This window comes from Papaver somniferum, unplaced genomic scaffold (assembly GCF_003573695.1).
Source record: "Papaver somniferum cultivar HN1 unplaced genomic scaffold, ASM357369v1 unplaced-scaffold_131, whole genome shotgun sequence".
Lineage (NCBI taxonomy): Eukaryota > Viridiplantae > Streptophyta > Magnoliopsida > Ranunculales > Papaveraceae > Papaver > Papaver somniferum.
In genome coordinates this window covers 3990457-4062545 of record NW_020622270.1, presented here as the reverse complement: position 1 = coordinate 4062545, position 72089 = coordinate 3990457, and the positions used below count along the sequence as shown (strand labels likewise).

At 35.9% G+C, this 72089-nt stretch overlaps 3 protein-coding genes and 2 long non-coding RNA genes across 11 annotated transcripts; 1 reads left to right on the top strand and 4 right to left on the bottom strand.

Annotated features, from left to right (window-relative positions):
* The first annotated feature begins 13810 nt into the window (after positions 1–13810).
* LOC113332507 lies at positions 13811–19938 on the top strand. Of its 2 annotated transcripts, none has more exons than XM_026579048.1 (4): positions 13811–13978; positions 17233–17319; positions 18006–18182; positions 18842–19938. In XM_026579048.1, exons 1-4 carry the CDS (start codon positions 13889–13891, stop codon positions 18845–18847), a joined length of 360 nt encoding a protein of 119 aa, XP_026434833.1. In that variant the 5' UTR covers positions 13811–13888; the 3' UTR covers positions 18848–19938. The 2 variants fall into 2 exon arrangements, with proteins under 2 accessions (XP_026434833.1, XP_026434831.1); XM_026579046.1 differs by having other exon boundaries at positions 18424–19938.
* On the bottom strand, positions 16658–25827 carry LOC113332509. 5 transcript variants are annotated; one of them, XR_003351546.1, is made up of 5 exons: positions 25718–25827; positions 21780–22106; positions 21238–21689; positions 20138–20820; positions 16658–16788 (listed from the first exon to the last, which is right to left on the bottom strand). It is a non-coding gene; the product is annotated as an uncharacterized LOC113332509 (long non-coding RNA). The 5 variants fall into 5 exon arrangements; XR_003351548.1 differs by lacking the exon at positions 16658–16788 and having other exon boundaries at positions 20135–20820; positions 21238–21491; positions 21581–21689; XR_003351547.1 differs by lacking the exon at positions 16658–16788 and having other exon boundaries at positions 20135–20820; positions 21238–21488; positions 21581–21689.
* A 161-nt stretch (positions 25828–25988) lies between these two features.
* Positions 25989–29517, bottom strand: LOC113332508. 2 transcript variants are annotated; one of them, XR_003351544.1, is made up of 7 exons: positions 29263–29517; positions 28666–28965; positions 28460–28559; positions 28081–28382; positions 26752–27598; positions 26463–26600; positions 25989–26061 (listed from the first exon to the last, which is right to left on the bottom strand). It is a non-coding gene; the product is annotated as an uncharacterized LOC113332508 (long non-coding RNA). The 2 variants fall into 2 exon arrangements; XR_003351543.1 differs by having other exon boundaries at positions 26463–27598.
* Positions 29518–58439: 28922 nt separating this feature from the next.
* Positions 58440–59990, bottom strand: LOC113332517 (transcription factor MYB78-like). Its single transcript, XM_026579055.1, has 2 exons — positions 59542–59990; positions 58440–59421 (listed from the first exon to the last, which is right to left on the bottom strand). The coding sequence occupies exons 1-2, from the start codon at positions 59937–59939 to the stop codon at positions 58677–58679; spliced, it is 1143 nt and encodes a 380-aa protein (XP_026434840.1). The 5' UTR covers positions 59940–59990; the 3' UTR covers positions 58440–58676.
* A 6164-nt stretch (positions 59991–66154) lies between these two features.
* LOC113332516 (AP-3 complex subunit mu-like) lies at positions 66155–70469 on the bottom strand. The gene is made up of 8 exons (XM_026579054.1): positions 70332–70469; positions 70119–70218; positions 68615–68725; positions 68420–68509; positions 67707–67954; positions 67289–67498; positions 66985–67192; positions 66155–66664 (listed from the first exon to the last, which is right to left on the bottom strand). The coding sequence occupies exons 1-8, from the start codon at positions 70364–70366 to the stop codon at positions 66419–66421; spliced, it is 1248 nt and encodes a 415-aa protein (XP_026434839.1). The 5' UTR covers positions 70367–70469; the 3' UTR covers positions 66155–66418.
* Between the last annotated feature and the right edge of the window lie 1620 nt (positions 70470–72089).

Sequence of the window (72089 nt, the reverse complement as noted above, 5' to 3'; positions counted from 1 at the left end):
GCCATGCAAGCAAATAGCGTAACAGCTCATGAACACAACCGTTAGAGAATAAAGTACTAAACAGTACTGGCCATGTTTGCTAATACTCTTCCAAAATTGAATTTTTTCAGACTCGGGACCTCAGCATTCAAATAGTCGGGAAGATTTGTATGCTTCAAAATTTGTTTTCCAAACAGCTTCTCACCTGATTTAACCTTTTGCAGAACTGGATGCATGTTAATTTTTAACAGCTGAAAATAGTCCTCATCGTTCACAAAACTTCTGGCTGAACGCAAACCTTTAACAGTAGTAGAAACCACAGAACAAGTATTCAGAGCATGACCAAGTGACTCGAGATGAAGAAGAGGCGGATTGTCACTTTCTAAACAACCTCCATACAATGAACCATATTCTTCACTAGCACTAACAAGATGCCTACCATTAACAATATAATCCAATAGTTTCACAGACTTATCAGTAAAAGTTTCTCCACGACAATTCGATGATGATATGACCACGGACTTCCCACGATAAAACAGTATTCGAGAATAATCATAAAGAAGATAAAAACAATCGTTACTATCGAGTTTGCTGTTGAGTAATACCTTGGAATTTTCAAGTTGTTTATAACCCATATCAGCGATTGTGGATTGACGTAGTTTGTTAAAGTCTTCCGTAATCACCCTTGCAACTTTTTCAGTTTGATAGCTCACACCATTAGGGAAAACATCAATTTCTGAAGGAATGGAAAACTCACGACTGAAATCCGGGATCTCCTGAATGGTTGTTTTTGTAACAGCAGATCCTCTTTGAACTGGAACAGTTGTTGACGCCTCCGAATTTCCGACTACGTGTAAACTGGATGGTGGGGGCCCTTGTGGATTATTTGAAGTAGCAAGTGTATTGACGGACTTCAACTTCTTATCAAGCTGTAGTCGTAGGAAATCCTACTAACACACCCCATTAACTATTCTTAGATCTAAATCTATTTCACAATCAAAATAAAGATTAAAGTGCTAAATTATAAAGAGAGACACACGATTTACGTTGTTCGATCAATATGATTTACATCCACGGGATTAAGGTTCACTATGATTATTAAAATTACAAATGGATTACATTGAGACTCCATTAATGAGTATTTGGAGCTCTCGGTTGTTGAAGGAAGAATAAGGAGATAATAATAATACAAATTCTATTTTCTCTCTCTACAGAATGTGTCCCCTCTTGTGATCTTACTTTCTCTCTCCTGCTTTTCTCTTTATATAGGTATTTACATAGTGGATGATAGCTCACATGTAGTGGAGTACATCTCATATTTCCCCTATTTACGGAATCGCCATGCGACACTATCGCACGATCATACTACGTTCTCGCACTCCTAATTTTGATAGAACTCGCATAGCCTTATATGAATGTCGCACACTTGATTTGTCCTATGCGATATTTTGATCCTACACAAGTTGTTCCGCGTCTTTCTTGGCATTCTTCTCTGCAATATTTTGTTCATGTTCTAATAATATTGGATTAATTACCAAATCATTCATAGTAATTTCTTCTTCAGTTGTCTTTACTTCTAAAACCTCACTGTTGTCAGATAATAATTCTTCTACTGGAGCAATCTTCTTGGTGATCTCATCGGTTTGTTCTTGCTCGGCTAAGAGTCCTTCCAGTGGAGCTGGTGACGCAGCAAGCGTAGCCTTGATCGCTCTAGTTGAACGTCGAAAATTCTCTAATGCAGCAGCTAAGCGCGATCGGCGTGTAATTATAGCATCTTTACGGAAGTCCTGCTTGCGAGATTCTGATTGAGAACGAAGTTCAGAACAAAATTCTTCCAAGTTAGCTTTGTAAGAGACTTTTTTACTGATTCATACAAATCAATGCCATCACCTTTAAGATTAATAATAACCTTTAGCATTTAGTACGTGTTGTTGTACCATGTACGCTGAAATATTGATCAGCTTGAATGATTCATCCTTCAGGATCAACTCCATCAAAACTTGGAAACTTCATGATATAGAAAAAACAATTATGCGGAATTTGAGAATAACCGAACCTGCTCTGATGCCAAATGTTAGGGTTCTAACCCAAAACAACTATACAAGAACCCTAAGATAGAATTTACAAATAAAAAAATAAATAAAGAACTGAGTTTTGTATTAATTCATTGATTGATTGGTGAAACCCTAGAACAAACTATGAATATATAGTGAACATAACTTGAACACTAAGCAAAATACCAAACAAAGAAACGTATGCTAATTCCTAAAATAACTAGACTCTCCTGATTGGTGTTGGTGTCCCAACACCTCCATTAACCATCTTCTTCAATTATCAACACCACCACTATTGTTATTCACACAACAAACACCACCATCACCAATGAGTTATGAATGGATTATGGGTTTTGTGGTTGATTTGGGTAATTGGAATTAGCGGACTGGTAAATTGGTTTTTCATCCCGGAGTTAGAGAGGGATCATCAAAATACTACTGGTCTTTCTTCCTAGATCTGGTTTCATACCTTTTTATTGAAAATGGAACAACTTCAGCAACTGAACAGACAAAATAAGACCAAAGTAAAACCCTATGCCTTTTGGTAAACCCTTTGATCATCTACATACCAGTTAGGAGAGGAAAACACATGATGCTGAAAGTAATTCCAAAGACAGTTGTATTTTGTTGGTTCAAGACATTGCTATCACAATTTGAGATAAAGACAGGAAATGAGTAAGTAATTTCAGCTTTGGGTTTGTTTTATGAGATCCAGGTCTATTTATTTTATACGTAGTGTAATAAGGACTTTGAGTATTCATGTATGTGGCTGTTTGTAATGGATGATTTCGAAATCAGAAATTTAGCTTGAGAACAGTTATAATTGTTATAGCCTAAGTGTACTCCATTCAGGAGTACCCAGCAGACAACGATGTTTCATCTGAGCTTTATAATATTTCCGATGCAAAAATAGATATCTAACTATGTTTGATCTACGCCCTTGGCACCCTTTTGGTATCTTCTTTGAATTAGACTTCGTATCTTCTTTGAACAAATATTTATCATTACTTTTATTGTGTGCAGAGTTGCATACATGGAAATGCAATAGCTTCAGAATATCTTACAGATGGTTCTTTCTTCTTCTGCAAGTGAATAACAAGGAGATCAATTTCTGTTTGAAAAGGCTTAAAGACAGTGCTTGTGCTTGTGATGCTGATGACACAGGGGATGAATCCTCTTATGAAAACTCTTATCTGCACTTATAGACACAGTTGGAGGTATGTGTGATTTTGTTTCAAAAAGATATTTAACTAAAAATTAGTGGCTCAGGCAATGATATTTATCAAGGTAGCTAAACCTCTTATGAAACCCCTTGCCATACTGACTCCTCTCATTCATAAGCCTAGTCATTCTCTAAATATTTGATGTCTACTTGGTTTTTGTGAAGTTGTTTGGCTTAGTTAGTAAACCGAGTCTTCCTATGTAATGGAACTTGTTTGAATTTAATTTGTAGGAATACCGTATGGTCCTAGAAATAATATATTAGGATGAGTCTGGTCCAGTTGACTCAGTCAACTGTCTGTTTGGTCCTTTTTAGAAAAATATATTATAGTTTGGTCCTAAAAATTATAGTTTGGTCCTAAGGTGATGTCATGGATGATGTAAATGTCATCTTGTGATGGCATAAATACCCTTATATTATTGGTTGGTCCTAGAAAATAATGGTTTGGTCCTAAGGTGATGTCACACATTTGCTTTTTTCTCTCTCTTAATAAAAATAAATAAATAAAAACTTAAAATTTAAATATCTTTTGAATCATATGTCCAAAAATGATAAATTTTATATATTCGGAAAGCCCTCGACGATATCTTTCCAACGATTACCATTGTCGCTAGCAAGGTACAAGTGGAAACAAAGTATGGAAGCTTTGAACAAGCTGTTCAAATTCAAAATTGTCCAAAATTTTGTAGCCATCGCTCTGTAATTCGTCATTATGTAATGGAGTGTAGGACAAAAACAAAAGAAAAACATCAACAACAAAATGTCTTGTCTCCAAAGAAGAAAGCAATGGAGTGGAGAATTGTGAATAACAAACAAAAGAACAAACGATTTGACATCCACTTCTCTGGAGAGGAGGTAGCTAATTTGAAATCTGCTGCTCAACAAAAAAAAATACTGAGTCAGGAAAAGTCAATGAGAATCAGGAAGAACACATTATTCACAGTATCTCTCCTTCAATTCTTATAGTTGCAGAATGTTCTAAAAATCAGGAGGAGATCGTTAATTCTGTTAAATTTCAAGTACTTCAATTCATGAATGATAATATTTTAGAATCCACTAGTGAATTTCCTGCTTTATTAATTAACCAAGTAACTCAAGCTGTGGTTAGCTCTCCATCTATAAATACTTCTGTCAAGATAACACCTGCAGTGGGGAAACAAAGTACAAATTCAGCTAGTACTATTAATACAAAGTAGAAGAATCCTAAAATAGGTAAAGTTACCACAAGACAACAAGCTTTTACATTAAGTTCAAAAGGATTGAGAAGCATTCCTTCTCAGTCACCTTCTTTTAAATAAAGATAGCTTTTTGGAACGTCAGATGCTTGAGAAGATTACAAGCCAGAGACAAGCTGAAAAATTTAGTTTATACTTTCTATCCTTCTTTAGTTTTCGTTGTTGAGCCAAAAGTAAAAGCTACTTCAGAGTTTTGCAAGAATTTAGGTTACCAAATATCCATCATAAAATAATCCATAATTCTACTAGTTCTAAGAAGGGTAACATCTGGATGTTTTGAAATGTAAACATTTCTACTCCTACAGTTTTTTCTATTACTTCTCAATCCATTACAGTGGAAGTGGGGGGAGTTTTGGTAACAGGTATTGCTTGTTTAACAGTTAGCAGAAGAGAACTTTAGAGGAGTTGGAGTTTGTGAATTCTCAAGATAAACCATGGCTTGCCATTGGGGATTCTAATACTATTATGAATGCAAATGAAAAGAAAGGAGGAAGGAGTCCCTTAACTATATCTATGCAAGAATTTAATGACTGACTTGATTCTTGTGATTTGATTCCAGCACCTAAATCTGGAATTGCATTTTCTTAATGCAATAACAGAGCTGGTACAAAGAGGATTTTGTGTAATATGGATAAGGCTGTATACAATGCAAAATGGTTAGAAGTTTATCTTGGTTGGAGTTATAAGGTGAATGCTAGGGGAACATCTGATCATAGTGCTTTATTAGGAGCTAATGTAGTTATTCCAAAACTTGCAAATGTTCCTTTTAAAGCACTAAAAGTGTGGCTCTTTCACCCTTATTTTCTGAAGTTAGTTAAAGATACATGGGAAGGTGATTTGGTAGGCAATCCAGTATTTGTTTGGGATAATTGGAGTTTGGTACTCAGGTTTAGACCAACACTAAGCTTTTGTCTAACATTTTTCCAACGTTAGGGCTTGGTACCTGGACCCGACGTTGACCCGCGTTGACTACGTTAAGTACAAATTTATGTTTAGTAATTATTAAAAAAAGATATTAAATTAAATTATTAAACGAGTTTACAAATATATCCTTCACTTTACTGATATTTACACATTCAAAATTAACCCTCCTCTTTATCCAAATCGCCGCCACCAGTATCAGCAGATTCAGCACTATCTCTGCTACCTTGTCACAACTTCTGCAACACCGCCATAAACACCATTTCACCTTACTATCATCACAGTAATTTTCACAAATTTCCTTGTTTGCTACCAATTTCAGATTGAAATCAAACCCAATTTCGAACTGCAATATTCAACCAGAGAAGAGTCGGAAAACACCATCAGTACCCAGCTCTTCCTCATTTCTTATTTCAATTCTTCTATCAAATTTAACCCATCTTCTTACTCATTGCCATAAAAAATCAATCACAAACCCTTCTGAAATCATCCCATTAGCAAGTATCCACTTACACTCATCATACCAGAATCATTCTTTTTCTTCTTCTTCACAACAACGAAATCCTATTACCATCATGTCATTTAACCACTGAACTTAACCCCCAATTCACCGAATCGAATCAGCTCCATATTGAGCAAATTCAAGACCTTAATTTCAACACCAGAAACAACCAGCACCAAATTGAGCGATGGTATATCTTCATCTTTATCCAGATATTGACAAATTTCAATCTAAAATTTCACCCTACAAACCGAAATCAAAGATGCAGAGAATGGATAGCAAGACAGATAATCAAACACCCACTTCGGCGCTTCTAGAAATCATCATTTTCACAAAACAAAACACCAAGTTCGTGTTCTTCGTCGTGTTCTTCATAATGGGATTCAAACAATGAAACCTATCTACTGAAAAAATTGAACCTAATTTTAATTTTTTGAGTAATTAGGGTTCACTTTATGGTATCCATATACTCTTCGATCAACACCACATTAATGGAATCGATAGGGTTATGGTAATGGTGGAGAAGGATAATGTGAAGGTTATGGTAGTGGTGGAGAAGGATGATTTGAAGGTCATGGTGTTTAAGTGTTGGACGGAGGAGGAAGAATAAGAGCAGAGAAATTAGGTTTTTTTCTTTTTTCTTTTTTACGCAGAAATGTGGCACCGTAGGCTAATTAATTCCTGTGTTTATTACTCAGAAATGGTGGCACCGTAGGCTAAGTGTTGTTATTAAAGCCGGTGGATCCTAGGCCACTTTGAGGGTGTATCAGTAAACTCAGTATTTTTATTTTATAAAATTAATTAAAGCTTGGTCAAACAATGTCAACAACAGTCAACGTAGGATCTAGGTACCAAGCCCTAACGTTGGACAAATATTAGACCAAAGCCTAGTATTGGTCTAAACCTGAGTACCAAACTCCAATTATCCCTATTTATTTTCTTATCCAAGTTGAAAAAATTTAAACATATTATAAAGTAGTGGAACTGGAATTTTTTTGGGATGTCAGAGTTCAGTCACAAAATGCAGAAAAGGAGGTGACTAATGCAACTCTAATCTCAGACAGACAACCATAAAATACAGCATTATTAAACAACCTTGTAGTTGCAAGAGGTAAGAAGGAAATTTTGAAACAAAGAAATAGAGAAATAGCTCATCAAAACGCAAGAATTAAATGGTTGAAAGAAGGAGCTTCTAATTATAATTTCTTTCATGCTTTTATAAAGATAAGACAAAGCCATAATGCCATTACAGAATTGGAGAATTCAGCAGGTAATATTATTTTATCACAACAAGAAATATCTGATACTCTTGTGGAACATTTTGAGAATAAATTCAAGAAACAAGAAGTAATTTTTGCTAATGGAGTTTTTGACAATATCCAAAAATTCATTAGTGAAGAAGATAACAATATGCTTAATGCAACTCCAGTCAAAGAAGAAATTTATGCTGCTATAAAGGAAATGGATCCAGACAGTGCTCCTGGTCCAGATGGATTTACTGATTGGTTCCACAGGAGTTCATGAGATATAATAGGTGAAGACTTGACATTAGCAATTCATTTTTGTTGGAGTAGAAGTTTTATCCCCAAAGGAATGAATGCAGACTTCCTTACTCTGCTGCCTAAAGTTCAAGGTGCTAAGAAAGCTTCTCAATTTAGACCCATTGGTCTGAGTAATTTTTGTTTCAAGACTTTTACTAAAATAATCACCACAAGAATGGGGAAAGTTATAGAGAAGGTTGTATCTCCACAGCAAGATGCATTTATCAAAGGAAAAAACATTCAAAACCAAATAATGTTCGCTTCGGAGTTAATAAATGAAATGGGATCAACTAGAAGAGGGGAGAATGTTGGTCTGAAACTAGACATAAGACAGGCATACGATTCTCCCAGTTGGGACTTTTTATTTCAAGCAATGTTCACTTTTGGTTTTTCATCAAAGTTCATAAAATGGCTACTAGTTCTCTTTCAGTCAACCAAAATATCTGTTATGGTGAATGGTGCTCCAGCTGGTTTAACGGTTCCACCAAAACAAGTTTCGGTTCCACCTCCATGTGAGTATTTGCATAGTCACACTAGTTACCAAAACTCGGTTGACTAGGTACTAGGATCGGTTCCCCACATACTTATGGTAACCACCTGTATTTGGTGCACATGTACCTAGGATCAGTTCCCCCATCTTCTAAGAACTTGTTGCACATGTTCAAAGGATCGGTTCCCCCATCTACTAAAAACATGTTGCACCTCTTACAAGGATCGATTCCCCTCTTGTAAATTTGTTGCACCTCTCACTAGGATCGATTTCCCCGATGACTAGATAAAATTTGTTATTTACAAGGCATCGATCATACCATCTTGAATGATCACTTAAGATCGGTTTCAATAATAAAAGTCAGACCAATACATAAGTTAGGCCTTGTGAATAGTTTTACCAAGAACATAAAAAAGTTTATGAGCGGTTATACTAAACACACATATTGGTAATTCAAAATAGTGAAAAGACGAGGGTACCCAAATATATCTCAATTTAAAACTTTTCCACCTATAAGTCCTTTACCGTAAGTGATTGTCTACGGACTGAGTCGAGACAATACAACTAATCGGTTCACACTTCCTGTGATCGTCTATGGATACTAGATCGACACAATACAACAACGAAGTATGTTTACTTGATAATATGTTCAGACTTAACCAAACTCTAGGGATTGTCTATCAAGTAAAATAGGAATTAATGTTTGTGTAATTTACTTTGAATCATAATAAAAAAATTATAATTATGGAAAACAAAAGTAAATGACACAACAATATTTTGTTAACGAGAAAACCGCAAATGCAGAAAAATCAGGGGACCTAGTCCAGAATTGAATACTCTCAGAATTAAGCCGCTATACAAAATCAAGAAAACTTCGTATAGTTGAGACCAAGCAACTAAACCTATAGTTCAATTATTTTCCTCGGTATCCCTGCGCCTCCAACTTGCAGTAAGTCACGCTCTTGGAACAATTCCTTTGGTTCGTATTCCAAAAAGTAAAGGAACAACAAATCTGTTCGGTAACAACTCTTTTCAAACAACGTGATATGAGTTTGACAAAAACTCTTCCGTTTAACCAATAAACTCCTTTGTCGGGACCTTAGATCAATCTCTCAACAACTACCGAAGTAATTTTTAGACTATGCAATCAATATTATTAATCACTAAGAAGTGTATTGATGCCGATCTAATCAACTAATCAATCCAATCTATCACAAAGATAAACCGATTATAGTTGGATCCCTTTCCAGCCGAAACAAGTATTGTACACACCAAAGATTATGAACCTAGAAAGTCTTCTTGTCTTCAAATCTTCCTTCATCTTCAATAAACACCTGCACACAATCAACTTACATCTCTTGTGATCAATCACACACAGAACGGAGTATGTTAACGTTGGATTATCACAAGACGTCTTTAGATCTACAAACAGTCTAAAGATCCTCGTCGAAACTCCGATCTAGTTTGAGTGAATCTTATATCAGAAGAGAATATTCTCAAGCACAAACAAACTTGGTGCAATAAAAGTTCAACAACCGTTAGTCAATCAAATTAATTGAAAACTAAAATAAACTGCAATTATCTAGTTTCCCACCAGCAGTACTAATAGAGCTTCTCAATCCCAAAGAAGTCTTTAAACCAATTGGTCGTAAGAGACTTCTCCTAATTATGGTACTCTCCTCTCCGATAGGCGGCTCCACCGGTAACAACACAACTGAGGTAGTTTGCTGGCTCTGAGGATTAATTTGCTAGAAATGAAAACTTCAATATTTATAGGAAAATGAAGTTTGGATACCAAGGAATTTCCAAAACAGAATATTCTCAAAGATATGCAATAAACACAAACTCGGTTTTCATAACTCCTGGAAATGCACTGTCCAAATATTGACCGAAATCCCAATAGAAGAATCTATAATCAGTAAATAAACATTACTAATTATTATTTTCTTAAGATATGCATTTAATTGCTGGAAATTAAATAGCATATAAAAACTAAGAAACCTTAATTAAAAGATTCTCAATTTATTTCGATCCTGGGATTCTCCTTTAGCTATTAAGGAATATCTTTGAACAATTATTGATAAGAGTTACTGCACATGTTCAAAGTATGTCGACATCTTTACTTTGCAAGTCCTTTTTCATACTTACAATCTTGGAAACGATTTTTCACACTTCCAAACAAGTTTAGAATTGGTTCATCTAAATTCCAAGAACTATGTGATTGCTTATACTATCAAATCATCAATCATGGGTTTAACGGTTCTACCAAAACAAGTTTCGGTTCTACCTCCATGTGAGTATTGTGCATAGTCACACTAGTTACCAAAACTCGGCTATACGAATTTGGTTTGTATCTTGTATAACGGCTTAATTCTGAAAGTATTCACTTCTAGAATAGGTCCGGGGGTTTTTCTGCACTTGTTGTTTTCCTCGTTAACAAAATCTTGTGTGTCATTTACTTTTTTTTCCGCAATTATATTTTTTTATCTAATTTATGGTAAATTGCACTTGTACGTTAATCTAGTATACTTGATATTGGTCCTATAGAATTCTATTACACTGAATCTATTATATACTCCCTCCGTCCAAGTTTACTTGCTTAATTTGGATTTTGCAAAAACTTGAAAGAAATTCAAATTACTTCCACATACACCATCGATATTTCAAATTGTTTGTTCAATATACTAGTTTTCATATCATAGTTTTTGTTTCTTTCTTGATAATTAGAAAATTTTAATAGGAAATATACCAATTTTTTGGTACAAATTTGTTAAAAAAAAACACAATTTAGGCAAGTAAAGTTGGACGGAGGGAGTATCAAGCAACACACTTTATTGTTGTATTCTCTCGATCTTTTATCTATAGTCAGTCACACAAGTGATCTTGTTGTTGTATTGTATCGATCTCGTATCCATAGACAATCACACGAACTGTGAACCGAATTGTTGTATTGTCTCGACTCTGTCCATAGACGATCACATTCGGTAGAGGACTTATAGGTTAAAAGCAAAAGATTGTGGTGTATTTGGGTACCCTCGTATTTTCACATCTATATGTAACTAGGGTTACTCATTTGTAATACTAAATTGATATCTAATGAATAAGAACTCCCTCTCCTCTATATTTATCCTTCAAGAAAAAATGTAAAAATCTACGTATAATTACTCTTTCCCTTTTTAAGAACTATAAGTTAGGAAAAATTAGATACGGTTCGCTAATTTAGATTCAACTAAAATAAAATAAACACAAAATAAAACTAAAAGTGGTTTTTCTAAAGAACCACTGTGATTGGTTTATTAAAGAGTTTGCAAAAAATTGGACTCCAAAATATGCATCTAAAGTTTATTGTCTCCCTGCCTCTTAAACCGAAATGCACACCGTCCTTAACTTTTTGTATTGGATGAACAACTTCTAGAATATTTCTCTTGTGTTATAGCAAGTCATATTTTTATGGAGCTTATCACTTGAAATGCCTCTTTTAATGACACATATCATGTAACGCTATTATCGTATGGTTCAGGATAATTCTCACTATATATTACTGGCTTGATAATTTCTTCTTTTGTAAGCGATTCCATAACTTATTTTTTCTCGCTGTGATTCAAAAGATGTCCAACATCCATCACATTTCTATAGCATAAGTTATAAATGGTATTATTTAATTCTTTAAATATATTCTTCTAATTGACTAATTTTTAGTTTGGAAATCACATCAAAATTATATATGTATAAAACTAAAAATACTTTCTAAATTTATAATTAAATAAATAAATATTCATTTGATGATAAATAAATAAATAAATATCCTTGCTAAATGAATACTTTTTTCTGTTCTAAAGTATCCATGTATCGGGGTTAGACTGTATATGGGGAATCAAAAATAGTTGGGATCCCACATATGATGGTTGTTTGTGATGTTTAATCAAACAACCCATCACTTTGATGTGTTAACTAGTAACTTATGGAAAATATTTGATACTAGGGAGAGAAAATGGTTCCATAGAAAGTGTATTCCATTTAAATTGTACCAAGAGGGAGGTAAGGAAAGATTTATCATGAAATTCCATGGAATTAAGTTAAAAACAGACTCATTTCACTCTTTTCTAATTTTTCTTTTCTTTCACCCCTTATCACCTGTATTGATGAATTGTACCCATCAATGGATTTATTACTTAGTATCATGGTCATTTCTTTTAAACATTCTTACCATATAAAATAGAGAATGAGTTTCTAATTTTTGTTCGCAGCATCCACTTGTGTATCAATGGTAGAATATCTAATATGGAATCCTTTTGCCAAGCAGTTATGCTACCATTCGTCACTCCCATATTTTGAACATCAGATATCCATGCTTTGCAAAGTGGTTCTGAAACACGCTCTTTTGATATTTGAAATATTCACAGTTGTCATAGATATAAATGTCATTGATTTGGAAATTTTCAAATGATTTATATGACACAAAGATAGTTCTTGAACATTAAATTGTTTCGAACTAATATTTTTAAGGACCAATAAACTTTCATTGCTAGAATCATATTTCGAGATATTTAACAAGACAAGCTTGAATCGAAATTTATTTTATGAAATATTAAATTTACTAGAAGTCATACGATATAGGTTCATAAATATAGAATGGTGATGCATGTGAGTAAATAGAATGGTTCAGTATTCACATATATCTTGTGTTGTTGAAGTTCTCCAAATGTCTTCGTCGATCTTCAATCTTCGAGGGTTATTCAGTGATGTCTGATACTCAAATACCAACTGTTACACCTAGTCCGAAATTGACTTTAGTAAACTAGAAATCAAGATATAATTTTGTTCAACTAACACTAAAAACAAGTTTAAGATAGAAAAAATTGTGGGTTATCCCGAGTAGTGCTCTAGAAGTGGTTTTACAGCCACCAAGTCTCTCAAACAAAGGGAACTGGTCTCACCATGTTTTTTACTTTCCCTACTCTTTCACTTTTTTTGAAACTTCCACCTCTTATGAAAGATCAATGTGTTAACTACCAATGATACAAATAGTTTCTTCAACCTATTGACATGATACGACAGCCACATCCCAGAAACACCACATAAAAGCTTTTTCTCAGTTCTAACACAGATTAATCATCTTCGTAGAAGTAGAACACATCCTATCTGTGACATTCAATTCCATTGATCTCAAAATCTTCTCAACTTCCCTAGAGATCCACCATTTTCCTCTTATTGTGACCTAATTGAGACTGGAATGACCATTTCTAGGTTTAAACCAGAATCGTACAGTTCGGTCTCAAACTCGAAGCAATTATGTATAATATATTTTTCTAAGATTTTAGACGATTTTCCCTCACTAGCATCATCCAACTCCACAATTTTACCTTTTCCCATATAAATCGATTTTTACCCAAAAACACCTACTTAAAAATCAGTAAGTGATACTTTAGAAAAATCATAAATTTTCCAAACCCTTACTTATGCTGAATATGTACTTCTAGAAAATAAACAAACACTACAAAATATTTATAAACATGAATATAAAAAAATTATATTACTAATTTTTAAACTATCAGAAAATTTCAAACAAATTGATACGTATAAACCAATTATGATGGTTTTTTTTAAAGTTATAGTTCAGGATACAACCTCGATTAAAGTGTAGCAGGTTATAGAAGATTCTGCAATCAATATCAATAAATAACCTTTTCTAAAAATAAGCCATATTCAATGTTCAAATTAAATATTTGTTGGGTGCACACTGAATGCTAATTACTATATTTTTCAGCAATAATTGTATTTAATGAATTTATTAATCTGACATTGGTATATATAAAGGGTTTCATATCTGCCAAGATAGATACATAATTTTGTGAGAATAATGAGTCTTCGGAATTTTATAAACCTGATAGTGGTTTTAGTACTTCTAAATATCATCTTCGAGAATTATCATGGAGCTGAAGGAATGAATGATAGAATAATATCGAAAGAAGAAGACAAGGAGTTGGATAAAAAACTTAAGATTCTCAATAAACATCCCGTGAAATCCATTCAGGTAAGAAATATTTTATAGATTATTTTATTATCCATACATATTAGTCATCATGTATTATGTATTATGATACTTTTAAGGAAATACTAATCACAATCCTTATTTGGATTAAATATAAACAAGATTATACTTTTAAAGTTGTGTATTTCTTAATTTTAAAAATGACCAAACACAACACAAAAATATGAAAAACGTCAAAACCTAGTCATAACCCAAAAATAATTAGGCATCTTTTTATAATTACTATAACCGCGAGATTTCAGTTAGGGAATGTTAAAAAAAAATCTTAATCTAGTAGAGGAGAAGAAGGATTTTGGGGATTGAGAAGCATGGAAACAATCAAATACGGATTTAATTACATACAACATCACAAATAGTTAGCAGGCTATTTCACTTTGTTCTAATCTTATCTTAATCAGACTATGATCAAATCAAATTGACTAAAGAATCCTTCTTTCAATTTGATTCACCTTTAGGAATCAACGTTGATTCAATAAAAAAGAAAAAGAAATCATTCATTGCTAAATTTTTTTCAAGTGTGATTTGATCAATCCTAGCTTTGATTAATTTGGTTTTTTAAACGATTTCTTATGATTAACTAATGGTAGGGTTTGGGTGCAAAATTGTAAAGGTGGGATTTATGGATCCAGGGGATTTGTTGGAATTAGGTTTTCTTCGGCATGTTTGGTTCCCAAATCCCTGGAATCACTTTTCTAATAAATCTTGCATATGGAATTTGACCCCTCCCTCTAAGATTTGCTCGGAAACTTATCAAGGGATTTATGGACACACTTTTTTTTAATCCTACTCTTTTATTTATATACAATTTTAATTAAGATTATAAGGGTAATGCCAAACAACACATGGACTCCAAAATAAGAAGATTCTATGAATCCTAGGTATTTTAACTGAGTTACCAAACACACGAGGGATTTGCATGATTTCTAGAATTTGAAATCCCATGGGATTATAAATTCCTCGAAATAGTGAATTCTGCAACCAAACCCGTCATAAGTTCTTCTATCGATTTAGAAATATCAGTGTGTATCTAGTTGGATCTCGGGATATTGATGCTTCTTTGAGTCATTTATATTAATATATCTTAATAGAAAATCTACGACTATGACGGCTTGTCAGTGCAAGAGGGTGATAAAAGTGATTAAGGAAAATAATTTCATTAAATTGGTGGGAAACAAGATTCGTGAAATAAAAAGCCAGCATTGTTGGGTTGTACAAAAAAAATGGTAAAAACTAATTAGAATCTTATTTAACTCATTTTATATTATGAGCAATTGTTATAAACCACCATTCACTTACAATTCTTAGACTAGGTGAAGGAGTGATTTTCGTACCGTGAAGAAAGTAAATATAACATTAAGAGGATGATCCTCAATCACTTGGATAAAAAATCTTTCAATTTGAACCAGAATTTTCATTTCACAACCTTCCTCTAAGAGAATTTGTTTATGATAAGGGTTACATTTAACCAAAATACAGGTTACATCAAATTTTTTACTTTTACATCTTTTGTTAATTGTACCGGCTTCAGGCAGTGCTGATAAATCTTTTGTTTATGATAAATGTTTAAATAAGCATACACAATATAAAAAAGGATTTGTTTTTTGGATGTTTTGCTTGCCACCATATCAATAACTTAAAAACTTGATGATCTACAATCTAGATTTTACATAAGTTTTTTTGTGAATTCCTTGAAACCATTGTGTAATCGTCATAAAAAAAATCTCAATTATAATTTTGTATACAACTTCCACACAATAAAATATATTAGGTCCCTTTAACTCTTTTGTGTACCATTAGTCTTCTTTAATCTTAAATCAAACATAGTTAGACCACATGCAACAAAACATGCATATTCTTCTCATTACTATGCGATATTAGAATTAATATTCCCCAAACGATGTTCTTCTCCCAAGTGAAACCATGATAAACCATAACACTAAAGAAACACCTAATTAGGATAAATGATCATTGAAATGATTAGAATTCAAAACCTAATTAACATAAAAGAAATATGATCATCGAAATTAGTTGTGAAATAACAATGTGTGAAATCAATAATCGTCAAAATCCGACTAGAATGAGTAACCTAAACTTGTTTAGTAGAACCTCTCTATACCAATACTCTTGGGCATTCAAAAAACTTTTAATATACAAAAGTTATTAATGCAGAGAGGTATACATACAAAATGTGAAAATTATAAGTTCAGTGTATATTTTAATAATGATTAATGGTTGTATTAGATATACATATATTTTTAATGTTTCAACATAGATACATATGTGTAACTTGCAACTTGTAAGGCTACTAACAAATTTTTATAACTATAAATAGTATCAGGTCTAATAGAAGGAAATTCATCAAGGTGGTTGAAATGTCACCTTAATGATAGGAACAAAAGTTATATGAAAGATAAAAAAAAAAATTCTTCACAAGATCTTTGTTTCGCCAATATAATGTCGATATTGATACATGGAGGTAAATTCCATAAGACGTGAATTTAAATGTAGATGCTATTACTATTTATAAATGGCCTAAATTGGGACCATTATTTTTTATTAATATGTAGAGGTTATTAATATATGGAGTATTAATATATATGTGGATAAAATCAATTGAACCTTTAATAGAAATCTAAATTGAACTTCATATATATGTAGATGCTATTACATACTTCATGTTCAAATACATCAAAAACAAAAACCATAAATATATATACATATTGCATCTTGAGAATAGTAGCTCGTAATAACAGAAAAACCGTAAACAACCGGAGCACTTTGTGTCTTTCCATCTGTAACGTGACAATATATGAATAATATGTGTAAAAATATATATTATATATTATAAAATAACTCTGACATTCTAAGACTTGACCATTAAATTATATGTTTCTATAATGGAAAGAAATACATAACTACTCAAATTGATCAACTATGACCATCCATATAACTGTAGGTCATGGAGCTAAATAATCTCAATGTATACGCTCTAAAAATAAAATAAAATGGTGGGTCTCACAAAAAATCTATGGACCAACAAAAGAAAGTCTTGAAAAGAAATGCTTTAGGAAGAGATTTTTGACATTATATTTACCATTGTATGTATTTTGTATTAATTATTAGTAATTACTTGACTTCCTTGTACGACTAAACGCAAAACCTATTCTTTTTTTTTTAATAATTTGTCGGGTAAATTTAGCTTCTTTTTTATTTCTGGTTGTCTTAAACGATTACAGACAAAACTTGGTGATATATTCGACTGCATAAACATTTACAAACAATCGGCTTTCGATCATCCATTGCTACGAAATCACAAAATCCAGGTAACATTATTTATGTAAATTAGAATATCCTTTTATATATTTTAATCGAGTGGGATCGATTTTTCTATGTTGTTTACTCTTAGTATATATATTTTTTATATCCAATGGACCATATTAAAATTGTTTTGCAACATAATGTTTTTCAAAGAAAAAAATTAATGGGGTTAATAACATCAGCTTATTTTATATATAAACTATCTAATTATGATATTCTTTACTCTTCCATGATCGTTCTCACTTAAAGTTGGGTTATCAATCATACTAAGAATCATCCATGCATATGCCAAAGACTACTTGGTTTCAGGATGTTTATATGCATAACATACTTCTTCTTTTTTTTTGAAATATATTTTTTATTTTTTGTAAACATAAAAAGTAATTTAATTTTTTTTTCTCAACTTCTACCTAGAGAAAAAGAAGCGCCATAATTCCAACAATAGGAGATGACAAAATTATTTAGAAAAATCACGCTGAATTACTTTTATGCATCTATCTTTTAGATTAAAAGAATGAGGAAAATTAATATATCACCTTTTCTTATGTTTTTTTTTTTTTGAAGAGAGTACTAATTTTTATTTGTATGTAATGTAGGAATTTAATCCTGATTAATTATTTATTAATGTTTCTAGTTAAGTGAAGTAGTTTTGGTCATGTGATGTATTTTTGTACTATCTTTATGCATTTAGATGAAACCAAATCTGATTCAAGAACAACAAAACGATGTGCCTCTTTCTAATATGGTTTCAAGTATGGCGCGTTCTAAGCTTGATGGGTGCTCTTCAGAAACTGTTCCAATTCGTAGTTACACAAAGGAAGAACTGATAAACACAAAGTATCTCTCAAACCGGATACAACCTCGCCATGTAAGTTTTCATTTTTATAGTGAATTTTATTGGTTAGAGATTATGTCATGATTCAAATGAATATTTACAAACTACATATATTGCAATCATAAAATATTGTGTATTATTATTTTAATAAAAATTATTAAATGTACATTTCTCACACAGATTGTAGATGTTTACCAGAAAAATTGTTGCAATATTTACATGAATACAAGTCTCTTAAATTACCTTATCTTGTCCCTAAAATTTTCCTTTGTAGTATGTGTCAGTTCAATCTTTTGCAGAGAAGTTATACTATGGAGGTAAAGCTTCAATCTCTGTAGTAAATCCAAGGGTGGATGTAGACGAGTTTAGCACTGGTCAAATGTGGATACAAAAAGGTCTAGCTGAAGAACTAAATAGTATAGAATTCGGATGAGCTGTAAATCATCTTCAAACTTTCTAAAACTATTGTGTCACTATATTAAATTCGATAATATTCCTTGTCATATCATTATAATCTGTCTTGCTATTCAAAGCACAATAATGACAGACTTGAAATTATTTCCATGTGATTGAATGATAATAACATTACAATTAGATAGTTAGCTTTTACTTATTACCCATACAAATATTTTTTTTTTTTTTTCATTTTAGAGTGTTATACTCTTGTTTAATTAACATTGATAAAATTTCAGGTATAGCCTCAGTTATTTGGTGACAATCAAACTCGGGTGTTTGGTTTATGGACGGTTCGTAATTAATCTTTTTATTTTCGTCATTAAATTATATTTGAAAATTAATTATTGCAATAGATAGTTTCAAAAATAAAAATTTATTTATATGCTAGATAATTGTTGTTGATTATTGTGCAGGCTGATGGATTTAAAGAAACATGATGTTATAACATGCTTTGCGCAGGATTTGTACAAATCCATCCCGAGTACTTTTTCGGGGAACATATTGATGCAGGAACCTATGGAAAGGCTTTTCAAAGAGCATTTGATTTTTCAGTCCATCAGGATCCAGAAAGCGACAATTGGTGGTTCGTCAATGGCGTAGACAATGCAAAAATAGGATATTGGCCCAAAGAGATCTTTACTCATTTATCAACCAGTGCATCTGTGATTGGATATGGAGGGGTTGCTGGCGGAGATCCTGGGAAACCTACTCCTCCAATGGGATATGGGCATTTACCAATTTATGATTCTAGATATTCATGTTTTATTTAACAAGAAAGTTGTTGATGAATATCGAGGAAATTATGTGGACTTTGATAAATCAAAGGTGCAACTCAATCATGACGCAAAAACTAGTTGTTATGATCTCATTTTTATTGGGAGATCTCTCTTGCGTGGGTTAACAATGTTTTTTGGAGGACCGGGAGGTGACTGTTCTTAATTATGATCAATTATAACTAAGTGTGATACTTTCTAATAAAAAGGTTTTTCTCCTTTCGGTCTTTGTTTTGTTATATTTGGCAAAGTTGTTTACATGTGTGTTCGTTTAAATAAATTTTTTTATGAAGCATCGCAATTATTATTGATTTTTCTAATAAACTGCTTAATAGATTTGGTGAGATTTAAAACTTGAAATATGTTGGTAGCTCAAATATAATTAATTACAGTGGAAGTTAAAAGATGTACTATTTATCTTTGAACATTGTTGGTGTAAACGCGTACCACCTTGGTTTAATCATACTACTAGTATCCAACAATACTAAATTTGAAAGCCATGAAATCTTTTTTCTAAAACAAAAATTTACTATTTTTATTTGTATTCATTATGTAGGTAATTGAAAGAGTTTTTCAAATATATAAATTTTATAAAAAATCCGGTATATATTTCAAAAGATATTAAGTTTTCAAAAAATTTGATTATTTTAAAATAATGGTATTTATGTAAATATTTAAAAGATAAGGACAACTAAGTAATTTAGGAGGTCTCCTACCAAAAATACCTCTATTCTTAAGATGGAGTGAAAAGTTGCGTACCATGCAATTATAAGATCATTATTTGTACCCTCCCTCCAATCTATAACGGGATATCCTGTTGGAAAACTCCGACTTCCGACACACCACTGGCGTGCATAATCGTGAGGTCAGATTTTGCAGTAAATTTGATTTTACTGAAGATATATTCATTGATTTGTTTTTCCAGAAACTGGACAGACTTTTACCACTAAACTGTCCAAGTCATCACTTCTCCCTTCTGCAAAAGCTTTGACCCTTCCATGAGACATCAATGCCAAGTTACCTGTTTATAACTTCCAAAATCTTCAGAAGCAAAACCATCTTGTAAACAGGATCCCACTTCTCCAGATTATATAGAAGTTCAACTGTTCAGAATACCAGAGAGACACAGGAAATTCTGATAAAACTCCCCTGAACTACTTTCCTTTACTTCGGCAGCCTTTTGAAATGTTATGCTATATGCTTAGGCCCATAAGTTTTTTCCTGCAATCATATCATTTTCTTCCTTCACTTGTAATTGACGAATTCCTTGATAGAGGGTCTTTCAATCATGAATCTAACTCTCTTCCATCCAAGGAAAAAATCCATTCCTTCACTAACGTGAACGTCAATAAGAGATCTCGTTAACCACCAGGCTGTAATGTCACACTAGCAACACGTCATCATCGTCTGCTACCAATGCCATCTTTTAATACATTTATTATCTGCAATTCATTCCTGGTATGTTAACGATCAGAATTAATACTATACACGATATAGTTACATGTATATCTCTAGCAACATAGAAGCCAGTAATCACAATAGATGTATTAATTAAGTAGTTATGGGTTGACATAGATTCCCAAAAATTTGTTAATCCTCTTATTTTGATACATCTATCATTAGCTTAGTAAGTACTGGTTGTGGTATAGACGGAGGCAGTCTCTCTATGGGACTTGTGGGAGCAAAAGAAGTAATGCTTTACTGAAAGATGTTAAAGTATTATTTCAATTTTTATCTTTTGTAAGGAAATTATAATGTATTTGTAATCGACCTAACTTGACTGAAAAGTGTTCAGTGTTTGCCTTCGCATGACCAAATATTAAGATGGATATACAACATAAATTTCTATTAAAGCTCACCTTCGAAAGATTATCAATCTTGTTGAGGTACACAAAGTCATCCTTCGGCTTTGAGCTTTCTTTGTTCGCATTCGCTGTGGTTGCAAGTCTTGCTGCTGTGGCTTGGCTCTTTGACAAATGTGAAGAAAAAACATGAAAAAAACCTTCTCCCTTATGAGACCTAACACTTCAGTTATTGCATCATTCTCAGTCCAACACGGATACGTCAGCACTTCGGCAAGCCTCTCTCTCTTCTCTTGGGCTCTTCACTTCTTCTTGCAAACATTACAAAGGAAGAATCAAAAACACCATCCAAAAGCATACGTAGTATCAGCAAAGCCACTTAACCCCCACATACACTCACATATCTTTCAGCTGCACGCAAATATATGACTCCATCTTTTCCTTTAAAATCCTCCATCCAACTGCCAGGACGCCCATTCACAACCACTCCATCTTATAATTGCCACAGTCTGTCCATTTCGAAAATAAATGATTAAGATTCAGTAACAACAAAACCAACTCAATTCAACTTGCGAAAAAAGGTCAAGCAGAGTTCTTACAAGGTTATAAAACTTCTGTGCGTATGAATATTCCCTAATACTGTGTCAAACTGATTTCTTCTTGCAATTTTCTTTGTGCAACATGGTTTTTTTGGAAAACCAGGTTTCTGTTCGTTATCGGCAAACCCACTCCATAAAGCAGGCTGGTATTGCTTTCAATTTTTTCTTCAGTGGTAACTTCGCTTACCCATTCGTTAATCCGGAAAGAGGGGAGGCTGCACTGTTTTGTGAGTAACAGAGTAAATTATGTTGTCTATCAGTTGCTCCCAGATTTGATGACCCAAGGTTAATTCTCTATGGGTATGTTTATCTCATTGCGGAAGTCATCTGCCAAAATGATTAAAAGTTTAAAACTCACTGAGACTTAACCAGCAGTAACTCTTTAGGGACGTGAGTTTAAGTTAACGTGGAAAAGAAGTATGAAAACTTTTGCGTTTTTACACCCACAGAGAAAAAACTCATAATCCTTTGAAGGCGTGGTTTTAAGTTGGCTGTGACAGACATGTCTAATTCGGACATGACTTTCACAACCAACTTAAAGCCACGTCCCAAAAGGGTATCACGAATTTTTCTCTGTAAGAGTAGAAACACATAAACATTCATCGGATTCCATATTCAATGTGGATTATATGGCTGTGACAGACATGTCTAATCGATATTCAATGTTGTTACAGACTTAAGTATCCGCATTCCCGAAGGCACCCCTCTCTTTCAAGAGGATTCGCGACATGAGATAGTTTCTTGACATGGATGATTAATTTTAATGAACAATGGATCATGGTACTTCCATCTTTTGGGATTTAGTACCTGATACATTATCTATAAACTATGGATCCCCTCTTTCCCTAACTCTCCTCAGGCATAAGCCAGTTCAGTAAGTGGACGATTATGATAGGATAAAATGCCGTTCGAGTACAAACACTTCACTGCAAGTGTACCATTATATGCCCATTTACCTACGAATGGGTCTACCCTAAACATTTAACACCATAATGGCACTATTAACTGGATTGACCGTCTTTATCAGCTCCTCCAAAACCGTCTCACTCACATAGTATGTGCCCGTTTCCTAAGATGAACAGTGGGCCTCTTTTTGGGTGGCTTGAGTCTCATCCCATGTGAGTGGGCGGTTTTAGAGGAATTCAAGGAAGTCAATCTGTTTAGAAATTTTTATTAGAAAATTCTGGGCACCGAGTTACTTTTCATTGCACTGCTATGATTTTCATGCAAGACCTATTTCCAAAAAGGTTCATGATTCGTTGATGCACAAATTGAGAAGACTCGATCAAACTAGTCTGATTTATGGAAATGGTGGGTCTCAAACGAAAACCATGACACCCACTAGACATATACTAGAAATATCAGCAAAGGGGTGAAACAAATGCACGACATGATGACACCCCTAGATCTCCAGTGGGGAAGGATACCATGTCACATCCCTGCATTTATCCCATCCCATTTGTCCCACCTCTTGTCAGGCTATAATGTGTTAGTGTCCGAGTGAGAAATCTCAGCATGGCAAGCATTTTTCCTATGTCTATACACTGCAAAACAGCTTTAACTAGTCTAACAACAACTGCAACCTCTAAAACAGTGGCTAGGATAATTAACTCCAAGGTCCAAAGATAAATTCTATGATTAACTCGTTCTATGTTCAACTGTGGCTGTCGGGAATGATTTGAGAATGAACTTGATTACACGTAATCACAGTTCCAGAGTGATTACTTCAAAAGATTCATCGTTTCTCCCAAATTGAGCCCTGTGAGTCCTGTTCTAGATCTATTCCACATCTACAGGATTGTCCGTGAATCTATAAATTGTATTCATGGTGGATGAATCTCATCTACTGGAATTTAGATATGTGGTAAAATAATGTCTAAAACTAGTACCCATATATCGTGGGTGACGCTGGGTTTCATTTTAGCTTCAAGGCAAAGTTCTGGAATTTTGCCTTGCATTTCTAGGCTTATTATTCATCTGGGTAAGCTAAGAAAACCTCAAATTATGCAAATCATGAACGAATCTATGGGAAAACAGAAAACAAAATTGTAAGGTCCATATGTACAGGTGATAGCAGTGGAATTGAAGATTAATGTACTTCTACACCTATCAAGAAAGATCTTCGGGAAGTGGTTTAAAGTTGGTTTCGCAGCCAACTTAAAGCCACGCCCAAACAGGACATCACGAAATCTCTACCGGTAGGCGTAAAAAGACTTAAATCTTCACCAGATTCTAGCAAATCCTTTCACTTCTCCCCTGTTCAAAGTTGTGGATTATAGAGCAGCAGAAACGAATCCAACTGTTACAGACTTATGAGATGGTTTTTGATATGGATGATTAAGGTCCATATGTACAGGTGATAGCAGTGGAATTGAAGATTAATGTACTTCTACACCTATCAAGAAAGATCTTTGGGAAGTGGTTTAAAGTTGGTTTTGCAGCCAACTTAAAGCCACGCCCGAACAGGACATCACGAAATCTCTACTGGTAGGCGTAAAAAGACTTAAATCTTCACCAGATTCTAGCAAATCCTTTCACTTCACCCCTGTTCAAAGTTGTGGATTATAGAGCAGCAGAAACGAATCCAACGGTTACAGACTTATGAGATGGTTTTTGATATGGATGATTAAAGAAACTTTGTAAACGAAACTGATATAATGACCGAGGGTCGAGTCCCACGGGTTATCCCAACCCTCATAGAAGAAAACCAACACCCCTTAAATACCCATGTTAATCCACAGGTTGTGGGGGGGCGAGCAAGGGTCAGTTTCTGTGATGGTCAGGATAGCTTGTGGGACCCGACCCCAGGTAACGAAGCAGTACTGCTCTGTAAACTAGCGACTTATCTTATGACAAATCATGGCAGTTCCAGCTTTTGGGATTCAGTAAGCTGATGGTCAACTATTCTCCTCTTGCATAAGCCAGTTCCCTGAGTGGACATTTGATAAGTTACAATTACAAAAGCTTCACTGCAAGGATACTACAGGCTCACACTAGACGGACTGTAAGCCAAGTAGTATTTCTTCCCTATCAAATCCAAGGGAAGTTTTAAAGACGAGATGGCTACATAAACTCTAGCTTATGAAAAAGTTAGGTACTGATGGGGGAGACCTCTAATACAGCTTCAGACCGTCAATAAGCACAGCCATCTCAAAAAAAACATTCAATAATAAAATCCACTATAGGATGGTGCTTAAAACATCTTTACCAAACATGCTTGGCAGTTGGCATCAAGACCCGGCTTTCGTATAGGGTGTTTGATTCTCTATCTATGCATACTTAATCAAACACTATAGCCTAAATTAAGCAATGACGAACCATTTTAGAAAATGGTGGATCTCAAACAAAAGTAATAACGGTCTAGCAGTATGTAAACTAGCTAGATATACTCCAAGGTCCAAGGATAAGGTTTGTAATACTGGGCAGGGATTTGAGAATGAAACTGATTTGAGGTTTAACCTCAGATCCAGCAAGATCTTTGAGAAAATTCAATTCATTTCTTCCCAAATTGAGCCATGTTAGTCTAATGTAAAATTGGATTGCCCACAAATCTAAACAATTGGATTTGTGGTGGATGTATCACATCTATTGAACTCCGCAATCTGCAGACACAACATTAGCGACTAGTGTCTAAAACTAGAACCCATTTCTAGGCATATTATCATCTGGGTGTAAGAGGTGAGCAAAGAAAAACTCAAATTTTGCAAACAGTGATGCTAGACGTACCGGGAAGAAACCCCGAGATTTCTCCCGACTCTTACAGTTTTATAGGCGCTACACCCCGACGAGATTAACAAGCACTTTATGGGTGATGGGTCCTATGAAGCTGTGAGATTCAGGAGAAAAGTCGGGATTTCTCCTTCGGTAGATCTCGATTATTGTTATGTAAATCATGGAGGAATCTATGATGAGACAATAAAATAGTGTGGGGTACATACAGTCCAGGAAACAGGTACCGGGTACATACAGTCCAAGCATCTGGTTCTCTACATAATAAACGACCGATCACCTCCCCAGTAAATACATTGAGACCTGTTAACGGAAGTACCTAAAAGCCAAAAGGGTAAGGTTTAGTCAAAACTTTTGATATGGTGGAAGTATGTCCACTGGCTAGAATCTGATTCAACTAAACAAACTAGAAATTAAAAAAGGCTCACAACATTTGTTAGAATGTACTTAATAAATATCAGATTTAAAAGCTTCCACTTGCCTCAAAATTCCAGAATTCATAGTGGCACTGGCATCCACGATCAACGAAATTTTCCAAGTTGGCGGTATTTACCTAGCAAAACATACACGAACATGAATTTGGGGTTTTTCTTGAAGGATGTAAAACAACAGCAATATAGTAATAACCATTCTAAATCTTGGCTGGATGTAAGCATAGGGTAATCTGGATAACCAGGTAAATTAAAATCTAAACAAAGAGCATCAATTTTTGTATTCCTGAAATAGGATGCAAATATAGGACTCAGAATTCTCGTTCTATCAACAAGAGTCTGAGAGCCTGAAACTCTAGCAGAACCTATCCATGCCTAGGATAAAGTGACTGGATATCATGTATATTGAGATCCTATAACCAACATATGTAACATAATTTAGTATTATGAAAAATTCAACATATTTGGAAAGTGGCTGCACTAATAAGTTAAAAGCTTAACTATTTTTTTTTAAAGAAAATACCTGATCCAGAGCAAGCTTATAAAAAGCTTTGGATAGGTGAAGGTCTATCTCGAAGTGCCTTGGAAACAACCTTCCCCATAAGGACAAATCTCTTTAACACCTCAGAAAACATAACCCCATTTGACTATTCCACCTTAGCTGACCATGGATGACGCAAAAAGTCAGGTTTCTACATTTTAACCTGAACTGGAGAAACTGCGACCTTTATCCAGATACCCAAGCCTAACTTCTGAAATTTGTGACTAACCAAAGTATAGAACTCTAGAATTGGACCCAGACCTGTACTGACCTCTTCACTGTCTTCCTCTTTCGGCTGAAACATTTTGATGGGCGCAAGCATCCATCATTTGTGCAGCAGAGTTTAAAAAATGTTGAAGATTGAAATAGTGGAGAACGGAGTACTGTCAGTAAGAAGTTTTTATTCCTTTCTTCAAAACTAAATAGAAAGGAGCATTCAGCCATTAGTTGGCTGCACCATGATGGCATTGCACCGGCAGATGCAGTCAAAGGGCTTACCATTTTCTTTTCTAGACTTTCAGTCAGTTTACTGCTTACAAAATCACTCTGCGAGACTGGACAGACTGTTACTAAACTGTCTAAGTCATCACTTCTCCCTTCTGCAAAAGCTTTGACCCTTTCATGAGACATCAATGACGTACAAGTTTACTTGTTTATCACTTCCCAAATCTACAGAGGCAAAACTATCTCGTAAACAGGATCCACCTTCTCCGGATTATACAGAAGCTCAACTGTCAGCATACCAGAGAGACACAGGAAATTCTGATAAAACTCCCGTGAGTAACTTTGCATAACAGAAACTTGAGTTCCAACAAGGCAGTTGTCAGTGCTACTTTCCTTTACTTAGGCAGCCTTCTTAAATGTTATACCATATACTTAGGCCCAGAGTTTTTTCCTGCAATTAGATCATTTTCCTCCTTCACTTGTAATTGAAGAATTGCTTGATAGACGGTCGGTCAATCTTGAATCTAACTCTCTTCCATCCAAGGGAAATATCCATTCCTCCACTAACTTGAACATCAATATCAAGATCTCGTAAAGCACCAGGCTGTAATGTCACACTAGAAACACCGTCATCATCGTCTACTACCGCTGCCATCTTTTAATACATTTTATATCTGCAATTTCATAACTGGAACATTAATCATCGCAACTAATACTGCATACTAGTTACATGTATATCTCCAGCAACACAGAAACTAGCAATTACAATAGATGTACTAGTTAAAGTAATTATGGGTTGACATAATTTCCCATAAATTTGTTAGTCCTCTTACTTTGATATATCTTTCATTAGCTTGAGTGCTATAATTAAGTACTTGTTGTGGTATAGATGTTGTTGTGGTATAATTAAGTACTTGAGTGCTATAATTAATACTGCATATTAGTTGTTGGAAGCAAAAGAAGTAATGCTTTACTGAAAGATGTTAAAGTGTTATTCCAATTTCCAGCTTTTGTAATTCCATTCCAGGATATTGCCCAATTGACGTTACTTGACTGAAAAGTGTTAAGTGTTTGCCTTTGCATGACTTTTACTTTCTCCAACAACTTGTTCTACATCTTTAACGTATCTATAGTATAAACTGATCTAGTAGCTCACCTTCGAAAGATTATTAATCTTCTCGAACAACACAGTCATCATTCGGCTTTGGTCCATCACTTGAGCTTCCTTTGTTCGCACTCACTGTGGTTGCAAGCCTTGCTGCTGTTGCGTGGCTCTTTGACGAATGTGAAGAAAAAACACGGAAAGAAACATTTTCCCTTCTGAGGCCAGATACTTCCATTGTGCAAGAATCGCCCACAAATTTTCCTGCAGTTATTGCATCGTTCTCAAAGTCCAACCTGGATATGACAGCGGCTTCGGCAAGCCTCTTTCTCTTCTCATGGGCTCTTCACTTCTTCCTGCAAACATTACGAAGGAAGAATCAAAAACACCATATCTGTATCAGCAAAACCACGTAAGCCCCATATACACTCACATATTTTTCAGCTGCACTAGAACATATGATTCCATATTTTCCTTTATGGCCCTCCATCCAGCTTCCAGGACGCCTATCTACAACCCACTCCATCTTTTATCTGCGGTAGTCATCCATTTGGAAAATAAATGATTAAGTTTCAGTGACAATAGCACAAACTCAATTCAACTTGCGAAAAAGGGTCAAACAGAGTACAGAGTACTTACAAGGTTATAACACTTTAGTGAATGTTTCCCAAGAGTGTGTTGGACTGATTTCTTCTTGCAATTTTCTATATGCGACATGTTTTTCCTGGAAAACCAGGTTTATGTTTGTTCTCAACAAACCCGGTGGCACCCTTCAGGAATTGCTTTCAATTTATCTTCAGTGGTAACTTTGCCCCTGAGAAGTGTCTTTCTTATCCCATGTTTGAATGTTCTAAACTTCTACCATCAAAGATTTACTTCTAAAATCAAGCAGACAAACTTAATTTCTCCTTCTCGAGCAACATAATCTCCCTAATTAGTCTACATAAGTAAAGTAATTTCAGTTCAGTACAAACACAAAATAAATCCCTAGCAAATAATATACCAATTTCACGATCTAAGCAAAACCCAGTTCTAAACTCAATCAAAATTGACTGATATTATATATATATATATATATATATATATATATATATATATATATATAGGTCGAGATATCTAACATTTACAAAAACAAAAACAAAAAACCTAATATTTGCAATCATCTTTCTCCAAATTCATATAACAGGACTAACTATCAATTCATTTAGAAGAAAAAGATAACTCATAATCACTTACCTCCTCATTAAAGAAGAAGACAACCCATGAAATTTATCATCACTAGAATCAACTCTGGAGTCTGGACGAGACCACCTTTTCATTGTCATTCAGATTTTAGGTCAAATCGATCGGAATGAGTAATCGAAAACATAATTAAAAACCTAAAACTTACAGAATTCAGACTAAGGTTTCGTTTTAATGGCTTAATTTCGAACTGAAATTATTGCACTCTCAGCCTCGGGGAGTGTTAATGGGGGAACGAACGAAGAAGAGCTGTTGCGAGGCGTGGAGAGATGCAATCGGGGTAGGTGAAGCTAAGTAACAGCCGGAGTGCTTACTCCTCCGATCCACGTCATCAAACTTTTTTGATTTTGGCTTTTCGTCCAATTTTGTGCACACTCCTTTAAAGAGTGTGCACATAACAAAATTATCCTATTGGTTGATTCAAAACAAACATTATCTATCAGAACTAGTCATAAAAACTCAAGGTGACCAAACTTGTGGTATAAAAACCCCATTCAAATGTTGAGATCCATTAAAACTCCATCTTAAACAAACTTGATACAAAAATCCCAAATTTTTAAAAATCGATACAAAACCGCAAATTTCAAAATTGGTTTCATCATATTCTATGATGTTTCATCAAATTTTCATCAAATTCTTTGGGGTTTTTGTGTTACTTTTGTTTTGATGGGGTTTTTGTGTTACTTTTGTTTTGATGGGTTTTTTGTGGATGGGTAGTGACACCTTTGGGGTTATAACTCGCTGACCGCTATCTATAATCATATTAAGCTCTAAAAAACCAAGCTGATACTATTTGAGCTACAAAAACACTAGCCATATTATTTGGCACACATAAAATCCATATCCGGTAAAATTGAAACAAAAACCCCATTTCCATTTAAAAGTTTTAAATTTAGTTTTTATTAACTTTTATAATCTCAATCCTGCCCTGCACTGTATGTATCTTTCTTATCCTCTCGTTTCATAGTTTCATTTCTTTTTGCTTCTCCCCTATCACCAGCAACTCCTCCGACCGCTGCACCACCACTAAACCACTATTTCCTGATCTGCCAGGAACACCTCGGTTTCTTCCTGCTCCTCCCTCACCAACACCTCTTTCTGTTTTTCCCCATTACCATTTCAGATCGCCACCAACATCACCTCCGTCGCCACAAAACCCAAACGATGTTCAGATCTGACATCAACAACACCTCAGTCTCTTCCTCCTCCTCCCCCACCATCATCACCAGAAGCATCTCACCTTTCTACTCTGACAGCACCACCAAATCCCCTACCAAGCCCCGATTCTTTACCAACAACTGCTTTCTCCTGATTGATCTCATGGTGGAGATGAACCATCGACGGTGATTGGAATTCAAGTTCATCTGCTTGTTTTGGGAGAAATAATGAATTTTATAATGGTAATTTGAAGTTTTTAAGTTTAAATATTTTAATCATTTTACTAGTTCAATAATTGAATTTGATACCAGCTCTCATTTTGTTGGAAATTTTGTTGGTTTTGATTCTTGAGTATTTGATGTTTTTAGGTTAGTTTACAAGTTACAGACAAAATTCGGGACAGTAGCTTTATGTGGTTAGCTTAGTAACATTGGGGTTATAAAACATTTGGGGAATTTGATGTGTTTAGGTTAGCTTACAAGTAACTTTTTTTCTTTTGCGTGTGGATTTATGTTGCGGGATAAGGTTCTGATGCAACGATTACGAGAGAGTGAACACAAATTGGGGCATTTAATGCCAATAGATGACGCCAATGGTAGATCTCTGCGGCTTCAATCAAAGGCCACATAATTAGAGAGGTAAATTATCTTAAACATTGGAATTTTGATGACATAGGTCTTTTATGCATCTAGATAATTCAACAAAAAGGGTTGGCTTCTAGTTATAGTGTGACAAACTGGAAAGGAAGTAAATGTTTATGATGCGTAAATTGTATGTGTCTGTTGTTGTTGTTAAAACAATTTCCCCAATATGATTATGTTAGTGTTTTATTTTGTGTTAGTGTTTCATTCTGTTGAAGCTAATTTTTGTCTCATCTAATTTTTTGTTAGTTTTTGTCGACGAAACCAATCTTTTTGGTGAGATGATTATTTTGTTTTGCTGAAACCAGATTTGGTTTCATCTATTTTTATATCTTGGTTTTGAGTTTACGTCGATGAAACCAATCTTGTTGGTTATACTTCGAAGACTACAATATTAACTTAGGAGTTATTTATGAGCATTTTTATTTGTTGCAGGATTTGATCAATGAGAAATTTATGAGTATGTTTGTTTGCTGCAGGATTTAACCAATGAGGAGGACGACTTGTTGAAAGGCTTTAAGAATGAACAGGGTGAGGAAGCGTATATTTTCATTTGTAAATTGCTTCTCTTTTAGGACTTTTGTTGAGTTTCTTATCAAAGATATTGACTTGTTAACTTTATGTCTTTTTTTGTTTATCCCCATCATGTATCGGCTGCCAAAGAAAGCGAAATTTGTGTTAGACTAAAACACCGCTGTCACTGTGGGTAGGGCCGACCGTGGAAAAACAATACATGGCTATAATAAGATGTAAAAGAAAATTTGATATCCTGGAGATAATACACTCGTTACAGTGGCACGGCGTAGCGCTATGTGCTTGCCGCCTAAACACTATTGCATGAAAATGATAAGCACCATTTATCACTCGTTACAGTGCATTTGTTATTTCGGGTTTTAAACCAAAATATGTACCATCATATGTTGAGTTCACATATATATCGATTAATAGTGGGATATAGTAGGATATACAGTACCATTTATGCGTGTCTCACTGATGCCTCATTAAGCTTGGTGGCACAACTACAAACGCATGCTTAGCAAGTGTCTACTGTGTAAGGGCGGCTGGGGTAATCTGACCTTGAAATCCAGAATCTTACAAACTTCACTCGCTCTCTACCTCTATTTGTCTTTTCATTCGCAACTCCAAGGCGATTTTGCATCTTCTACCACTACTAACAACAACCCCTTCACAAATTGATAATGATCAAGTCGATATTGTTAGGGATATATGATCTGCTTTTTTGAAATTTTTTTGTTTGTTTTGGTGGTGGGAAACGAGGGGTTGGTTATGACTCGAAGAAATAGTGGTGGTGGTGGTGTAGGAGGGTTAGGGTTATGACAGTCAGAAGGGGTATCGAGGAGGAATGGACGATGCGTTTGATATTAGAAATCAGAACACACATATATATATGCCCCTGGTTCCTGAGAATAAAATTTGTAGTAATGAAAGTAGATTTGCTGGCCTTGTAAGATAAACATTTCCAAGGTTTCTGTAACCGTAACTCTTTGCATCAACAATTGTTGTTTTTCAGGTAATCCAGCTACCAAGAACATTTCGAAGGTTTCTACCGGGATTATGACGTCAGCAGCAGCAGCTCTGACGTTTTCTGGCGAAGAAAGCCGAGATCTAGCTTGCCGGAGCGATCGGATTATCATCAACGACGAGATCTAATTGGACAAGATAAGAAAGATGGAATTGAAGGTGATCAAGCAACGAACGGCGGTGATGACACGGAGGTTGTGGTGGTCGTAAACTCAAATTTCAATCGGGAGATGAGAATTTGATGATGAGTCCCTAATTCCAGTCGGGAAAAAAGTTAATAAACTCAAAACCGAAGTTGTTTCTCTTTGTGAACTCATATTTAGGCTTTTATATGGTGGTTTTTGGTGGTTGTTACGGTGGTGGTGGTGAAGAAATAAATGGTGTATGAATTTGTTGGTGGCGGTGGATTTGTTGGTGGAGCTCGTTACGGTGGTGCGGATGTTGAAGAACCGGATGATAATGATATAAATTTGATTTTGGCGGTGGTGCTGGTGCTGGTTACAGTGGTGGCAATTGGAGCACAGCTTTGAATGGGTTCTCAATCGATAATGAGAAACACCAAAAATAATTCTTTTTATTCATGTACATTAGGGTTACATGCTACATTATAGGAAAGAATCTCCTAAGGTTAATGACAGAATATATGCAAATATACTCGAGAATACAGTGTGCACATCATGTGCACATACGTAAAACAGCGTGTGCACATATTCAGACAGTTGTCCTAACATTCCCCCTCGTTCCATGCGGGTGTTGGCAAACAGTAAGCAAGGAACGCAAAGATAGAAAGCGATCTTTAGGCAGAGCCTTAGTGAATATATCAGCAAGCTGGTTCGTCGAGGAAACAAAGCGAACGATAAGTTGTCCCTTCTGAACACGTTCTCGAACAAAATGGTAGTCTATCTCAATATGTTTGGTTCTGCCATGAAAAATAGGGTTCATAGTTAAGTAGTTTGCACCTAAGTTGTCACACCACAGAACCGGAGGAGTACGAATGGGAGTCCTTAATTCTTGAAGAAGAGACTCAACCCACATGAGTTCAGCTGTAGCAGTTGCCAGTCCACGGTATTCAGATTCCGTGCTGGATTTAGACACTGTCTTCTGTTTTCGTGAACTCCAGGAGATGATGTTAGGGCCAAGGAAAACACAGTAGCCACTTGTAGAAACGATCCGTAGGATCACCTGCCCAGTCCGCATCAGTGTAAGCTGAGAAGGTGAGTTGCAGAGAAGAACCTCGTCGAAGAAATATACCATGAGTAGACGTATCCTGTAAGTATCGAAGAATTCTTTTCACAAGAAGGAGATGTGCAGTCGTAGGGGCGTGCATAAATTGACATACTTTGTTTACGGCAAAAGCAATCTCAGGCCGTGTAAGGAGTAAATATTGCAGACCACCAACAAGACTACGGTAATATGTCGGATCAGTGAGAGGAGAGCCATCAGTTGGATGTAGATTAGTAGAGGTACTGAGAGGAGTTACAACAGGCTTAGCACCATGCATATTTGCACGTTGAAGAAGGTCTTCAATGTAACGCCTTTGAGAGAGAAATAAGCCTGTGGAGGTCCAGGTAGCTTCTACCCAAGAAAGAAAGACAGCTGACCAAAATCCTTTAGAGCAAATTCCTGATGAAGCTGTGATTTGAGTTTCTCTAAACAAGATATATTCGAACCTGTAAGAATAATCATCGACGTAGACTAGGAGAAAAGTAGTTTCCCCAGAAGAGTGTCGGATAAACAAAGATGTATCAGCTTTAGAGATTACAAACCCTAATTTCTGCAAAAACAAGCTGAAACGATGGTACCACGCCCTCGGAGCTTGTTTTAAGCCATAAATAGATCGATGTAGCTTGCATACATGTTTTGGAAAAAGAGGGTCAGTATATCCCGGTGGCTGCTTCATATAAACTTCTTCATCAAGGAAACCATTTAAGAAAGCATCTTGAATGTCGAGCTGTTGCACTGGCCAGTTGTATGTCAAGGCAAGTGTGAGAACAATACGAATGGTGCATGGTTTAATTACTGGGCTGAAGGTCTCCCCATAATCAATGCCAAACTGTTGTTTAAAGCCCTGAGCAACTAGACGAGCTTTGCGTCGTTCAATGGTGCCGTCTGCTTTGCGCTTTATGCGGAAAACCCATTTGCTGCCAACCACATTCATGCCAGGAGAGTAAGGAACCTTGGTCCATGTTCCATTTTTCATCAAAGAATTGTACTGATCATCCATTGCGCTGCACCATTTTGGATCCGCTTTAGCCTGTGTATAACAGCTAGGTTCAAAAAGATCATCAGTAAGTTTTGCATGTTTGGATGCTAGGAGAACCTTGGGTTTAAAGATACCAGCTTTGGCTCGGGTAACCATGACATGGTCATTGAGAGCAGCAGGTGGTGGCAAAGTGGTTGTAGAGGGTGAGACATCAACTGGTGGAACAGAAAGGGAGTTGCTGGAGTCTGCAGTAGAACGGAGTGAGGGTGGAGAGGAAGAAGAGTTTTCAGAAGGAGATGCTGAACTGGGTATGATAGCAGGCATATTTGAGTCAATGGATGGATTGGATGAAACGGTCTGATGCAACGGAGAGCCATGACGAGCATCTGTGAGATTGTGTTCTATGGGAGGACTATGATGAAGTATGGTGCTGGACGGAGAAGGTAAAGGTACAAAGTGGGGAGTAGAAGACTGTACCTGGTCCGGGCGAGAAGAGGAAGGTAGTTCAGTGGCAGCATAAGGAAACGAGTCCTCCACAAACACAACATGTCGAGACCAATATATTCGACCAGTAGATACATGAAAACATTTGTAACCCTTTCTAGCAGAGTCATACCCAAGAAAGACACATGCAGAAGAACGCGACTCAAGCTTATTGGAGCGGTAATCCCGTAAGTGAGGAAAACATAAACATCCAAAAGTTTTTAGGGATAAGTAATCCGGAACCTTGTTAAAAAGCATCTCATATGGAGAGCGAGACCCTGTTGATGAGGACGGAACTCTATTCATGAGAAAACAAGCGGTAAAAAATGCATCATACCAAAATTTCACCGGAACAGATGCCATGGATAATAATGTTAGACCAGTTTCCACAATGTGGCGATGGCGTCGCTCGACTAGGCCATTTTGAGGGGATGTGTGTGGGCAAGATAACCGATGAAGAGTTCCACTTTCACGAAGTAGTGGTTTAATACGGTGATACTCGGTTCCGTTATCAGTTTGAAACATTTTGATTTTAGTGTTGAAAAGATTTTCCACATGTTTAGAGAAGGACATGAATATAGAAACAACATCTGTTTTTGAATGCATGGGATATATCCATGTAAAACGGCTAAAGGCATCCACAAAAAGAACATAATATCGATAACCTTCATTAGAAAGAGAGGGTGCAGGCCCCCAAACATCAGAGATAACCAAATCCAAAGGTTTGGAGTAAACAGTGGTACTAGAATGAAAGGGGAGTTTATGACTCTTATTTTCTAGACAAGATTGACAAAAAAAAACGAGAATTTAATACTGGAAGCTTATGGCGAGATAGAACAGACTTGACAGTTCTTAACATGGGATGACCTAAACGATTATGCCAACACTGTAGGGTCGTCCGTTCCCCTACTAGAGCAGTAACTGAGGAAACAGGACTCAGCGTATATAGACCATCCTTAAGTGTGCCCTGAAGAACTACCTTCCCCGTTCGCAGGTCCTTCACAAGACAACAAGAGTCATTAAACTCAAACAGAACTTTATTGTCCCGACAGAACTGAGAGACAGATAAGAGATTGTGTGAAAGATGAGGAACATATAAGGTATTAGAGAGACGAAAATTTCGAGTTGGAGTAGGCAAGAGAGCCGAACCTGTATGAGAAATACCAAGATGTGAACCACTAGCCACCTTTACCTGATCTGGTCCAGTATACTCAGTAGGAGCATGAAGATTGGATATAGCATTGGTCATGTGGTGTGATGCACCACTGTCAGGAAGCCAGTCATATGTATATGTGCTGGAAGGAGTGGCAGCATAAGCTGCTGGTGTAGATCCTTGAGAATTAGGCCGCGAGTTTCTAAGGAATGGTTGCTTTCGAGGAGGCTTGTAGGTTCTATCAAAACGCTTGAAGCAGTCTTGAGCAACATGACCAGACTTACCACACAGCTGACAGATAGCATCAGCAACTGAAGAAGAGCCCTTTCCATGATTTGGAGTCGACTTCACAGCGTTTGCTTGAGGTAACACGATGGACTGATTCTGTTTTTCAACACGACGTTCATAAGATAAAAGGTGAGTCTCAAAAGTCTGAACAGTAAAACGATCCATGGAAGTTTGAAGAGATGCATAAATCGTTTCAAAAGAGGAATCAAGCCCATCAAGGAGGATATGACGAAGCTCCATATCAGACACAGGATGTCCGGCTGCAGCAAGAGAGTCAGCAAGACGATTTGCATGGGCTAAATAATCAGTCATAGAGCGATTCCCTTTTTGAAGGTGCTGAAGTTCACGGCGTATTGCTAAGACATTGGCCTCAGATTTTGAGGCAAGAAGTTCATCAATCTTTGTCCACGCAGCAGCACATGTGGTGCAGACACGCACTTTAGCAGCAAGAATAGCTGGTGAAAGAGAGGAGAACAGCCATCCAAGAAGAATTTTATCTTCACGTACCCAGCTGATATAGGCAGGGTTAGGAGCATTGTTTAGAACTTCCGGTGGAGACGCTTGAGATCCCGTAAAATAGTGTTCAAGAGCATACCCCTGAAGATAGGGTTCAAACTGTGCTTTCCAAAGCAGCAGATTCATAGAGTCAAGCTTAATGGTGATAGCATTCTGCAAGACTGTCATGGCCGTTTTGAAAGAAGAGTTGAGGGAAACGGTTGTAGATAAGGAAATGGAGTCAGAAGTGGAAGAAGTGGCCATTGGATCGAGGAGAGGCTGATACCAAATTGGAGCACAGCTTTGAATGGGTTCTCAATCGATAATGAGAAACACCAAAAATAATTCTTTTTATTCATGTACATTAGGGTTACAGGCTACATTATAGGAAAGAATCTCCTAAGGTTAATGACAGAATATATGCAAATATACTCGAGAATACAGTGTGCACATCATGTGCACATACGTAAAACAGCGTGTGCACATATTCAGACAGTTGTCCTAACAGTGGCAATGCTGTTGGAATGAATCAAATAAATAGAAAGGTTGATTAAAAACGAATGAGTGTATTTACCCCTGATATTTTCGAAATCAACCGAAAAATGTGCAGCGAAAAGAAAAAAGGATGGAGGGTTATTTAGTCATTTAACTGGAAACGGTAGAAACTTTTGGACGGGAGAAATCTAATATGCGCTGTTGTTCAGCTAGAGACCCGGGAACTCCATTAATTTGACCTGGGAATGTCTTTTTTTTTTTTTTTTTTTTTCTTTTTTTGAAACGGAAAAATGTATTGATATTAAAGATATGATTAAGTCAATACATGAGAGCAATCTACAGCAACTTGGTTGGAAATTGCTGGTGGGGAAAACAACCCCAAGACAAAAAAAAAAATTGTTTGCTCTAAACATTTTGGCTGGAATGTTAGCTATCTTATTCCTCTCTTTTGGAACATAAGAGAGTTTTCAAGAACTAAAAACCGAAAATAAATTTTTAATATCTAGAACAGTATGATGTAGTCTCCAATCAATGGCACTATTGTCATTATTGACAGCATCTGCAGCCATTTTAGAGTCCATTTCAAAGTGAACTTTTTCGAGCTTTAATTCTTTAGCCCATTGCACAGCACTCCATAATCCCATACACTCAGCCTGTTCCGCGCTTTTGACTTCGTTCAGACTGATGCACCTTGCTGCCTATTGTGCACCTGCAAAATTTCTAATTATTAGACCAATGCCTCCCGAAAGATTATTATAATCAAAAGAACCATCGCAATTTATAGTCAAACAGTCTATAGGAGGAGGGATCCAGCGAACATTTTGACGATTAACTTTATGAGTAATATGTTGTGATTTAACAATCCTGTTCTCATTCTTGCATCTCTGGACGATCATGTCAGGGGCGAAATTGCTTCTATTGAAAGATCTGTCACATCTTTCCGTCCAAATGCTCTAGGCGATGATAGCTCTTTTGACTAATTCATTATTTGTAATTGCCCCACTGTGCAAGCTATCAAACCAACTGTGAATCTGTTCGAATAATGTACCAGTGTTATTAGTTTTCCAGCCAATGACAGCAAACCAAACTTCCCTTGAAAAGTTGCAGTGGATAATAAGATGTGCTGCAGTTTCTGTTTGATGTTCACACAGGGGACATAAATCATCATCACCAACAATTGCAGTACCAAGAACATCTTTAGTAGAGAGACGGTTGGAGATAGCTTTCCACAGGAGTTGACAAATCCTTGGTACAATAGGCAGCTTCCACAATCATCTATATATTTTTCTCATCCTAGTATCCACTGGTACGAGAAGAGAAGTCTCCTGATACATCTGCTGATAACATGATTTGACTGAGAAACGCTCCTTTTTCTCCAATAACCAAATCAACCTGTCAGACTGCGCAGGGTGAATGGAAATAAGCTTTAATATCTCAGGATTAAATAAATGTTCGAGCAAAGAGATGTTCCACTCACCAGAATCATATGTGAAGAGTTGGTGAACATAGGTGGAATCTTGAGCAGAAGTACACCCTAGTTTTGGCTGTGGTTCTTGTAGTTCTGGGATCAAACAGTGATTCCATATGAGAACTGATTCTCCATTCCCCAAATTCCAGCAACTGTGTCTCTGAATAAATAGAAGCTCTGAACTGATGCTGCGCCAAGACCATGTTGTATTGGATTTCTTTTGTAAACCAAAAATATTACCATCTGGGTAATACTTATCCTTGAGGGACTTGGACATAATTGAATTTTGATTCGTACAAAGTTTTCATGCCGACTTCGCCAACAAGGCTCTGTTGAACGTGTGCATATCATGAAAGCCAAGACCGCCCTCTAACTTTGGATGACAAGCCCTTCTCCAGGTAATAATTTTCATGCCTTTATTAGTTTTTTGTTTCTCCAGAATAATTGTTGAGATTTATTCATCTTGTTAATTGTAACCTCGGGAACTTTGAAACTCTGCATATGATATATTGGGATGGCATTTGAGACGTTTCTAATCATAACAGCACGGGCCGCTTCTGACATATTACTTGCATTCCAGTTAGAGAACCGACGATTCACCTTCTCTTGTAGAACCCCAAAAGGAACCTTTCTGTTCCAACCAACAAAAAATGGAAGACCTAAGTATTGTTCTTCTTTTGGATTCATCTCACGAACCTGAAGAATGTTTGACAGGACGTAGGCGACATATTTGAGCTTAAGTAAACTGCCGACTTATTGAAATTTATTAATTGTCTTGAACAAGCACTAAACTCTTCAATAACTTGGAGAAGTTTGTTAGTCTGATCAAGAATAGTCTTGCAGAATAAAAGACAATCATCCGCAAAGAGAAGATGATTAATTTAGGGGCTGATCTAGAGATTTTCATACCTGTGAGTTTCTTTGATCTTTCACAGTGAGCTACAACCCTTGAAAAAGACTACATAGCCAAGATAAATAAGTATGGGGATAATGGATCTCCTTGGCGTATGCCTCTAGTTATATTAAATGCTTTAGTTGGACTACCATTCAGAAGTACTTTAATTTGTGTTGTGCTGATACATTGTTGGATGAGTTGAAAAACTTATCACCAAAACCAAACTTTTTTAAGACATCAATTAAGAAACTCCACTCCAATCTGTCGAATGCTTTCGACATATCCATCTTCAGTGCTAAGTGACCACTGCGACCTTTTTTCTTCTTCTTTGACATGGGAATGTTAAACACATATATCTTTATGTGTTTAATTGGAGACAATTTTAACAAAGATTATACATATAGCATTGATGGGTTGATACAAGAAAGCGTCAACCTTCATGGGTGTATGGGCTTTGAAGATTTCTTTTCATTGATCAAGTGATCGTTCAAGCGGACCGATATTATAACTGGATTAACTAAAAATCAAGTCATTGATAATCATTTTCTTCTTCAAAGATTAAAAACTCCATTAAATTATCCTTCCCATTTCTAAAATTAACCAACTGGCCAATGCTATTCATAAGCTCTTCAATTAAAAAAATAAAAAAAAATCACCTTGATATATGCAATTAAGTTTCAGAACTGCAATTATACATTCAGGTGGATCGAGACTAACTTAATTTTGTTGACTGAAATTGAAAGAGTTTTGAATAAATTAAGGGTTACCCAAAAATTATCATAACTTTCCATGTAAAATTTGATATTTTTAGGTAAAAAATCATCAACATGGAATAAAATGAAATAGTAGAAATCAGTTTGATCCCAATTTTAGTGAACTTGAGAGTTTTGTGGGCGTGAAATCTTAAGTAGGATATAAGTTCTGAAAAAGAAGATTATTAATGAAGATAAAACAAGATCATCTCTTTTTAATAACGTGGCAAAAGAAAAGGTCATCTCTTTCCACCACAACGCCTTCCACGTTCAAATCAGTTGTTATTCAACTGTTAAACGGCTGGTCAAATAGCATTTTCGAGAGAAATGGGCCTTGTTTTTGAGCTTTTGTTTGTTTAAAACATACAAAACTAAACCGTTTAATATGACTTAATTGGGTACATGGAGGATATTTTATTGTTCATACCGGTACAGAAAAATCATATCGATTTCTATCGGCATCGACAGTAAAACTTTTTCACAAAGCAAAGTGGTATTGTTTTGAATTTGTCTTCAGTGGTAACTTTTATCCTAAGAAGTTTTTTTCTTGTCTCGTGTTTGAATGAACTAAACTTATACGAATAATCAATCAGTATAAATGTTGGGTGCAATAATCAAAAACAAAGAAAAATCAAATAAGCAAAAGTTACTGACACTTAGATCCTTTATACTGGAAGTGGTCGATTTAACGAAACAGGCGAGCTTCCCAGATCTCTGCAATAGCAACAAGGAAAAACTTTGAAAACAGAGTGAGTCACGTGTTCAACACGCATTCCTTAAGACATTAGCTCTCGGCTACACTCAAGAGTGATGTTATAGCCTTCAAAGGACAGATATCTCCAGGATAAAACACACCACTACACCTGTTACTAGCATATGTGGTATATGGTCAAACTTGAGCTTGGCAACTCCGAAAAAACCCATAAGAAAATCGCGAACGCTTAAGAAAACAATAGAAAAATATTGTTCTTGGGGTAACTCTAAAAAATATAGAGAAACCCCTTTCCCCCTTAGATGTAAGAGTTGTAACTTATTTTATAAATAATATTAATTGGTTCTGTCCTTATTAGGATCATAAATAAAAATTAAATAAAATTAAAAATAATGATAAGTGCATAATTCATATGATTTTAGTGTCCATTCCATACTTGTTTAAGCTATTATCTTGCATGTATTCATATTATTTCTCTTGTTTTCTATCATTTGTCTCTAATAGGTGAACCATTCAAAAAGGAGCTACAAAGTGCTCAAAATATCTAAAAAGAGAAATATTCCAAGTATCCAAGAGCCCAAGCCCAAGAGAGTTGAAGAAGTGCGACGAAAAGGAGCAAAACGCTCAAAATCAAGAGACGAGACAAAGACCAAGATTAACTCATTCAAATTAAGGATTTCTCACCACCATCTTAAATAGAATTGAAAGAAGAAAATGACGCAAAAAGAATGAGGTCATTCCGAGTTTGGACGAAGAAGTTGTGGCCAAAACAAGCTTTTTATCCAATACTGAAGACAAGCAAGTATGCAAACGGGTACGCATACTTAGTTCCAAAAATTTATGTTGGAATTTGAAGTACGCATGCTGGTACGCATACTTAGCAAGTATGCGTACGGGTATGCATACTTGTGAAAGCCTAAGGTCACGTTTGGGGTCGTTATTTCGTACTTTCGGGTCGGGTTCTTGAACCGAACTAGATACTTAATGGCCAAGCAATGTAAACCTATAAAAATAGGTATTAGGCCTCTCACATAGAATGGGAGTAAAAATCATCTCATATCACAAGTTCGATATCAAAAACCTAGGGTTTACCCCTTTAGGGGGAAACCACCATTATTCATCTTCTTTGTAATATGAGTAGCTAAATGCTTTGTTGATTAAGGATGAATTCAGTGTTGCAAGCGTGAATCTTTATAAATAATACAAATCCATTGAGAGTTTTTATCATCATCGTTTGTTTTTACCATATATAGGGTTTATGAATGGTTCTTAGATTAATTTGGAGTACACGCTAGATTGATCTATTGATCGTTGTATTGCTAGTAGAAGTTAGGAGATAAGTAATCGTCGAATAACTCTCTACACAAGTAGAAATCGCGAGACCTTACAGAGGGATTCTGTGGAGGAATCGTGTGTAAAAACAACACCAGTAAGTAAACCTTGTGTTAAGAGTTTAACTACTGGGATTAACCCAATTCACAAATCTTAAAGAATTCAATTGGATTACACCTTGAGTGAGCTACTACTTGGTGGTTCGGTTGAATAGAATCTGATATTGGAGAGCTTCCCTATCCTTGGTAAAAGGAGTTTTAGGTGTTAGAGCATTGCTCGGTCGAACTCGCATGCGTTGCTATATCAAGCATGTTTGTCAATATTAGTGATCAAAACTATATGTTGATTTCTAATATACTTATGACTAAGTCTCGGTCTAGGATAGTTAGGAATAGTTGAGCTCCAGACTCCATGGAAATTATCTTGCAAAGACGAAGAACTACTCAAGGAACCGGTGGAACTTCATCCGACTAAAAGGTACGTGGAGACTTGAACTCATCTTGTCACTCAAAAGTCTATCTACTCTATCTTCTACTCTTGAGACAACAGTCGTATAAGTACGATAGTTTTCATAAATACACATTTGCTATTTCGAGCCGAGTTTACTCGCCTATTTTTTTCTCGAAATACGTGTTGGTAAGATTTTGCTTTAACCATCTTCATATTTACCCGTGACGAAAGTCATGATGACGTTTCAATCTTGAAAATAACTTTGATGATGATAGTCGATTCTTTATGTCTAACGACTATTATAACATTATAGAAGAATGTTTCAATGATTGAAATGTAGAGTTGAGAATATGTAACCACCTATGGATGTAATAATTTAGTGTGTTCGCACATTTGTATGTAAATACATGTGCCGGAAACCAAGTGTGTGCATATGTGTTCATGCGGTATTGGTTAAGGAGACAGGTTTGGTATGCGTACCCGTACGTATACTGGCGGAAGTTCACGTTCGTGAAATTCTGCTGGGTTTGAAGTTTACGAACTCAAAAAAACATTCACCTTAGGTACGTGTACCCGTACGCATACTGGCGGAACTTTTTTACCCGAAAAAGTCTGCTGAGTTTGGAAACTAAAACCAACTCAAAATCCGGTAGCCTAGGTACGCATACCCGTACGCGTACCCAAGCTGGTTATTTCTCAAATCGGTAGTTCATGGACTTAAAACAATAAATTAATAAGGAATGCAATCTTTGCAAACCGTGGGTATATTGTTCATGAATTGATTCAAATGAATCAAACCGATTTTGTTTCAATTGTGTCTATGTATAAAAACCTAAGCAATTGAACAACTTTTGAACTAGTTCTTATGAGTCATTTGAACTAGTTATGAGAAAGATGAATACGGTTGATATGAAAGCACTCGTATGGATAACCATTGTCCAACCATTTGTGAACCAACCAATGTACACGTTTAAGTACGGTTACTCAAACCTAAATGAATACATTTCATTTGTGTGTGTGACAAGCTAAGTTTCGATCTAACGGTTGAAAGATATTAACTTGGATAAATCAGGATTTTCATCTAACGGTGAATATTGAATGTTTTGTTACCAAGGTAACCTAGATTGCAAACCCTGATTTGAAAACTATATAAGGAGACGTCTAGCAACTGTGCAAAACTAATCCCCACGCCTCCTATGTGATACTAGTTGGTTTGCTAGAGTCGATTCTCCTTTAATCGTAGGTTTCTTCTCGAGACCCTGTCGATTAACGGCTGAAAGACTTCATTGGGATTGTGAAGCCATACGAAACTACTTCTCTTGTAGTTGAGCGATCTGATCTTGCCATTTTCTATCGTACGAGTTCAATTGGAATAATTGACTTGAGATTATATCTCCGATAGGACAAGATGATTAGAAATCACAAACATCTTCGTCTCATCGTTTGTGATTCCACAATATCTAGTTTCGCTACCATACGATTTAGATTATTATGAGGTGATTGATAATACTAGGCTGTTCTTCGGGAATATAAGTCCGTTTTATTAATTGGTTCTTGTTCACCTTGATTTTTATCAAAAGACAGAACAAAACTTTTAGGTTTATCTGTGGGAGACAGATTTATCTATCTTTGTAGACTTTTCTTTCTGATACATATTTGTTTATTAAAGTCTTCTACTTTGGGTCGTGGCAACTCTTGGTTGTGGGTGAGATCAGCTAAGGGAATCAAGTGTGTAGTATCTTGCTTGGATCAGAGACGTAAGGAGCGCAATTGTACCTTGAATCAGTGTGAGATTGATTAGGGTTCAACTACAGTCCAGACCGAAGTTAGTTTGTAGTAGGCTTAATATACAGTGTGGTGTTCAATCTGGACTAGGTCCCGAGGTTTTTCTGCATTTGCGGTTTCCTCGTTAACAAAACTTCTACTGTTTGTGTTATTTCTATTCCGCATTATATTTTTTTATATAATTGAAATATCACAGGTTGTGCGTTCGTATCGATCAATAGTGAAATCCAACCTTTGGTTGTTGATTGGAAATTGATTGATCCTTGGACATTGGTCTTTGGTACCGTCCAAGTTTATCTCTCTTGTATTTAATCGAGACTCGCAAATTGCTTGAGTAATATTTAAATCAAGAGATAGAGATATAAGAACTCTTTGATATACTTTTCTATTGATTGAGTCTAACTGTCTAGTTGATTCTCATAAAAGTATATTGGAGTTAGTCCATACAGATTGTTAATCGAAATATTGTGTGAGGTTGTTAGACCCCCGCTTTTTCAATTGGTATCAGAGCAGGCAAACACGTTCAAGATCTCAAAAGTCTGTGTTTGTAGCGGTCTGACTCTATGGACAAAGGTGTTATCTCTATTAACGTACCACCAGTCTTCGATGGCTCGATTACTTATGGTGGAAAATTGCTATGCATGCGTTTCTTCAAGCGCATGATTTTCAATCATGGGTATATGTTGTTAATGGATATGATGCTCCCGTTGTTGCAGTCCCTGTTTCTAGCGCCATTATGTAGTTGCAGGAAATCCTACACTACACCCCTCACAAGATTTCATTAACATTCAACTCATTTTTGGATTAACAATCTTAATTTTATTGATGAATCTTTGAACAATCTTACAATAAAAGATAAAGGAATCAAGAATAACCACCGCTCTAGATTTTCTCTCTCCTATTTACTTGTTTTTCACGCAAAAAAGATCTCTCTCTTTCCTTTACAATTGAACGGCTATTTATAGGGAATTACATAGTGGATGACAACTAATCTGTCCTTTATTTTCGGATATGACTTGCGACGTTATCGCAACCTTATAAATATCAATCTCGCAAACTTCCTTTTTTTCGCAGGATCGTCACACTTTTCTCATGATTTGGTTGATGTCATTTATTATGTCGTTTCTGAAGTTGTTCCGCGACACTGTCGTGTTGTGTTGTTAATAATTTCGCTGAGGCATTATTGCTGCGAGATTCTGATCCTACAGTGCTCTGAACAAGAAACATTAAATTACTAAGGAATGCTTTATGCAAACCGTGGCTATAATGTTCATGATCCGATTCAATCAAATCGAATCATCTTTGTTTCAATTGTTTCTTGTGTAGTTACATAAGATCTCATAGCAGTTGAACAACTCTCTAACTAGTTCATTTGAGTCAATTGAACTAGTTATGGTGAAGAAGAACAAGGTTAATATGAAATGTTCATATGGTTGACCTTTTGGGTTACTATGTTGAACCAACATGAACGTACACGTTTGGGCATGGTTTTCACGAACCCAGTAAACGTTTACCCAAGTGTATGTGACAAGCTAAGTTTTCGATCTAGCGGTTGAGAAATATTAGCTTGAATCTAAATCAGGTTTTCATCTAATGGTGAATAAGGATTGCTTTGTACCTAAGGAAAAACCCTGATTTGAAGACTATATAAAGAAGACATCTAGAATTGAGCAAACCTAATCCCCACAGTCTGTGTGCTACTAGTGCGCTTGCTAGAGTCGATCTCCATTAACCTTTGATTTTCTTCTCTAAAATCAGGTTAACGACTTAAATACTTCATTGGGATAGTGAAGCCAGGACGATACTACTTTTATCGTAGTTGTGTGATCTGATCTTGCATCTTCTATCGTACGAGTACAATCTATTGATTGGCTTGAGATCGTGAGAGTTCTCCGATAGGTAAGATAAAGAACTCACAAACATCTTCGTCTCACTGTTTGTGATTCCTCGACAATCCGCTTGTGTAGTCAGGAAGGATTGTAGATAGGTGATTGATTAATCTAGGATGTTCTCCGGGAATATAAGCCCGGATTATCAATTGGTTCCTGTTCACCTTGATTTTATATTCTAAGATGGAACAAAACCTGGGGTTTATATGTGGGAGACAGATTTATCCTTTGATAGACTTTTCTGTGTGAGACAGATCTGTCTATTATCAAGTCTGTGATTTTGTGTTACAGCAACTCTTGGTTGTGGGTGAGATAATCTAAGGGAATCAAGTGCGAAGTATCCTGCTGGGATCAGAGGCATAGGAGTACAACTGTACCTTGTGTCGGTGGGAGATTGATAGGGGTTCAACTATAGTCCATTCCGAAGTTAGCTTGGAGTAGGCTAGTGTATGTAGCGGCTTAATACAGTGTGTATTCAATCTGGACTAGGTCCCGGGGTTTTTCTGCATTTGCGGTTTCCTCGTTAACAAAATGTCCGGTGTCTATGTTATTTCTTTTCCGCATTATATTTTATATAATTGAAATAATACAGGTTGTGCGTTCGTGATCATCAATTGGAAATCCATCCTTTGGTTGTTGATTGATATTGATTGATCCTTGGACATTGGTCTTTGGTACCGTCCAAGTTATCTCTCTTTGATAAAGACTCGCAGATTTTTATTTGCTTGAGTAAAGATCAAATCGAGAGATTGGGATATTAACTCCTTGAGATACTTTTATCTAGATTGAGTCTGACTGTGTAGTTGATTCTCTAGCAAAGTATTTCGGAGTTAGTTCATACAGATTGCTAAGCAAAATATTGGGTGGTGTTGTTAGACCCCCGCTTTTTCAATTGGTATCAGAGCAGGCAAACACGTTTAAGACCTAATAAGTCTGTGTTTGTAGCGATCTGACTCTATGGACAAAGGTGTTATCTATATTAACGTACCACCAGTCTTCGATGGCTCCAATTACTTGTGGTAGAAAATTGCTATGCGAGATTTTCTTCAATCGCGTGATTTTCAATCATGGGTATATGTGGTGAATGGTTATGATGCGCCTGTTGTTGCAGCTGGAAACAGAACTGTTCCCAAGAATATTGGTGAATATAACGCTGCCGAGATTCTTTCTGCAAAGCAGAATTCTGAAGGGTTAAATGTTATCATACATGTCATTGCCCCAAGTCTTCAACACCATGTGTCTAATTGCACTAGGTATAAAGATGCTTGGGATATCTTAGAAACCGTATTTGAAGGAAACATCAGTGAAAAGGAAGCTAGGCTTCAAAACCTTAATTCCGATTGGGAGAACCTTCGAATGGTAGATGAAGAAACATTTGATTATTTCAATCACAAGGTTTCTGAAATTGTTAATGCATTCGAATGGCAGATGAAGAAACATTTGATGAGTTCAATCACAAAGTGTCTGAAATTGTTAATGCATCTTTTGCATTGGGTAAGACTATTCCTGAAAAGGCCATTGTGATGAAAATTCTCAGATCGCTGCCATCTAGATACGAGTCCAAGAAGCATGCCATAGTTGAAGGAAATAACCTCAAAAATCTTTCCAAAAACACCTTGATTGGGAAGCTAAAGATCTTTGATCATGAGAATACATCCAAAGTCGGTAAGGATGTTGCCTTTAAAGAACAGAAGAGCACTAAATTACTTTCCAAAGGTAAAAGTGTTCATGTCTCTGAGGATGATCAGTCTGAGAATGATTTTTCAGATGAATACCTTGACAAGTCGGTCTCCTTGATCACAAGACAGTTTAGGGATCTTCTATTCAAGAGAAGTAAACAGTTTTCGAGAGACAACCCTCACGGTCGCATACCTCCTAAAAACAGGGATGCTGACGAGGCTGATGACGAGGACATGCCTCAGTGCTTTAAGTGTAAAGGTTTTGGCCATTTTGCTTACGAATGCCCAAATCGTAGAAAATACACTGGGAACAAAGGTATAGTTGTAACACTTGATGAAATGTCTGAAACCTATGATTCCGATGAAGATAGGAAATCAAGTATAGGGCTCCTTGGTGAAAACATCGATTTTGATACTTGTAGCAATACATATATCAACCTCAATGGGTTCGGAGAAGAAGGAAACCCAATCAGGCTGGAAGATTCTCTAACTGGGAACCCAGTCAGTAATGTTTCAGGATCTACTGTATGTCTAGATGCTTGCACATCTCAGACGCCTGAATACTATCCAAGTTCGACGTGCTCGTTTTGTTCGATGAAGGGACACGAACTATCAAGGTGTTACAAATACAAGCACCAAACAAGGCACGCCAGCAAACTCCAACGAAGAGCAGATCGATTAGCAAGAAAGTTGAAACTTGCTCAGAAGAACGCTCAGGTATGTAGGATCTTATCTTCGTCTGAGAAGTTGGTTTCCAGGGATAGAGTCAGACCATTTGAAAAGAAAGTATGGTCGAATCGTTTTGATAGACAGAAGTCTGAAGATTCATCTCTTGAGAAAAATGGTGGACAAATTGTTGTTCACCACAGCACAAACTAATTGTGTTGTTTGGGAAATCTTGTCTCATGTGCCTATTCAAAAGAGACAAGATCATGAACGTACAGGCTTAGGAAAGAAGTGTTTTCTTAGGTTTGTTGTTTTGTATCTATCAAAGAAAGGGTTAATATCGACAATTCTACTCTTCATAGGGTTTGGAGTTGAACGACCACGAACCTGTTTATAGGTTTCGAACCCTACATTCCTTTTTCGTCCTTGATATCCTTTATATCTCAAGAATGCTTACGAGATTGTGAATTCCATCCACAAAAATAAGTTGGTATAACTGTTCTCTAAGCATTGTGTCTATGGAGAGAAAATATGTCAATGTGATTGTTAAGCCATCAATCAAGGAAAAAGAGAAATCTCCTGGTTCTAGGTCCTTGAAAAGAAAGAGGACAAGAAAACCAAGGGTTGTACCTTCTAACTCTCAGAAGTTTTCTGATATTCTTGATGAGTTGAAGGAAATAAGAAAGGAGATTCGTGAAATAAAGGTTTTTGTGTCAAAGTCCTTAGAAATTCAGAGAGCCCTGGTACGACATAATCAGTCAAGACAATTCGTTGATATAAACTCCTATCTTTGCGAACCGTATGTTCCAATTGGTTGTTGCAAGGAGTTCGGGAATGATGCTGAATTTCTCAAAGGCATTGTCGCCTAGGATGTCTTCTTTTTGGATTAGTTGGAAGACTAACTAGTGCTTTGAATAGCGATGATTGTGACAACACATAGCTATTTTTGTTTTCATCTTCTTATGTTATTTTTTTAGGTTTATTGGTATTAAATTCTAAAAATATTTGGAGGATGATGTTATTGCAGTATTTAATGGTTTGATATATTACAATATTTTTATGGGATATGTATTGTTTGCGTCCGTGAACTTGAAGGTCTCATATTGCGGTCAAAAATAAAGTCGTTCATGAATTAGTATTCGTATTGATGAAATAACGAATGGACTTTTGACAATTACAAAAGTTATGCCTATACAATCATGTATTTGATGGAAAATAAGATAAAATCTTTTGTTTGACAGGGATAAAGTCTATTATATCGTTATGATGGAAAATAGAATAGGTCCTTGTATGTTATCCACGGTATTGATCTTCATTGATCCATTTTATTATGTTCTACCGTGAAGGCTCCATTGTGTGTCTTATGTTGATAACGATACAACTAAGTCGATTTTTCTTATTGACTTGTTGGTTGTTCCATAAGATGCTATATGTTGAGCATTAGGAACTAAATTAATCAACTAGTTTGGTTATTTAGTTTGTACTCCATAAGTTTTCTTTCTTATGTTGAGTACATGTACAGTTAAGGTTATCATCTTCTATGATGAACTTAGTCGGGGTTCCATTAGTTCTCTTATGTTGAGCCCAAAATAATTGAATTGATTACTTCGGTAATTAGTTTGGTTATTGGTATTCCAATTGGATTAATTATAGGTTCTCTTGTAATTAGTCTAGTTGAGTTTTCATATATTTCACAAATTCTTGTGTTGAGTATATGAACGGCTATACTAATCATGTTCTATCGGTTAATATAGTCGTATACTCCGTAAGGTTTTCCTTATGTTGAGTATGTGAACGATTAAGTTCGTTGTCTCTGTATGATTACCTTAGTCGTAGCTCCGTAAGTTTACTTATGTTGAGCACCTTCAATTAAATTAATCACTTTTGTGGTTTGATTTAGTTGCGTATTCCAATTAAATTAATCATGGGTTTAATTGTGGTTAATTTGGTTGAGTTTTGGATATGGAAAATCATTCTCATGGTTTTTGGTATCCAATAAAAAAATCCTTCTTTTCTTTCGAAATTAAGGTCGTTCTTGTTGTACTTTCAGGAATGACATCAAATGGGGGGAGAGTTCTTTTGAACTTGTGCTTAATGTTAATTTCTTGCGGGGTGTGCGGCTGTGGAATTTTATAGGGGTTATCTTGTATCTTAAAACTCCTTGATGAATGCATTTAGCTTCGGCTTTATGATTGCATCTAAATTAAGTTGGTATGTATTTTTTTCTTTTAGTCTATGAAATGTCTCTTGTGGAAATTTCATTATGATCCCGTTCTTGTACCTTTGCCAATTTTATTGACAAAAAGGGGGAGAAATATTGTAGTTCACACTACAAATACATATGGTTTTCGGATCATTGTGTAAAGGGGAGTGGTTTACATGATCAAGATGGAGTATTGACTAAGGGAGAGTGATACATATCACCAAAATATTATTGTTGAAGTCGTGATACAATTGGACTTTGATGTTATAATAGTACTATGACACTGTATAATAATGATCGATAATCTCGATTTCTCTCATTGTTATATCTACGGATCTTCAACAACGGTGATGCTAAACTTACAACCTTTGGGATCATTGGAGTACTTGGAAGGACGAAGATTTCAGGGAACGTTGAAGATTAGACTATGGAATAGGAGCCACTAAATTTTATCTTTTTTGTATTCCATATGTATTAATAGTTTTGTCACTAAAATTGACAAAGGGAGAGATTGTTAGAGCATAGCTCGGTAAACCTCGCATGCGTTGTTATCTCAAGCATGTTTGTCAATGTTAGTGATCAAAACTATGAGTGTTGATTTCTAGCCTACATATCTAAGTCTCGGACTAGGATAGGAAAAGTGTAGTTAAGCTCAAGGACTTCATGGAGATTCATCATACAACGACGAAAATCTATACAAGGAACCGTGGAACTTCATCAACAAAAAGGTATGTGGAGACTTGGACTTATCTATCACTCAAAAGTCTATCTATTCTATCTCCTACTTCTTATGAGACAAAAGTAGTATGCTATATAGACTAGATCATACACACTTGACATTTTGAGCTGAGCATTCATTGCTTATCTTTTATCTCGAAATCGTGTGTTGGTAAAGCGTTTCTCTTTAATCAGGTTTATCTTCACCTATTGACGAAAGTCATGAAAGTTTCAATCACTTTGAGAATTGCTCTGACGTGAATCGGTCTGTGAATAACGGCTACATAGCGTCCTCTGAGAATGTCTCAATGATTGAAATGAGAGTTTAGATTACATAACCATGTATTCCTTGAACCGAAGTTTTCGAACTTTGTTGATCAAGAGAAATCGGGAGGATTGTGGAATTGGCTTGCCAAGTCCGCGAACCCAGTCCGCAGACTCAGTCCGCGAACTGTCGGAAGTTCTCGACCGAGAATTTCTGCTGAATTCTCCAAAACTTGTTTGTGTGCTTAGTCCGCGAACTGGAGGAAGTTCTCGAACCGAGAATTTCTGCAGAGTTTGGAAAACTCAACCGATTAACTTAAGTCCGCGAACTTGTTTGTGAACTTAAGAGGTTATGATCTAAAGATGTTCTCTGAACAAGAAACATTAAATTACTAAGGAATGCTTTACGCAAACCGTGACTATAATTTTCATGAGCCGATTCAATCGAATCGAATCATTTTTGTTTCAATTATGTCTTTTGTAGTTACATAAGATCTCATAGCAATTGAACAACTTTTAACTAGTTCATTTGAGTCAATAGAACTAGTTATGGTGAAGAAGAACAAGGTTAATATGAAATGATCATATGGTTGACCTTTTGGGTTACTATGTTGAACCAACATGAACGTACACGTTTGGGCATGGTTTTCACGAACCCAGTAAACGTTTACCCAAGTGTGTGTGACAAGCTAAGTTTTCGATCTAACAGTTGAGAAATATTAGCTTGAATCTAAATCAGGTTTTCATCTAACGGTGAATAAGGATTGATTTGTATCTAAGGCAAAATCCTGATTTGAAGGCTATATATAGGAAACATGTAGCATTGAGCAAACCTAATCCCCACACGTCTGTGTGCAACTAGTGCGCTGGCTAGAGTCGATCTCCGTTAACCTTTGATTTTCTTCTCTAAAATCAGATTAACGACTTAAAGACTTCATTGGGATTGTGAAGCCAGATCGATACTACTTTTATCGTAGTTGTGTGATCTGATCTTGCATCTTCTATCGTACGAGTACAATCGATTTATTGGCTTGAGATCGTGAGAGTTCTCCGATAGGCAAGATAAAGAAGTCACAAACATCTTCGTCTCACTGTTTGTGATTCCTCGACAATCCGCTTGTGTAGTCAGGAAGGATTGTAGAGAGGTGATTGATTAATCTAGGCTGTTCTCCGGGAATATAATACCGGATTATCAATTGGTTCCTGTTCACCTTGATTTTATATCTTAAGACGGAACAAAACCTAGGGTTTATCTGTGGGAGACAGATTTATCATTTGATAGACTTTTCTGTGGGAGACAGATCTGTTTATTGTCAAGTCTGTGATTTTGGGTTACAACAACTCTTGGTTGTGGGTGAGATCAACTAAGGGAATCAAGTGCGCAGTATCCTGCTGGGATCAGAGGCGTAGGAGTACAACTGTACCTTGTATCAGTGGGAGATTGATAGGAGATCAACATAGTCCAGTCCGAAGTTAGCTTGGAGTAAGCTAGTGTCTATAGCGGCTTAATACATTGTGTATTCAATCTGGACTAGGTCCCGGGGTTTTTCTGCATTTGCGGTTTCCTCGTTAACAAAATTTCTGGTGTATGTGTTATATCTTTTCCGCATTATATTTTATATAATTGAAATAATACAGGTTGTGCGTTCGTGATCATCAATTGGAAATTCAACCTTTGGTTGTTGATTGATATTGATTGATCCTTGGACATTGGTCTTTTGTACCAAGTTATCTCTCTTTGATAAAGACTCACAGATTTCTATTTGCTTGAGTAAAGATCAAATCGAGAGATTGAGATATTAACTCCTTGAGATATTTTTATCTAGATTGAGTCTGACTCTCTAGTTGATTCTCTAGCAAAGTATTTCGGAGTTAGTCCATACAGATTGCTAAGTGAAATATTGGGTGGTGTTGTTAGACCCCCGCTTTTTCAGTCACTATTAATGAAGAGTTCGGTTTGTCAAGGTTTTTTTGCGAACAAACCGAACTCAACACTGGTCACTATTAGTGAAGAGTTCGGTTTGTCAATGTTTTTTGTGAATAAACCAAACTCCACATGTATGCAACTCAACATAGTTGGACAAGTTCGGTTAAATTGAAACTCAACATATTGGGCAAAATAGCATAGTTCGGTTACATTGAATTTTTTCATTTATTTTTTTTGTAAAGTTCGGTTACTAAATAGTTTTAGAATTTTATGCGAACCAACCGAACAAGATAGATCAGTTCAATTACATAAAAACTCAAAATAGCGGGCAAAATAGCACAGTTCGGTTACATGTGAAAAACAATTGTTGTAAAGTAGGTTAAGTTTGGTTAGAAAAAAGTTTTAGGCTTCTTTGCGAACTAACCGAACTGGCAGTTCGGTGACCTAATTTTGAATCCTATAGAACCGAACTGTTCTTCGTGTTCTTTTTTTCAGGAAGTTCGGTTAACAAACTAGGATTTTTTAGAAATTCTTCCTAACCGAATAATGCACTGTAACTTCCATTTGAACCCTATTTTGATGATTTATATTCAATTAAACGTATCAAAATCAAATTAAAAGTAATGGGTTTGTTGGAAAATACCTGCGAATCGGTCCCATGGCAGAATCAGGCTTCTTCAAGCGTCTATTATACTGGATTATGGCTTCACTTGGCTATTCCACTTCTTTATGAATCTCAAAATCACTTGGTTGATTTGCTAGATGTCCCAATCGAGGACCTTCTCCTTGAAGTCGGTTGGTTTTCTTTCGAAGAATCATTCTTATAGTCGATTGATTAATCGACGATGAAAATTTTATAAATCGACGATTAATCGATGAAGACGGTGTTGAAAGGAAAAAGAAGAAGAAGAGAAAGAAATTTTTTTTTCTCTCAAAAACAGTTTGTGCGGCTTGCTAGTGTAGGGAATGATTTTTGGTTTTTGTTAACAAATTAGGTTAAACTTTGGTAGTTATTAGTTTAGGTTAAGGGCCAAATTAGTAATTTCATGATTTTAGGACATCCGTTCAGATTTTAGGATAGGTGGCCTTATAAGATCATGGTCCCCCAAAAAAACCATGGTCCCTAAAACACCGTTCCAAGTTAAACTTTGGCACGGGGTCCATTAATTTCTATAACGGTTATTGATTACCCGTTTGAAAGTCGTTTTGAAAGTGACAAGCCGACATAGAAGGAGAAGAGAATTTGAAAAGGAGTGGTGAATATTTAATTTTTATTTTTGTAAAGGATAGTTTAGTATTTTCGTCCCTAAAAAATACCAGTTGGAACTATTGGATGAGAATATTAATATATCCCAATTAGTTTCCATATCCCCGAAGTGCACGTTTTTTAAAATTGAAAAACAATCTTTAAAATAAAAATAAAAATAAAAATAAGAAAGGGTTTTAGTGTTCAAAAAAAAAAACTAATAATTTTATTTTAATTTATAGCAATGAGACCTATTTTTTAAATAATTTTTCTAATGGTGTTAAGTTTTTTTTGCCGTATTTTTTTTGGTTTCTCCATAAGACAAATTATTTGTTGCCTAACGGAGACTTTCACTCTATCATCTAAGCAAGAGTTTGATTGAGTATGGGGTAAAAAACGATCTGTCTATCCATGGTAAGGTCAAATTTGATCAAGTCAAATTTGAAGAGACTATCTCAACCTCATGGTCCTTACATTTACTCATACGGTTTTGGTTTTAGAGGTGTTTAAACGCGCAGTACTGTTCAGAACTTTCTTTTCATCGTAGGGAAGGAATCCTTCAGAAATAGAAAGTTTTGAAAGGGCAAAGCTAAGGAAGTGCTTCACATATCATCATTTACAAAGCCAATGACCCACTGAGCTTAAAAGACTATATTAGCAGTCATGTGCCCATGGTCCCTCGAGGATGCTTGATTTATAGTACTAGTTAATCAGTACTATACTTTCTTAGTAGTCCCATTAAAAGGCAAAACTAATGCAAGTGCTTACAAAGATGTGTGACACGAAAGAATCAATCTAGAAAGAACAAAAAACATTAAGAAACTTCTAACCAATTGTGGAATTGAATGACGGAAAGAAAGATAATAAATAATAAAAGTGATGTGCATGATTGAAAAATTTAAAGCACAGAACCATCGATGAAAAACAATCACTTCAAGAACTGGGCAAAAAGAATGCCCAAAGCTCCATAAAAATAAAGTGCAAAAGGTTATTAATTAATGTACTTCATTAGTGTGAAAACTTTCACATTTTTCTTATCAATTATGGGGGTAACTTTACTGTTTGAATTTCGGCCGACGCGTCCTTGATCATTTCTTTCGATTTGGTTACCGTGAAACGTACTCGTGTGTTATGGTGTCTGAAATTAATTAATACTTCCATAAATTTTATTTAGTGCATGCATCAAGCAAAAAGTAAATTAAAGTATATAGCTAGAGTGTCATGCACGCGCGATGTGTGTGCGAAGATGAAATGTTTTTATTTGGAACACAACTGGATCAAAGTTGCGAACACCGATTAAATGCCGCCGGGTACACTGCCGCTGATGGCGATGGAAAAGAGCAGCACTAGCTAGCTAGCTGCAGGCAAGTGTGACAGACTAGTGATGAAGCGTGACAGATCCAGATGCTTATACCCGTACATGTATGTGCCCACTGTATGGAATGTGGATATATAAATCGCTCACGGTTTCTGTTTTTGAGTGAGAAATGAGGTGATGATGATGCATCGATACTATTCTATAAGAAGAAAAGAATACGGACATACATATGGATGATGCATCAATAGAGACAAAACCTTAAGTTTTTCAAAAGTTGCGGCTGTGCTCTCTGTTTTGAGTGGCTCCTTCACTCATCAAAAAAGCAAGTGGCTAGCTTAGCTAGTCATCAGAATTTGCCAGATGGAGGATCCACAACTGAGCCAATAAAAGAGGACACTTTAATAAGTTTATATCCATCCCCCTTTGCTAGCTTTCATCAACATAAGGACATGAGCGAATATATGTCTTGTTCACTTCCTCGCATACACGCATTCACAAGTCCCCATCCTAAGTAAAGTGCAATCATAAATATATGCATTGATGGAAACCAGTAATTATTATTCTCAGAGAACGTACGTGTCCGGCGTATCGACCTTCTATCATGTTTGTATAGCGCGATAAGGTTGTGCAAGGCTTGTTTGTCATTTAAGGGCTCGTTTCGTTTGATAAGTCTTGGACAATTCTATCCTTGCAGGCGGAGTTTTCAGGTTACGTAGGTCTATGAATTTCAATATATAACCGTCCCTGTTAAAGCATCAGAACATAATGATCAGTTTCTTTACTGCCGCTCTCCGGCTATCTATTCACACAACATTTCAGTATTTTTGGCTTATATTGAGTCGATCCTTTTATATATAAAGCTTTATTATCTTTCTCTATAATGGATAAAAGGGTTACTTTGGAGAAAAGTAAAGCCATATTTTAAGACTTTGCTTAACCCCAATTTATAAATAGCGCATTTATCCACAACATGATCAAAGCAAATAATGAGTACCCTGGCCGTACCCCTTCTATATAAATATATAGACAGAGATCACGAATGGTTCGATGGATATATGCTGTTTAATTGGCCTAAGAAAAAAACAAATTAAAGATCAGCCCCACGGTTATATGCATTAATCCAATGATCATGCAACTTGTCATAGGTTTCGCTTTCGCCACCAACAACTGGCTGACTAGATATACCATTCTTTTTCCAAGCTCCTCAGACTCTATATATCCGTCAGGTAGTTTATGGCCTTATAGTCCACATTTACGGTTGATAGAAGACGAACTTTGGTTTCAGATTATCGGAATTTCTGCAGAACTGGATACAAAAGTAAGATTCTGGACAAAAATTCGGGTATCATGGTACAAATAACCCCAAAAGAATTACGCGTGTTACGAAAACGTTGGGCTAGCTTATGAGACACATACATCTACTGATACTAATATATATTTGTATACTTCAATTTCAATCAACAATTTTAAAGAACTTGATTGAAAAGAATGACACTGGAAAAGATAATCCAGAACTAAATACATTAAACACAATTTTTAATGTTCATCATTTTGTCTTTCACAAAGTGTCTCTAAACTGTTTGTCACCGTCTATGTATATCATATCCATTTCTCTGCCTGCCTGCCGTATTTATTTGATGATGATTTTCAGAACTGTTGTTGTTGTTGTTGTATGAACATGATATCTTGATTAGGGTTCCACAAATAGTCCCATAATGAATTATCTTGAGTAATAGTACTACTAGTATCACTCCCTAACCAATTGCCACTAATGTTGCTCATGTTCTGTTGTTCGTGGACGCTACTAGTAGTACAACCTTGAAAGTTGAAATCATGGTTTAGGTTGTAACCTATAGGACTGGGCATGATATACTCTGGGTAATTCATGATATGTGAAGTTTGGGTAGTAGTGCTCTCACAGTTATACTCAAAAGGGTACTGATATTGATCGTAAGTAAGGTCTGAAACCGGAGAAGGAACTTGGGTCGTCCCCGTGTTTGTCCATAAAGAATCGGCTGTCGATGATGAAGCAGGAACCTTAGCAGTTGTATAGTTGTCCTCAGACTTTATACTTCTTCTTCGATTAGTTCGATTAGTATTGATCATGCCCATGTCATTAATGTTGGTGCTCTCTGCCACTGATGTGAAATCTATATTATTATTGAAATGGTGGCCTGTAATGGTGTTGGTGGCTTCCAGAGAAGTCCCATCCGCTGCTGCTTGAATTCTTTCAGCCAATCTTGGCATCCAAACATTACGCATGGTGTCTTTGAAGAGTTTGCTGTTAACATCACACCGGAGTTGCTTGGCGTGTTTTTGTACCCTTGTTCTCCAATAGTTCTTTATCTCATTATCTGTTCTTCCCGGTAGATATTGAGCAATCTTTGACCACCTATTGTAATAAAGCACAAAGTTAGTCATGAAATCTGCAGTAATGGCTGAAAGTGAATCCCCATTGTTTCACACAATAGAGTTCGCATTAATTAATTATTAGCTATAGCGGAACTCTTACCTGTTTCCCCATTGAGAATGGAGTTCAAGAATCATAAGTTGTTCTTCCGGTGTAATATTACCGCGTCGAACATCAGGGCGCAAGTAATTCAACCATCTCAATCTACAGCTTTTTCCGGTACGTTTTAAACCAGCGGCATGAGCAAGAGAGTTCCAACGACCTTCACCATGGTTAGCAATGTAATTAGTAAGCAAATGATCCTCTTCATCTGTCCATGGACCTCTTCTCAGATCAAGATCCTCTTGTTGCTGCTCATAATCCATAGTCATCATCATCATATCTTCATTATCACTGCTACTTTGTGTTGTTGTCATAGTGGTACTAGAACTACTGCTATCACCACCACCACCAGCTGATGATCTTCTATTATTATTCATAGTAGTTGATGATGAATACATTCTCTCAATAATTGCTGTTGTTGTGGATATGTATCAACTGTTTTTTTTGTCTTCTGCTGTTGTGTAAATGGGAAGGATAAATGAAGTGGACGGCCTTTTATAGATGGGGACTTAAAAAAAAGTGGCATATATATATATATATTTTAACAAGATATTCCATGAGAGTATTGAGTAGTAATTAGACATATGGATACTACTAGTTATTAAACAAATGACCATTTTACAAAGTCGTAAGACTAAAAGAATAAGTTTGAATTTTGACTTCACTTTTGAAATCAAATTTTTTTTCAACTTCATCCATCTTGGTAGGTTCGATCTCTTAGTTTACCACAGTCTTGTGGTGGCCATTGGTATCTTACTTAGTGTTTGATTTGATTCAATATTTTAACCCCCCGGCCATCGGTCGACGCGGTAATACGCGGTGACCCCCCACCTAATGACCACAAAAATGAATGCAGAAGTAGGCACAATGAATGCATAAGTAGGCATTAATTTTGTTCGAGGGAAACCACTATTGCAAAAAGCTTGCCCAGCTAGTATCTGTATTGTATATTCGTATGTATAGAATTTCTAGTCCTTTTCGAATAAAAAGAGAGAAACTGCAGGAGTTTCTAATGGCTTCCATGCATATTGCAGAAGTCGTATGATTATTCTCCCAAAAGGAGGCATGTTCACGAGTGCTCGAACATGAATCATACTGCTGCTCACAGATTCCTACCAACCAATCAATCGAATTTTAAGGCCATTGTCAATGATTCCCCTACAAATATTTCAAAGCCAGCAATAAGAGACTTAAAAATCCATGGATAGAATGGAATTCATTCATGAGCAGTAGTCTATGAGTCTATGACAAAGACATTCATATAAATGCGACAGTACTTTTCTTTTTCTCACCGTCAAAAGTTAAGACATACCGGGCTTTTACTAATAAATTATGGGTATCGAGGGTTCATAGATCGGAAAACATAAATCAAAGAAAACAATGTTTAAAGTGGTTCGGCACTAACGCCTACGTCCACTGATAGAACCCCGAAGGGTGAATTTGATTGATCTCCAGAGTTTGATAATTCTGGGATAACTTTACATTTACATTCACGCTCTTATTTATAGTGTGATGTGACTAAACCTAAGAAGATAATACCTTAACTAAAATATCTTGACTAGGTAAATATTTAGGAAAATATAAAGATTACATTTAGTAATTTTGATCTTGTAATCTGTAATTATCTTCTAATATCTTCTCTTCATGGACATTGCACGGACACCTCGGTATCTTCTCTTCACGTAAAGTTACCTTGATATCTTGTATATGGGGAATATATTTCAACACCCCCCCTCAAGTTAAACACGGAAATGTTTTGAAGTGTTTAACTTGAACCATCTTAATAAAATGTCTTGTAGCTTGAACTTTGATTGTTGACCATGGTATTTGATCTTCGATGACAAACCACGATTGTTGACCATGGTTGTTTAAGAAAGTTGTCACAAATGAAAACTATAATTTCAAAAAATTATCAATAACTAAAACAGTTTGTTGATGCTTCGACATGTAAGATCTCTGTGTAGAATGACAAACCATTTCTCTTTATAAGTGATTGAAAATTGGAGTTGGAATTCAAGATGATGTACGTAAAAGGTGATGGGTATTGTACATCTCCATGACAATGGTATAGTAGAACTCAGAAATGTAGTTTAAGAAACTAGGAGAAGCTCCAATAGATAGTGGAACTGATCATACTCAAGAAGAAACATAACATTATTGTCTCCTTGGAACTAATGCTGGAAAAGCATAAAAGATGACGAATCGATTTGATCGATCAAAACCAATATTGGTGAAAGATATGTTTCAGATTATGATTAGGATATTGAGATAAATCCATCATCTGATCTTGGAAATAAAAGAAAAATTGTGGAACACTACCTGCTGAATCAGTGGTAAAGAGTATTGACCAAGCAACGTTATCGCCTTTTTTTGAAGTGTACTTCCCATTTGATTACGAAGATCCATATCCATAGTCAACAACTATGATAAAGAACTCATGAAGTTGAAGATAATTGATTTCAAACTCAACATCTTTTCTTGAATACAGAAAAGACTACTTTATTGATGAACACGTTCCTTTCATTGGACAACAAGAACCACCACAATGGCTATAGATGCGGACCATTGCTGATCTATGCGGAAGAAAAATAATTGAGACTGATAGTTCTACGTGTTAGCTTGCGAAGAACACCAAAACTATTTGCTATGAGTTTCACGGAATGAAACTTATGTTTTCCAGAAACATAAAAAGGAAGAAGGGAAGTTTACTGTAACAAAATGATGTTACCAAAATCTTAAATGAGATAATATTTTCCGTAAATATTCAGAAATAATGGATGGATATCCCGTAAAAGACGGAAAATCCGAAAATATGGAAACTTCCATAATAAATGAATTGATCACCAGATTTTGGCAAGGATTTCGAAAAATGGAGATAAATACTCATAATTACCATAAAAATTAGGCGAAGAGTATTGATATTAAGATAATATCTTGCCGTGAACAATGGCAAAATATTAATTGAATATCATGTTCGTTGTATCGACATGACATACCGAAAAAATAGACCCATGGATTGAACGTGGGTTTGAAACCACATATTGGAGAATCCAACTGTGCACATGAAAATATTCGGTCTTGAGAAAGCAAAACCTCAGTGAGATAACCTTGTTAAACAGATGAACAAGATATCCGGAAAACAGAATACTCTTTGGAAAATTTCCGAAAAATGGAGAGAAGTTTTCGGGATTGAACTCTTGGCAAACAAAAAAAAAACCAAGGAAGAAATAAATTCCAGTGAATGTATATACTTGATCATCCACGACGTGTTTGATCAAATCAATTGCTAGATATAATAGCAACGAAGAAGAAAATGAAAATCAATGAAATAATTATTACCTGATCTATATCAAGGAGCCAAATACTTCAGATGAAGATTTTAGAACACACGAATTTTATATGCAAAATCGTGAATACTATACCATCTCTTTACTGTTTGATGGCTTCAAAACAGAAAGAGCATCGACTAGTTTAGATGCAAACAAAAGGGAAGAATGGAAGAAAGACGCTAATCCTTCTTCAAAGTTCGATACCCAATTTTGATGACAAGGAAATTAAATTTGCTGAACTTCCCTGTTATTCAAGATACCACCTTAAGAAATATGGGTAGTAGAGAAAGTATGAGCACCATGTAAACATCTCATTAATTTCAATGTACTGATAAACATCAAACCAAAAAAAATACTGATAGGTGCGAAAATGAAGATTTTAATTTTGTAACGGAAGAAATATGAGCGGATCTCCCCGCTCTGATACCATAATAAATTATGGGTATCGAGGGTTCATAGATCGGAAAACAGAAATCAAAGAAGACAATGTTTAAAGTGGTTCGGCACTAACGCCTACGTCCACTGATAGAACCCCGAAGGGTGAATTTGATTGATCTCCAGAGTTTGATAATTCTGGGATAACTTTACATTTACATTCACGCTCTTATTTATAGTGTGATATGACTAAACCTAAGAAGATAATACCTTAACTAAAATATCTTGACTAGGTAAATATTTAGGAAAATATAAATATTATATTTAATAATTTTGATCTTGTAATCTGTAATTATCTTCTAATATCTTCTCTTCATGGACATTGCACGGACACCTTGGTATCTTCTCTTCACGTACGGTTACCTTGATATCTTGTATATGGGGAATATATTTCAACATTTACGGACAATTTTCCAACGGGCAATAATGAAAATGTCTAGTTCTTGTGATTGATTCTTCTTCCTAGCTCTTCCATCAACAAGTTTTTCTGAATAACATGTGTTAGATTTGTGTGTCTCTTTCTATGGAGCATTCAGTACGTCTTTGACTGGAACTCGTATCATCCCGGCCAGGCTATGAATTTTTTACTCGAAGAATTGCAACTTTTGACTCTATGTAGTATACTTATGTGTCTGTATATTCCTTGTTTTCATTTCTACGTCTCCTGTATGTATCAAGCTAGCTGTTCCAAAGCAGCCATGAAAAAGACATGCACGAACGACCATAAAGTTTTTTTTTCTCGTTCTGATCCCCGAAAACGCACGCGTGAGCTTACGATTCCGATAATGAAAGCGTAATTAATGATTTTTAATTAAGTGTTCCATATAATTGTCTTGGTTTTCTTGTACAGCATTTTTTTTTCCAATAAAAGTTTACACGTAACTTTGTGCATTTGTCTGATTTTTCGACTCCTTTTTACAGTATTAATATTAGATTATTAGGTTAGGTTTTTAATTTCTTCTTTAAGCCTAATAAAATTGATCGATGATGATTAGGATATTGCTAGGTTGTATGACTTTGTTGCGGGATCAGTAGACAAAGCTTCATCATAAGCTCTCAAGTCTAATCATCTAGTTCCTATCATCGGCTCTTCATACACATTATCCTCTTTTAAGTGTTCACATTAGTTAAAATTTCATACAGATGTGATCTGGGTTCTGAAATCTCATCACCTAAGATTTTACATGTGGTACGGTGGATGTCCCGTCACCTCCCTGTACAGTGGATGTCCCGTCATTCAAAAGGCAGATGCATCCAAAAAAAAAAAGAAAAAAAATTTGTCATCTGACTCGGTCTGAGTCAGAAAGAGTCTAATTCAGGTTCTGAGTCAGATCCAGACAAACCCCACCTTACCGGCGTAATGGAGCCATCACTAACCTTTGTGATCTAATTAAGTTGTAAACAGTACCCTAATGTCTTTGATAAAGTCTACATTGGTGGTCGGTGTATATACTTTTGGGACACCTTTCCCTCCACCCCCACACAATTCAATACTCCAATCCTACTCAAGTCCATGTACGAGGAGAAGTATAAAGGGTCTTCTAGAGAGACACCATTGACATTTTCTAGGTTTCAAAAACTAAAGTTTTCTTTTCCTTTTTGAACCATATAACACTCTAAAAATCATATGGTCCCATACACACAGACCCCAATAAGAAAGCCAGCAACAACCTGCAACTGAACTGAATTGTAAAGTAATATATTGGCAGATCATACTATACGTGTTTAAAATCTTTAGATCATACTGTGCGTGTTTAGAAGCTGAGCTCTTGATTTCTTGGTAGTCTCATTTCAAAATCCTACGACTTTATTTCGATCTGTCCACTGAAAACTAGTAACATATGATGTAACGGATAACCCTTTTTGCAAGTTAGGGATTTGTCATGAACCCGTAGTCTGTATGACTAAGTTGTGCAAAATGTTGAACTCATGCAGCCCTTTTCAGCTATATTTGTCCATATTTTTTGTTTAAACTTATCGAGACATTGTACATAACACATTAAGCTCATTAAAGCGAAAGAATAAATACATAGATGGCTTCTTTGATAACCTACCCACCAGCAAGATGCAAATTTAATATTCTCACAGTACAAGCAATAGCAAAATTGATACCAATTAGGGTTTATAAGTTCGTTGCAATCTCTACTAGTGAACTCTCTCTTAGACTCTGAACCCTATTTTTAAGTCTATGAAAAACCATAGACCCTTTAGTGTTGACTTGTAAAAGAGAATAAAGAAAATATTAAACTAAAGAAAACAGGTCTTTGAATGTCAACAAGTTATCTAGAAATTGGGCTATTTTAATTTGTTCCTAAGTGTCACGTAGCACTAACATCTGAAATTGTTGACATTCTGAAATATTTTGACTTCCAAATTATTCTTTAAAAAAACCCTTAAAACAAATCATCTTTTAGTCTACCTCCACCAGTATAACAAGTTTGAATCTTTCATATAGTAAATCTTCTCTACACATTTCAAATGAAGAGAGTTCAAACCCAATGATCTTCAAGTAAACCAGGGAACAGTAATGAAGAATGTCAAAAGAGCAGATAATATTAAGAATGGAAAGGTGTTCCTAACTTGGGTTCGACTTTAATGAAATCTGTATACATTGTTTCTTCATGGTCGGATCTGTTTATAGGTTGGATATGGAAAGAAACGGATACCTACTATATCCAATAAAATACCACTTAACCTTAAAACACTATATATAAGGCCATATGGTAGTTTTCTCTAACTAGTAAGAGGTAAATAAACACCGACAGAAAGATATTACATTGACACTAAGTTATGGAAAATTTGTATTGAAGTTAAGGAAAAAATGACAAAACAGAACAATGACTTCAAGATTAATGTTGTCAAACCATCACACAGGAAAGTACCCCTGATTTACTCGATTCAAGATTTATTTACTTTTTTTCCCCAAAGGATAACAACTGTTAAAAATCATGTGATTATACAAAGTTGATATAGTTGATTTTTGGATTGTAACATACTGTGCACACTTTGGTCAATCCTAGGCAATGGGTGATATTCTCTCCCTAAAACAAAGATTCATCATACTGCAAAAAAGAAAGCTCTACTGTGCATGAATGGAAATACAAAAAGGCAAGTTAGGATCGTACTTCATAGTTCCCTGCTCGTGTGATTCCGCGGAATCCTTTGTAAGGGGGACTTGGAAGGTTCTTGAAGTCTAACTTGTCTATTTTCAAACCAGAAAGAGCGACACCCATGATCTTGAAGCCCACTTGGAATGTTGGAAATACATTCAAGCGTTCTAGACCTGTTTCAAGTACTAAGTTTCCAGACATACAAGGAGCTTTATCCTTTGGAATCCGTCCAATTGACCAAAAACATGTCTGCAGGCAAAAGAACAAATGATTAAAAAACAACAAACTTTCGTCATCAAAATGTTCTAGACTTACACTTTCTAGTAAACAGAGCAACGTAAGAATAACATATTTTGACATAACATATACAATCGCTCTACAGCTACAGTGGGAAATCCTTGGGATTCTTCCGTGGAACCCTTTGCGGATGTGGCTTGATCTAGGCTCTCAATGTCATGGATCACATGGTTCCACATCCTCAAATCAAGGGTGAGATTTCTCAGCAAGATTTTCCTCGATTAGCTAATTATTGAATAATGTATCCAAGAGAAATAGAGATAATTCTGTACCTTATCTGCAAGGATATTCACTGTTCCATAGTTCGAAGTTAAATCTGCCGAAGCTACACATGCAGGCAATTGAAACTGTACTGTAATATTGTCAATCGTTTTTCCAGGATTATTCCTTATTCCAACCAACACGCTGACACGACATGTTCCAGCATCTGAGGTTAGCTGAGGCTTTACATATATAGGAGTGTTGTTCAACTTTTTGATCCTGAAGATAATAAACAGATTAACAACGGGTCCACTGACAAAATGAAGCTCTTAAACATAAAGAATGACTTATTTAAGCTCAAATAGTTGCACATACCTGTAACTCATGAGCTTGAACAGGCCATCAGGAGGAACAAAAGAGAGTATCTGATTTGATTCCCAGGGCCTAAACCGAACGCAAGGATGAAATCTCACATCATTTAGAACTGAGGGGTTCGTGAAGGAGATAGTCAAGTCAGGGAGACCTGAGAGGTGGGAGTTGACTTCAACTTGACCAAATATCTCACATTTCACCAGGTTCCCATCCCTATACACGGTGGGCCAACAGAGAAAGAACTCAACAGTAGAATTTCATCAACAGAAAAAGGATTCAAGTTGAGCTACAACAAGGGACTAGAGTTTTCAAACTCAAGCCAACAACAATATCTGATGTCTAAGCATTACAGATACAGAGTATTTCTTTCCTCCTCTAGATACGAAAATACTATTTAACACTTACAGAGTAGTATATTAACCTGTTTATAATTGCATCCATTTCCTCAACAAGATCAACATAAACTTCATTACTCGAATGCTTCAGATCAGCTGTTCTCCAAGGAACACAAGATGCTGTTGCACCTGGAAGGGTATTACTCATATTGGAACTATTACCAGTTACAACACTCAGAACCTTGCTAACAAGATTTGGCGGTGCTATCATATCTCTTAAGATGTTTGGTTCAGTAGTGAGAGGGAAGCCGTTGTCTATCATCTCATCCAACAGCTGCAATTCATGCCAATTTTACCTGTCATTGTCCTAACTTTCAGACAGCTTTGAGCATTGGACAAACAAAACAGACTAGCATACAGTGAAAGAGCAACTACAAAAGCAATTGACTCGAAGATTCTTTCTAAATTTCACAGATCTCAACATCCCATGCTCACTACTAGTAACCCAACTAATGGAGGCAAACATACGAGTTACTGTTGGCCTTTAGCAAGCAAGCTTAGAGACTGAGATCCTTCGTTTCTAAGTTCCAGAACTTCCAGAAAACTTTAACATCTTATACTCAAAATTCTTAATCCAACTACTGAAGCATACTCATATTCTATAGTTGGTAATTTAGAAGCAGGCTTACACAGTGGCACGTTAATGTCGCTTGAATCACACGGTGGCAAACTATGTTGATCCAAAATTGTAATTTGCAATCATCAAACGAGAAGGAAGATAGAGTACAAGAAAAACTACCTCATACACGATAACAAAGTTATCCTTGATCAAGTCTTCATTCAACCCACCAAGATACTCATTCAAAACATCTGCAACTCTACACAGGAACTACAAAATCGAAAGACAAGTTTATTTAATCAGTTTCTACTAATTCAAATATACCGAATCCAATTGAATAATATACCAATTCAACCACACAGAAAATTCACTGACCTCAATTGCCATCAATGGTGGCATTTCAACTTGTGTGCAAGCTAAAAACGTAATTCCATCGCGTCCAATTTGAAAAAGGTAATGTGTAGGTGAAGCAATCACAGGTAGAACCTAAAACCAACAAAACAACATGGATTATCACTTACAGGCTCAAAACAAAAGCACTCAGAAAACTGACTGTGGGGAAAAAAACACTTAGACTGAAGTAATACTACTACTTACTCAAAGATGGGCCAATATAATCAAATTGAACTACACAACACAGTGGAGCTTAACAGAGAACAAACAACAAAATCATTGGCACAGGGCACAATGAAAGATAAATAGGGAGAGACCGGGAGTATATTTCGAAATTCAGAGTAATACCTAAGGTACAAACATAAATGAAATTGTGCTCAGGGCATATTAGCAAACATATATCCTAATTGTCCTCTTCGTTGACAGCTTTGATGAAAGCCTTATTTGCATAGCCAGAACATTACAAAGAAGATAGCTACAAAAAACAAGCTAAAGACAAGCAAAGAAATTGAAAGTAATTAGCTTTTGAATCTACAGTAATCCACATCAAGCATCTCTATCCAATACAGAAATGCAGGTCCGAGAACAAAAATTACTATCACTCCTTTGCCCAACCAAGCACCTCTTTTGGCAAGCGTGTTCACAGAGAAACTAGCCTCTCTGCATTTCACCTCTTTTGGTGAAATGCAGGTTCATTGGGCAGGCCTGGGAGAGCTTAAACTTTAACTACAACCTCATATACTCTAACACTAGTGAGTTTAACAAGTAGTTTAACAGGTGGTTCCAGAAATCAGATTCCCCATCTCAACAGGGGCTGGGGGTGGCCTGATCTTAAAGCTATTGTTTATGGGAAGTTTGGAGAACTACATGCGATAGTCTTCAAGAAAAAAGAACCAAACCTGAATAAATTTGGATATAATATCATCACCATGTTTAAGCAAATCCAGTCAGTCTAATGATTTTCAATGATACGGGTAAATGTTGTGAGGCAGCCTGGTACAGCAGCACTCAGAAATCCCAAACCAAACACATATAGACCTATTCACACTCAGAAAAAAGGGGTAAATAATGAAAATGCAACAACACAACTGCTTAACAGAGAATGACCACCAAAATGATTAGCAAAAGGCACAACTTGAAGAAGAGTGAGGAGAGACCGGAGGTGTATTTCGAAATTCATAGTAATACCTAAATCACAAACATTCATATGAAATTGTGCTCAGGGCATATTACCAAACATAAATCCTAGTTGTCCTCTTTGTGGAAAGTTTTGACAAAAGCCCTTTTAAGTTTTGAAACCTAAACTCTAATCACAACCTCATAAACTCTAACACTAGTGAGTTCGGTGTGTAGCTGAATAGGTGGTTCCAAAGAACAGATTCCCCATCTCAACAGGGGTATCCTAAAATATGGATATAGTACCAGCCTCTCATATAGAAAAATTAGGCTAAATAATGGAAAAATTGGGATAAAATTTTAAACATACCTTGAAGGAATCTCCCTGAGAAATGACATTTTCCCAAAACCAAACACAAATAAATCTATCCACTTGATGTGACGTCAATTGCTTCTCCAATATTATCTCCCTGTTGTCATAATCATCATAGAGATTTCACAATTTCAGTAGAATTTGGGGAGAAAACCCTAATTATTGAATTGAATTGAGATTGAGACTCTAACAAAATAAGAACTAACTTACCCAGAATCTGATAGAAGGAAAATGCACTGCAACATCTCTCTCTTGTTTGGTTCTCTCGCTCGCTGTGCTTCTGATGTGAGAGAAGAAAGAAGAAAAAAATACAGTGAAAATACTATTGGGATCTCGAGGTATTATTCGGGGTTCTTGAAGTAGAGCCGGAACTGATTTACAAGTTTTCTTTTGGGGTCAGTTGTACCTGGGCCTGGGTAAGTAGAATGGTATGTCCAAATCCTATGGTAAATTGGATGAATTATGGTAACCAGTGAAGGCTGTTTTTAGGCATACCTAAATCTTTTTTTAGGTATAATGAATAAAGACAAAAAAGGATGTCAAATAATAAAATCAGGAACCCCCTTAACCAAAACTTTTTATAATGGCAAATCTCCCCTTTATGTATTAGTGTTAGTAATCTGGATTAGTGATTAAATTTTTGTTTAGTGATTAAGATAATTTTTCAGAATTATAAAGTTTTGGGTAGATGAAAAAATTTGGGGAAAAAAAATCAAGTTTTTATTGAGAAGGAGAGAAGGAAAAGGAGAAAGTGAGAAAAAAAATTCTTGATTCAACGGAGGATGATGAGGGTCATTCTTCGTCTAAAAAACCTAGGAAAATACATATCAACTACAACAATGATCCATAAATGGATGATTTCTTAGATTATGAGAATGATTTTACACAAACTCAAACTCAAACTGAAGATGATGATTTTTATGAGCCAAATCCAGATGATGAATACATAGATGAGGAACCCAATGCTTCTAACACACGTGTACACTTCTATTTTATGTTTAATCTCACTTTTGTAGCTTGAAATCATCAAAAAAATTGTATTTTTCATCATGGTTCGGCGAACCAGGACTATGTTCGGCTTAAAAATATAAGCCGAGCCCACTAAATTGATGAACAGTTTGGCTAGCTGAATTTGTTAACGTTATACGTCGAACCTTCATTTTCCAACTTCCAACCTATTTGCAAGATCCTAGTTCGGCTTATATTAAAGTCTAATAACAAGCCGAACTTATTCCTGAGAGTTAGGTTCGGTTTTCACTCTAAATATCGTATCAGTCGAACTATATATTTTTCCAAGTTCGGCTCATATTCAAAAAATCAAATCAGCAGAACATGATACTGATTTTTCATGAAACACTTAAATTCATACACATTTTGGGGTTAGGATTTTTGTTACATATGTTTTCTATTGTGCATCCTTTTCATAGGATGTACCAAACAAAAAAAATGGAAATTACTAAAGTGTTAAGAAAGTGAAGTCTAATGATGGAGAATACCAAGTTCCATATTAAACTCATTAAAATCAATGAGATCTTATCTTCAACTTCAATAGAATGAAAAGATAAACACAACACAAAAAGATTGAGGTCATTCCGCATCGGACGAAAAAGTTATGGCCAAAACAAGATCGAAAAACTTGAGTGGTGCAAAGAGAAGGTTCGGCTGATAACTCAACAACACGTGCTAGCCGAACCTAGAGCCTGCAAATCAATATTTTCGAAGTGTTTACAGAGAGAGGTTTGGCTTGAAAGTGATCTAATCGAGTCAGCCGAACCTGACAACCACCTGGGTTAAATTTCACTTCTGAGGTTCGGCCGGGAAGGTTTGCAAGGTATTAGCCTAACCTGACACTGTTCTGGGACGTATTTAATACACATTTTGGGGTTCGGCTAAAAATTGACATTTACGGTTTAGCAGAACTGTTCATAGACACTTTCAGGGTGAAATTTCAAGAACAGTTCGGCTCAA

Bases quoted from the DNA above. Each gene is read 5' to 3' on its own strand.
- LOC113332516 (XM_026579054.1), bottom strand. From the start codon at position 70,366: ATGTTGCAGTGCATTTTCCTTCTATCAGATTCTGG. The intron at 67,193-67,288 runs GTATGTGCAACT...TATTATCTTCAG, and splicing joins TTCAAGCTCATGAGTTACAG to GATCAAAAAGTTGAACAACA. The intron at 66,665-66,984 runs GTACAGAATTAT...TTTTGCCTGCAG, and splicing joins TGAATATCCTTGCAGATAAG to ACATGTTTTTGGTCAATTGG.
- LOC113332517 (XM_026579055.1), bottom strand. From the start codon at position 59,939: ATGTATTCATCATCAACTACTATGAATAATAATAGAAGATCATCAGCT. The intron at 59,422-59,541 runs GTAAGAGTTCCG...TTATTACAATAG, and splicing joins CATTCTCAATGGGGAAACAG to GTGGTCAAAGATTGCTCAAT.
- LOC113332507 (XM_026579046.1), top strand. From the start codon at position 13,889: ATGAATGATAGAATAATATCGAAAGAAGAAGACAAGGAGTTGGATAAA. The intron at 17,320-18,005 runs GTAACATTATTT...TTATGCATTTAG, and splicing joins TACGAAATCACAAAATCCAG to ATGAAACCAAATCTGATTCA. The intron at 18,183-18,423 runs GTAAGTTTTCAT...TTTCCTTTGTAG, and splicing joins ACCGGATACAACCTCGCCAT to TATGTGTCAGTTCAATCTTT.